Source organism: Chelonia mydas, chromosome 1, assembly GCF_015237465.2.
Source record: "Chelonia mydas isolate rCheMyd1 chromosome 1, rCheMyd1.pri.v2, whole genome shotgun sequence".
Lineage (NCBI taxonomy): Eukaryota > Metazoa > Chordata > Testudines > Cheloniidae > Chelonia > Chelonia mydas.
The window spans coordinates 123,116,487-123,188,575 of record NC_057849.1 but is presented as its reverse complement, the minus strand read 5'-3'; the positions used below and the strand labels follow the sequence as shown (position 1 = coordinate 123,188,575).

At 43.1% G+C, this 72,089-nt stretch overlaps 2 protein-coding genes and 1 long non-coding RNA gene across 3 annotated transcripts; 1 reads left to right on the top strand and 2 right to left on the bottom strand.

Annotated features, from left to right (window-relative positions):
* Positions 1-36,587: 36,587 nt before the first annotated feature.
* Positions 36,588-50,551, bottom strand: LOC102941873 (acetylserotonin O-methyltransferase-like). Its single transcript, XM_037888945.2, has 8 exons — positions 50,461-50,551; positions 50,190-50,364; positions 46,061-46,190; positions 44,393-44,461; positions 43,706-43,824; positions 40,078-40,218; positions 37,990-38,112; positions 36,588-37,240 (listed from the first exon to the last, which is right to left on the bottom strand). The coding sequence occupies exons 1-8, from the start codon at positions 50,530-50,532 to the stop codon at positions 37,029-37,031; spliced, it is 1,041 nt and encodes a 346-aa protein (XP_037744873.1). The 5' UTR covers positions 50,533-50,551; the 3' UTR covers positions 36,588-37,028.
* A 2,226-nt stretch (positions 50,552-52,777) lies between these two features.
* LOC122464006 lies at positions 52,778-68,151 on the top strand. The gene is made up of 3 exons (XR_006287831.1): positions 52,778-52,926; positions 63,035-63,044; positions 68,141-68,151. It is a non-coding gene; the product is annotated as an uncharacterized LOC122464006 (long non-coding RNA).
* On the bottom strand, positions 58,700-71,216 carry LOC102941645 (acetylserotonin O-methyltransferase). The gene is made up of 8 exons (XM_037889699.2): positions 70,666-71,216; positions 68,868-69,042; positions 66,540-66,669; positions 65,489-65,557; positions 64,813-64,931; positions 61,468-61,608; positions 60,118-60,240; positions 58,700-59,480 (listed from the first exon to the last, which is right to left on the bottom strand). The coding sequence occupies exons 1-8, from the start codon at positions 70,735-70,737 to the stop codon at positions 59,269-59,271; spliced, it is 1,041 nt and encodes a 346-aa protein (XP_037745627.1). The 5' UTR covers positions 70,738-71,216; the 3' UTR covers positions 58,700-59,268.
* Positions 71,217-72,089: the final 873 nt, after the last annotated feature.

Below are 72,089 nucleotides of genomic sequence, written 5' to 3'. Positions count from 1 at the left end.
TTCTAAATTTTTCTTGTCTCTGAGTGCTTGCAGGAGGTTGTGGGGGGTGTAGGAGGAGGGCACTCCTAACTCTGTGTGGGGAAAAAAATTATATATATATATATATATATATATATATATATATATATATATATATATATATATATGACTGTGACAAACATTTTGTTCATTCCCTTCCCCATCAATAAGACATACATTTGATTTTACATTCCCTACAAATAAAATTAATATATGTATTGTGTTCTGCCCTTTCTAGGTGTAATTTAATAAAAACAAGTACACAACACCCCAGTTCTTCTGTGTCCCTTTCTTTCCTCTGCTTCAAAGTGGTAAGCCATTTCCCGTTTGTGCATTTTGCCTTTTCTTGGTTGAAGTTAATGTACCTCATATTCTATTCTGCCTCTCCGTGACTCAAGTTATGAAACACTTTATTCCCATTTCTTTTAAAAACCCAACCAACCACACAAACTTCATTCTCCACAGTTTCCCTTCCTGGGATTCAAGATAATAAACTTGGGATCTCTTCTGCCTTTCCTGGACTTAACATAAGACTCAGATGACATCATATATTTTTTAAAAAAAATAATGGCACAGGAAAAAATTACATTCAACCTTGGTTTTTCCCCTCATAAGTCCACAGGCCTAAACAAATGTAGACTACAATCTTCAAAAAAAGTTTTTCTGGGTCTTAAGCCAAAGTTAGACTCAACAGGATCCTGGGTATTTAAGTAGCTAAATCTTTGTTTCCAAAGCCAGTTGATGGTTTTTTTTCAATTGTCATTTGAAAAACAAGGCTTTTCAAATAAGTCTTTTCCCAAAAGTTTTCAATTTTTTTCAATTATAAATAAATAAATGGTTTTCTGTCCCCCACCACCCTTTTTAGTGACAAAACAGAAAAAAGGGGAAAAAATGGGAAAGGGAATAAAGTTGGGGGAAAACTTCCCTACACCTTTTCACATGAAGATTTGAATTAATAAAAAATTATTTTCAAAATGGACTACATTTTTCAAATATTTCCCATTTTTGGCCTGCTCTAATAACTTCTATTTAAAGAGATGTGGTGAGTTACAAAGCATTAGTTAATTCTTGTGTGCCTAAAATTAGTTCACTAACTACATGCATGTCCTTGAGCTTTTCTAAGCTCGAAGATCTCAATCTTAATTTATATGCTCACTCAAAACTCTTATTGAAGTCAGAACCACCCTGGAGATAGGCCTGGTCTTACTAAAAAGTTGCTCCATTTTGACTGGAAAAGGAGTCCCGGTTAGGCTTGCAAAATAGACAGCAAAATTTCTCAAGAAAACTGGCCCATTTAAGTTTGCAACAACTTTTATTATTACTTTTTGGTGGGGGCAAGGGGTGAATAGTGTGCACACACCCCAACCCTAAACGTCATGCTCGGGGAAGAAAGCCCAGAAGAAAAAATATATCAATCTGAAAATGAAACAGTTGAAAGTCACTGAGTTCCACATCTAAGGATTGTGGCAAATTTGCCGGCACTACTTTGATGGGTCTCACGCTCTCTTTTCTTGGGGAGGGTTCAGGGCAGCATTTCTTGTCCCTGAACTGGAGTATTAACTGCCCCACTAGTGTCCTAGAGGAGGGGTGTGGAGAGGGAGGGACCTGGGCCCGCCCTCTACTCCAGATCCTTGCAACAAAGCCTGTTGCCAACTCTGTCCACATATCTATTCAGGGGACACCATCATAGGACCTAATCACATCAGCCACACTATCAGAGGCTCGTTCACCTGCACATCTACCAATGTGATATATGCCATCATGTGCCAGCAATGCCGCTCTGCCATGTACATTGGTCAAACCGGACAGTCTCTACGTAAAAGAATAAATGGACACAAATCAGACATCAAGAATTACAACATTCAAAAACCAGTCGGAGAACACTTCAATCTCCCTGGTCACTTGATTACAGACCTAAAAGTGGCAATACTACAAACAAAAAAACTTCAGAAACAGACTCCAAGGAGAGACTGCTGAATTGGAATTAATTTGCAAACTGGACACCATTAAATTAGGCTTGAATAAAGACTGGGAGTGGATGGGTCACTACACTAAGTAAAACTATTTCCCCATGCTTATTTTTCCCCCTGCTGTTACTCATACCTTCTTGTCTATTGTTAGAAATGGGCCATCCTGATTAACACTACAAAAGATCCCCCACCTCCTTTCTTTCTTCTTCCTCTCCTGCTAGTAATAGCTCACCTTAACTGATCACTCTCATTACAGTGGGTATGGAAACACCCATTTTTTCATGTTCTCTGTGTATGTGTGTGTGTGTATGTGTGTGTGTGTGTGTATGTATATATATAATCTTCCTTCTGTATTTTCCACTGCATGCATCCGATGAAGTGGGTTTTAGCCCACGAAAGCTTATGCTCAAATAAATTTGTTAGTCTGAAAGGTGCCACAAGGATTCCTCATTGTTTTTGAAATACCAATGTAATATATACGGTATACAGTTCTTCCACTTCAACTATAGTATTTTAGTGAAGTGCTACAGTACATCACTCACAGCATCCAGAAAAGCCTTTGAACAGGCAAAAATGGAGATGTAGACACTGAAGAGGTTTGTGTTTGTTTTTGCTAAAGATGAAGTAACTTAATAGGAAGTAAAAAGAAAAGGAGTACTTGTGGCACCTTAGAGACTAACAAATTTATTTGAGCATGAGCTTTCGTGAGCTACAGCTAAGGTGCCACAAGTACTCCTTTTCTTTTTGCGAATACAGACTAACATGGCTGCTACTCTGAAATCTGTCATTAATTGGAAGTGGAAGCAAGGACAGAAAAACTGCAGTCATGGTTAAACTATCTAAAAACCTTAGTTGATAGTCACCCATTTACTCGAGATTCCCTTAAATGTCTACTTTTATTTGGCCCCAGAGAAACTGTCAAAGATGAATTAGAGGCTCAAAAGATATTCCTGTTAATTAACTCTTCATCAACATACACAACACAGATATATCATGGAAGGAAATAACTTGTATGTTCCATTAGATGTTGAAATATTTCTATGGGAATTGGCAAGAAAACCCATGAGTAAATAAACTCAAACTGATGTAAACTGTGCCTCATTGTAAAAGTGATTTACTTGTGGTTTTTCTCTGCTGATTCCACCTGCCAAGAGCCAGTAGAAAACCTCAGATCTGTTCACACTGACATTGCTTCAAGTATAAACCGTGCTTATGGAACTCAGTGAGAATCCTGGAGGTTAAGAGAATTCAGTATGTGATCTTCCATACTAATTACCCTATAGCATTTTCTAACAACTGCAGAAATACCCATCAGGGATTAGTTTTCTTTAGCTGTATTTCCAGCCCTACTGCCACCAGCAGATTTCCAGTACAGCATGACAGAGCTTCTTCTGAGATTTTCAGATCAAAGAGGTTCAAGATAAATTTTACATAAGAACACAAAATTTGAGGCTAAGTGGCAATTATCCCTAAACTGAACTGAATCCAGGTGGAGAACATCTAAAGAAAGAATGGCTTCCATATTTTTATGAAGGCAATGGGACTTAAACTTGTGCTTAAGTGCTTTGCTGAATAGCAATGAATTTAAGCATGGACTGATCTGCTTTGCTGAATTTGGGACCATAGTGATTGGGGGAAGGGAGAACATAAGGCTCCATTCTATATAGTATTCATTCTTTCTAAATGCCAAGTATATAAAATGTTATATTTGTTCATTTCCTTAACGGGAAATTTTAAGGATGTATTTGTCAGTATTGGCCTATGTTATTTTTATACAAATAAGTCACAGAAAAACAGTACTCTTAGTGCCTGTGTATTTACTAATTCAAATAAATACCAACTGATTCAAATCCACATTGAAACAGTTTCAAATACATACACATCATAAAACCAACCCATCCAAGAATGCCATTAATGATGCCAATAATGGCACTGCTATCATGTGAGAAGGGAGGAAAGGAGAACTTTAAGAGCTGCCAAAGGCAGCTCAAGTTATTATATAAACAAGCGCCTGGATGGGGATCAAAATGGTGCAAAGGAAAAGAGACAATTGTGAGGAAAATTTCAGTAAAGATCATGAAAGGTTGCATGGAGACCAGAAAGTGGGTCCACTTCAAATCCTACAAATCAGAAACAACTTCAAATATTTTCAAAGTAATTTTCCCAATTTCTGATCAGCTCTAATATCGTATTCTGCACTTAGATGGAACAAGGTTGCTAACACTGTCTTTATGAAAACAAAGATTTCTGATTAACTTTGTGCCAAAGCAACATTTGCTTTGTAAGTGTTCATAAAACATTAGATAAAAGCAACCTGGGAGAGACAGCCTGCTTGAATTTCCAAACGGTTTTTGATGTGGTCCCACATAAGACTACTATAGGATATAACTAAGTGATAAAGGGTTAAAGTGCCAGTACGGATTAAAAATTGACTAAACAGAAGGCAAAAAGGTATAACGAGTATCTGTTCCTCAGAATGTAGTTGGAAGTACCCGGTGGTCCATTATTTGGACCAATGTTACTTAATATCTCTTTATTTTGAGGAGAAAGTGAACAGTAAACTGACGACGTTTGCTATTGACGACATTAATGGGGGCAATACAACTGATTTGTGAGAATCTCTAGATAGATTTACATACATTAGCAGTGTGCTGGGTCTCCTGCCCCACACTGGGATTTAAGGGGTTAATAGAGCCCTTGGGAGCCTGCGAGGAGGCAGCCAATCAGGGCCGGGCTGGCCCATATAAGAAGGGCTGCAGAACAGAGCAGCTTCAGTCACCCCCTGGAGCTTGAGAGGGAGGTGGACTGGCTGCCTTGCAAGCTGAAGGCAACAAGTACCCTGGACAGAACAATGCTGCTGGCAGAGACTTGGGGAGCTAAAGGCAGCTCCTGGTGGACTGTAAGGATCTACAGGCTGAGGCCCTGAAGCAAGGGCAAAGAGGTTGCTGGAGCCATGGGGAAGTGGCCCAGGGAAATCTACTGAGGAGTCAGAGGGGGTGCCAAAAGCAGCGGCCATCTCCAGGGTCCTTGGGCCAGGACCCAGAGTCGGGGGCGGCCCTGGGTCCCTACCCCCACTTGCCACTGAGGAAGTGACTGGACTAAGGGACTGCGATATTCCCCCAGAATGGGCGAGCACAAAGTGTGGCATAGCTGGTGGGCTGTGCCACTGAAGAGGATGCCGTGGTCCTGGGAGTGACGTGGGTTCCAGAGCAGAAGTGATGGCGACGAGGCACCACCAGAAGAGGGTGCACTGGCGAGAAGAGCTAATTTACATAACAGCTGGCAGGAGGCGCCAGAGTGGCGAGTTCCACCTTGTCACAAGCAGACTGGACATCATAACAGATGAAATTTAATTCTGATATATGCAGCATCAAAAGTGAACAAAACTCACATACATTGATGGGCTTTGAGCTTGAGGGACAGGCCAAGGAAAAGATCTGGAGCTTTATCCTGCTCAGAAATGGGAATTCTGCCACAGACTTCAATGGGAGCCAGAGCATTCTGACTCATCTCAGTGACACTCTGTCTGGCATACCCCTGTGAGTTTAAAGAAAAACCAAGAGAAGCTGCATACACAGAACAAGATGCTTGAATGAAATAAAGAACAGGCACATTTTATCACATCAGAGCCTGTTGGCATCAATCTCACAGATGTAGCTTGTTAGTTAGGAATGTATTACATAATATATTTGAAGCTAAGAGCACCTAAAACACTTTAAAAAAAAAAAGATACAAGGAATTTCATTACATGCATAGTTATACTAAGGGGTCTCAGCCACAGGAAGCCGACTATACACTCTACAAATACAGCTATTGGTATTGGATTACAGTAATTCTCAAAGGCAATAATTTTGCTCTGATGGCAAAAAATTCTGGACATTTTTCAGTGTCTTCAAATTTACATAATTATATAATTGTTACTTCTATGGTGAGTCAGCTATTTAAATCTTGGATGTTAATTTTTCTCCCTTATGGCTCAATCCTGCATTCAGTGAAATTTTTGCCTGAATAAGGACAGGGCATTTAATAGTCAGGATGCAGACTACAAACACTGGTTACAGAGCAGCAGATCTCACTCTGCTGCAAAACAGAGGCAAAGCCTGCAGTTCTATTTTATGTCTAGAAATGTAGTTGTAATATAAACAGAAGCTTACGAAGAGAAAGTAGCTAAAGATTTAAGCCATGGTGGCATAAAGCATGACATTGGTTAAGCTGGAGAAAAGTATTAGAATACAAAGGGGTGACAGGGAGAGGCCATCACTGACAACTTCTGAGATCACATTGTCTCGTTGGTCTTAATGGGAGACATCTGAATTTATTGTACCTTGCAAGTGCTTGCTTTTTCTTTATACTCTCTCCCCTTTCAAGTCCCTTAGATTATGGATTACATTGGGAAGAAATCCTCAGGATGATTTTATTTGTACTTTCTTCAGTTGCACAATTAGGGCAGAGACTGCACTTCGAGATCCCACTGCCCCAGTGATCTCTCAACCTGGGCCTAGCAGTATTTAATCTTTTCCTTCCTCTTTGTCTCATATTACCTCATGCTCCTGAGGCTACCTACATGATCTGGTTGCTTAGAAACCATTTTGTAGCGGATATCTAGGAATTAGGAAAACTTGTCTTCATAATGACCACATTTTTATTCTCTCACCCCTTTTCTCATATCATGCAACTGTTTTGTGAATGACAGGTCATTTATTTTCCTCTCCCTTAATTTTCTTTAACGTTGTATTTAATGCATTAGTTTTCCTCTAGTGTTAGATGCACTCTGTAGCTGTTTTTTCCTCTTCCAGCTCATAAGGTCAATGGATCTTTAATCATATCCTGTAATAGTGTTTCCAATGAGCTAGACTGCCTCACAGCTGTGGCTTTACAGCACCCAGTGTATGCACTACCCCAGCATGAAGCCACAAAGGCATCGTACATGACCCAGGCAAAATGCCTCTGGTAATGCTGGGCTAGAACCAAGCTGAATATATCCTTCTGAAGGCTTGTCTTCACTGCAGAGTTCACTTGGGCTCTTACTCTGATGTTTCTCCTAACTCAGCTCCTGTCCATACATCAAAACCTCTCATCAGAGTGTAGTGGTGCTTTACACCCAAGCTAGCTAGCCAGTTTGGAGCTATAGGGTAACACCCGAAAGAGTCTCAGAGGTCAGATTCAGTTTATTTAAGGCCTTGTCTACACTTGCAGGAGTGTGCAGGGTATGTGTAGCTCCATGCAGCAGTGAAAGATTCTGATATGGAGGAAGAGGAAGCAGCAGGGATGCACCACTACTAAAACTAGCAGTGCAGGGGGCAGGTAGAGAGCCATGCAGGGTATACACCCTAGGGTTCTGGAGTGTCTGTACTCTACTTAAAAAGAAAAGGAGTACTTGTGGCACCTTAGAGACTAACCAATTTATCTGAGCATAAGCTTTCGTGAGCTACAGCTCACTTCATCAGTATGCATCTGATGAAGTGAGCTGTAGCTCACGAAAGCTTATGCTCAGATAAATTGGTTAGTCTCTAAGGTGCCACAAGTCCTCCTTTTCTTTTTGCGAATACAGACTAACACGGCTGTTACTCTGAAACCTGTACTCTACTTGTGTAAGAAGTGTCTCATTATCTACACTGCTATTTATACCTGTACTAGTTGGGTGTGCAGCGTCTGTACCAGTGGGCTGCAGGTTGCCCACCACTGGTCTGTACTCTACATGCCGCCCTAAGCGTAGACTTACTCTAAGAATCCAAGTTTGGAAGCTGTTATTATAGCATCCAAAATTGTGCGTCTTGTTTCACAGTGCAACTAGAGAGAGACAGTCTCTTCCCTGAAGAGCTTATAGCCTAGAGTTTAGACAATGAACAATGAGCAAGAGTGATGAATGGTGGAAGTAAATTTTTTTTTTAAACATTTGTCCTCATCTGGTAATTTAGGTTTGTGTCTTGAAGGCCTTACTGCGTGGGCAAGAACACATGCACAAACATTTGCCAATTTTGACCATAAAAAGTGTGCAATCTTGGGTGTCTAAGTTAGGCTTTTAAATCTGTAAATTTAGGCACCTGAATAGAAATGGCCTGATTATCAAAGGTGCTGAATAGTTTCAACTGCCACTGACTTCATTTGGGAACTGGGATTGCCCCTTGAATCAGAAACATAGGGCTGATAGGGACCTTGAGAGGTCACCTAGTCCATCTCCCCACACTGAGGCAGGACCAAGTATACATAGACCCGGGGCACGGGAACTAAGCAGCAGCACTCCCCTAGCTTGAAGTAATAAAATTCATGGCTTCCCTCATATGCAGGATTTACAGTTTTGTTGAATTGTTCCAGATCCCCTACCTAGACCATCCCTGAGAGATATTTGTCTAACCTGTTCTTAAAAACCTCCAGTGATGGAGATTCTACAACCTCTCTTGGAAGCCTATTCTAGAGCTTAACTACCCTTTTAGGTAGTTAATTTTTCCTAATATCTAACCTACATCTCCCTTGCTGCAGATTAAGCCCATTACTACTTGTCCTACCTTCACTGGACATGGAGAACAATTGATCACTATCCTCTTTATCAGAGCCCTTCACATATTTGAAGACTCATCAGATCCACCATCCCTCAATCTTCTTTTCCTCAAGACTAAACACACATTTTCTTAACTTTCCCCATATGTCAGGTTTTCTAAACCACTTATTTTTGTTTCTCTTCACTGGATCTTCTCCACTTTGTCTACAGCTTTCTTAAGTGTGGCATCCAGAACTGGATACAGCACTCCTGCTGAGACATCACCAGTGAGGAGTAGAGTGGGACAATTTTCTTATATATGACATTCCTGTTAGTAAGTCCCAGATTGATATTAGCCTTTCTATTACATTACATTGACTCATATTTAGTTTGAGATCCATTGTAGCCTCAGATCCTTCTCAGCCATACTATTGCCGAGCTAGTTACGCCCCATTTTGTAGTTGTGTATCTGATTTTTCCCCCTTCCTATGCGTAGTGTTTTGCACTTTATTGAATTTCATCTTCATTTCAGACCAATTCTCCAATTTTTCAAGGTAATTTTGAATTCTAATCCTGTCCTCCAAAGTGTCTTCTCTTCATTCCATTTCTTTTTGTCTATCATGTTTAAAAAGCATCCTAAAGCTTAGGCTCTAGAGTGTCCCATCCATCTATTGATAGATATATCTCGTGTGAGATTCCTACCTCTCTGTATTCCTGTAATGGGGCACACTCACCTCTCGGGAATACCCCCTTGGCCAAGTGCGTGTGCCTGCACCCTCTCAGATTGTCCCTGCTCTGGGATAGGGCAGTGCCTCAGGGCTCCCTCCCTGGAGACAATATCTTCACCTTCTTGGGCTTCCTGGCTACAGCCCTCCAGCTGGGCCACTATAGTTCTGTTCCCCCTCTGGGGTGCCTCAATGTCTAGGACACTTTCCCCCACAGTGGCCAACAGGGGGTGGGAGAGACCTGGGCCCACCCACTACTCTGGGTCCCAGACCAGGGACCCTGTAGATAGCAGCCGTCCACTATGTCCCTTTAGCTATGTTGCACAGCTTTCCTAATTCCCTGGGCCACTTCCCCGTGACCCTGCACCATCTTCACCCTTACTTCAGGGCCTTGTCCTAATGGAGTCCCAGCAATCAGCTCAGGTCTCCTTCTTGCTCTCCCCAGCTTCTGGCAGTGCTGCCCTGTCCAGGGTTCTGTAGCTCCATTAGCCAGCCACACCTCATCCACACTCCTAAATCTCCAACAAGGAACTTGACTCCGTCTGGCCCTGCAGCTCTTCTTATACTAGGCTGCTGGTCCCTGATTAGACTGGCTGTGTGGGACACAGCCACTGTCTAGGCAGCTTGGAGGACCTTCTCCACTGCCCTTTTTTGGGGTGGGGTGTGGCAGGGCTACGAGGCCTCCAGCAGGGGGCCTCAGAGGGTCTGGTATACCCCAACACAATTTCCCATGTAAAGTTACTGATCATGAAGGAATGGAGGGGCAAATTTTGCTAGGCATGTACAGTACATATATGATCTGCATACTCTAGGTTTCATCAGACTTGAGTGTGGTATTTCCAGGTCTCCAGAATATTATTTCAAAACTAGGAAAAAAGGCATCATTCCTCACACATGCCAACTTACAAGTTTAAACATATATTTCAGTCTTTTTTAAAAATAACCCAGTGACAAAAAGCTTCTCTTTGAGCCGTATTAGCTGATAAACTAATATTTTTGCTAATTACAAATAGCACGATTTCTGGCATCCTGTGAAAATACTATGGAACTGCAAGTTGTTACTGAAAGAGTTTCCTCTGCATTGGCCTTAGTGCAAAAATAAACAGTTTCACAGCAGTTTTGTGATCAGCTCTAAAGAGAGCACCACAATAGCTACACCCAATGGCAACTAGATTAACTGCTCCTTTCCAAAAGAAAGCTGCCAATATTTTCTGAACCATACTAGAACAATCAAGGTCAAACGCAAGTGCTCAGTGACTGAAGAGGCATTTATTTTTAAAGATCCCATTGTGTGTTATCTTTCTTTTCCAACTCAACTTTTCATTGCAATTAATCTTTTAATACACAGGAATGTTATCCTTTTGACTGATTTATTACCCATTCCCAATGGTGGCATTGGACAGCACAAAGCATCCGGTCAAGCCAGAAGTTTTTCCTGGTGACTGCCATTTTGTGCTCTAGGCTTTTATTTAATTATAGTTGCATACAATTCCTTGTCTGAAGGTTACTTTTGCAACTAGATGTAGTGACACATACCTGCATCTGCAGAGACACTGAAACAGAAGCTCAGATAAAGATCCAAGCTGCTCCTGTTTGTATAAATGTAGCATTAACTCTGAAGACTATGGCCTGGTCTACACTACGAGTTTATGTCAGATTTAGCAGCGTTAAATCCGAATTAACCCTGCACCCATCCTCACAACTAAGTCATTTTTTCGACATAAAGGGCTCTTAAAACCAATTTCTGTACTCCTCCCCAATGAGGGGATTAGTGCTGAAATTGACATCGCCATTTCAAATTAGGGTTAGTGTGGACGCAATTCAAAGGTATTCCTCCTGGAGCTATCCCACAGTGCATCATTGTGACTGCTCTGGACAGCACTCTGAACTTGGATGCACTGGCCAGGTGTACAGGAAAAGCCCCGGGAACTTTTGAATCTCACTTCCTGTTTGGCCAGGCGAGCTCATCAGCACAGGTGACCATGCAGTCCCAGAATCGAAAAAGAGCCCCAGCATGGACCGAACGGGAGGTACTGGATCTGATCGCTGTATGGGGAGAGGAATCCGTGCTATCAGAGCTACGTTCCAAAAGACAAAATGCCAAAACATTTCAAAAAATCTCCGAACCATGAGGGACAGAGGCTACATCAGGGACGCAACACAGTGCCGCATGAAACTTAAGGAGCTCAGACAAGGGTACCACAAAACCAAAGAATCAAACGGACGCGCCGAGGCAGAACCCCAGACATGCTGCTTCAACGCTGAGCTACATGCAATTCTAGGGGGGGCCGCCACCACTACCCCACCCCTGTCCGTGGACTCTGATGATGGGGTACTCTCCGCCATGGCTGAGGATTTTGCAGATGGGAAAGATGAGGAGGAGGAGGACAAGCTTGCGGAGAGCACACAGCACACCCTTCTCCCCGACAGCCAGGATCTTTTTCTTACCCTGACTGAAATACCCTCCCAACCCAACAAAGCAGCAGAAGGGACCTCTGGTGAGTGTACCTTTTAAAATATAATACATGTTATAAAAGCAAGCATTTTTTAATGATTAAGTAGCCCTGAGGACTTGGGATGCATTTGTGGCCACTACTGCTACTGGAAAAGTCTGTTAATGTGTCTGGGGATGGAGCGGAAATCTTCCAGGGACATCTCCATGAAGCTCTCCTGGAGCTACTCTAAAAGCCTTTGCAGAAGGTTTCTGGGGAGAGCAGCCTTATTCCGTCCTCCATGATAGGACACTTTACCACGCCATGCTGAGATAGGGGTAGGTATTAATATCTGGTGGAATGGGTCCCTGGTAAGGGTCCTAAATGACAATTGCACCTTCTCCTTTTCTCTACTGTGGAATATCAGAGCTAGTTTTGATTCCATTAGGAGTCTAGTTACAGGTTGCTGAGCTGAATTCACTTTGGGCCAGTAGAACACCAGCACTGAGGCTTCCCTACTACAAGCTGAAATCACTAAAGAGCTACAATTACTAAAAGCTGACATCACTTTTCTTTTAGGGGACTAGATGACCTCCTGAGGTCCCTTCCAACCCTGATATTCTATGATTCTATGCTAGTAGCAAGTAGTCTGGAGAGTGATATCGTTCATGGTAACCTGGTTGAAATAGGGGAATTTAATTAAGGGGATGTTCAGAGGTGCCCGTTCCTACTGGGCTGTTTGCCTGTGGCTGAAAAGAAATCCTCCCTGCAGTTAGCCATGAGGGGTGGGGGGGGCATTGGTGCTGAGCTGTTCGCGTTTGGCTAGCAGGGATCTTCCCTGATACCAGCCACGAGGTGGGGTGAGGGGTAAAGCAATCATCCCAGAGAATTGGATGGGGGGAGGGGGTTAGTTTGGTTTCTGCTGCTGCACATTAACAGGAAAACTGCAGCACTAAATGGCCAACTCAACGGGCTTTGCTTGGTATGGAAAAGGAGGGGGCTGCTGTTATGAAGGTTGCAGAAGCCGAAAGACTATGGCTTACCATGGCTGCCTGCAAGCCGAATTCTGTTGCCCGGCCCTCCGTGTGTGATCTCTAACACCAAAGCCGCAGGCACTCAATATGAGATGCAAAATGCGACCATGTACCAAAATCACATGTGCTATGTAATGTGAATAGTGTTGTTCACCGTGAAAGAGTATAGCCATTGTTCTGTAAAATGTATCTTTTAAAATACTTCACTCCCTTTTTTTCCTCCAGCAGCTGCAAATGTTTCAAGTCTCCCTCCTCTGTTCCAAAGGCTATTTCAGATAAGGCGGCGAAAAAAACGCAAGCGCAATGACACGTTCTCTGAGCTCATGCAGTCGTCCAGCACTGACAGAGTTGTATGGGGGGACACAATAGCAGAGTACAGGACAGTGGCCAATGAACGTGTGGAGAGATGGCGGCAGGAAGATCAGAGGAGGCATGAGGCAACGCTGGGGCTACTGCAGGATCAAACGGACATGCTCCAGCGTCTGGTGGAGGTTCATGAACAGCAGCAGGATCACAGACTGCCGCTGCAGCTGCAGCCCCTGTTTAACCACCCTCCCTCCTCCCCAAGTTCCATAGCCTCCTCATCTAGACGCCCAAGAATGCGGGGGGGGGGGAGAAGAGAGGCTCCAGGCACCCAACCACTCCACCCCAGTGGACAGCCCAAGCAACAGAAGGCTGGCTTTCAACAGGTTTTAAAGTGGCCTTTTCCTTCCCTCCTACCCTCCTCCCACACCCCACCCGGGCTACCTTGTGAGTTATCTCCCTATTTTTATAATCAATTAATAAAGAATACATGTTTTTTAAATGATAGTGACTTTATTTCCTTTGCAAGCAAGCTGTGATCGAAGGGGGGAGGGTGGGTGGCATACAGGGAATTTAGAGGCAACCAAGGGGGCTGGTTTTCATCAAGGAGAAACAAACAGAAGTGTCACACAGTACCCTGGCCATTCATTAAACTGGTTTTCAAAGCTTCTCTTATGTGCAGCGCTTCCTGCTCTGCTCTTCTAACCGCGCTGGTGTCTGGCTGCGCGTATTCTGAGGCCATGCGATTTGCATAAACCTCCCACCCTGCCATAAACTTCTCCCCCTTACTCTCACAGAGATTGTGGAGCACACAGCAAGCAGCAATAACAATGGGAATATTGGTTTCGCTGAGGTCTGAGCAAGTCAGTAAACTGCATCAGCGACCCTTTAAACGTCCAAATGCACACTCTACCACCATTCTGCACTTGCTATAGGCATTTCAACATCACCAACAGTTATTTTCTGGTCTGGAAAGTAAATCCCTCCTGCAGCCGTTTAAACAGACCAGAGTTCCTGAAGATGCAAGCATCATGCACCTTTCCCGGCCGTCCCACATTGATGTTGGTGAAACGTCCCTTGTGATCCACCAGTGCTTGCAGCACCATTGAAAAGTACCCCTTGTGGTTTATGTACTGGCTGCCCTGGTGGTCCAGTCCCAAGATAGGGATATGCGTTAAACCTATAGCCCCACCACAGTTAGGGAATCCCATTGCAGCAAAGCCATCCACTATGACCTGTACATTTCCCAGAGTCACTACCTTTGATAGCAGCAGCTCAATGATTGCGTTGGCTACTTGCATCACAGCAACCCCCACGGTAGATTTGCCCACTCCAAATTGATTCCCGACTGACCGGTAGCTGTCTGGCGCTGCAAGCTTCCACAGGGCTATTGCCACTCGCTTGTGAACTGTGAGGGTTGCTCTCATCTTGGTATTCTTGCGCTTCAGGGCAGGGGAAAGCAAGTCACAAAGTTCCATGAAAGTGTCCTTACGCATGCGAAAATTTCACAGCCACTGGGAATCGTCCCAGACCTGCAACACTATGCAGTCCCATCACTCTGTGCTTGTTTTCCAGGCCCAGAATCGGCGTTCCACGGCATGAGCCTGCCCCATTAACACCATGATCTCCAAATTGCGGGGGAACGCGGTTTTAGAGAAAAGTGTGTTCATATCCTCATCACCGTGCTGCCGTTGCCTCCTCGCCTGGTTTTTCAGGTGCTGGTTCTGCATACACTGCATGATAATGCGCGAGGTGTTTACAATGGTCATAACTGCTGCGGTGAGCTAAACGGGCTCCGTGCTTGCTGTGCTATGGCGTCTGCTCCTGCTCGGGCAATCCAGGGAAAAGGGCGCAAAACAATTGTTTGCCATTGCTCTGACAGAGGGAGGGGCAACCAACAACATGGCTTACAGGGTTGGCTTACAGGGAATTAAAATCAACAAAGGGGGTGGCTTTGTGAGAAACAGAATGGCCCCCTCAAGGATAAAACTCAAAACTGGGTTTAGCAGGCCATTGATTTCACAGAGGGAGGGAGGAGAAAATGAATTCAAAACAAATCTGGTCTATTTCTTGTTTTGATCCACTTCATCTATCTTTATACATCTTGCTGGCAGCAGACTGTGCAGTACGACCGCTAGCCATCGTCATTTCCTGGGTGCTCGGCAGAAGATGATGCAGTATGACTGCTGGCCATTGTCTTCTCCTGGCTGCTGATTAAAAGACGGTGCACTAGGACTGTCGGTAGGACTGAATCACCATGAGACGAAACTTAAAAGGGAAATGACCTGGCTGAGTCGCTCCCATGTTTGTCCAGGCGCCCCTGACCTCATCGAGGTCGGTTAAAAGAGCACCCAGGACTATGTCGACGACGGCTACCAGTCATACTGCACTGTCTGCTGCCAAAAGGCAATAAGCTGCTGCTGTGTAGCAATGCAGTACCGCGTCTGCCAGCACCCGGTGACATACGGTGATGGTTAGCTGAGCGGGCTCCATGCTTGCCGTGGTATGGCGTCTGCATGGGTAACCCAGGAAAAAAGGTTCAAAACGATTGTCTGCAGTTGCTTTCATGGAGGGAGGGAGGGAAGGGGGGGCCTGACAATATGTACCCAGAACCACCCGCAACAATGTTTTAGCCCCATCAGGCATTGGGATTTCTACCCAGAATTCAAATGGGCGGCGGAGACTGTGGGAACTGTGGGATAGCTACCCACAGTGCAACGCCCCGGAAATCGATGGTTGTCTCGGTACTGTGGACACACTCCGCCGACTACATGCAGTTCGAGCATTTGTGTGGGGACACACACAATCGACTGTATAAAAACGCTTTCTACAAAATCGACTTCTATAAAGTCGACCTAATTTCGTAGTGTAGATATGGCCTTAATATAGAGAGCTCTGAACAATGGTCATTGTTTTTCCACAAGATAATTTAAAATATATATATATTTATCTGAAATTTTCCTCATTTGATTTTTTCGCAACAAAAATAGTCAGATTTCATTTGTTTCAAAAAAACAACCTGAATTACTCTTGATTAAAAAATATTAAGACCTAAAAAACCACACTGGTAAAAACTTTGAAGGAAACCTTTATTTGCAGAAAAATGTCATTTTGTTCAAAAAGCCATTTTTTCTCTGGAAAGAAGTTGTCATGAAAATATCTTCAGCCAGCTCCACCTATATGATTAGAATTTAAGTGTCAACGCTGATGAGTGTTTCATGATCAAACCAGGCCAGGAGGCAGGGAAGGACAATCATGTTATGAAGGTCTGCAGATTCAACTGATTTTGACATTACAAGTTGGTGGAGCTTGGGAGAACAATAATCTCTTACACAATGTTTTTCATCCATAGATCTCAAAGCATTTTACAAGAGAGATCAGTGCCATCTCCATTTTACAGCGGGGGAGTGACTTAGAATCATAGAATCATAGAATATCAGGGTTGGAAAGGACCTCAGGAGGTCATCTAGTCCAACCCCCTGCTCAAAGCAGGACCAATCCCCAATCAAATCATCCCAGCCAGGGCTTTGTCAAGCCTGACCTTAAAAACTTCCAAGGAAGGAGATTCTACCACCTCCCTAGGTAACGCATTCCAGTGTTTCACCACCCTCCTAGTGAAAAAGTTTTTCCTAATATCCAACCTAAACCTCCCCCACTGCAACTTGAGACCATTACTCCTTGTCCTGTCCTCTTCTACCACTGAGAATAGTCTAGAACCATCCTCTCTGGAACCACCTCTCAGGTAGTTGAAAGCAGCTATCAAATCCCCCCTCATTCTTTTCTTCCGCAGACTAAACAATCCCAGTTCCCTCAGCCTCTCCTCATAAGTCATGTGTTCCAGACCCCTAATCATTTTTGTTGCCCTTCGCTGGACTCTCTCCAATTTATTCACATCCTTCTTGTAGTGTGGGGCCCAAAACTGGACACAGTACTCCAGATGAGGCCTCACCAATGTCGAATAGAGGGGAACGATCATGTCCCTCGATCTGCTAGCTATGCTCCTACTTATACATCCCAAAATGCCATTGGCCTTCTTGGCAACAAGGGCACACTGCTGACTCATATCCAGCTTCTCGTCCACTGTAACCTCTAGGTCCTTTTCCGCAGAACTGCTGCCTAGCCATTCGGTCCCTAGTCTGTAGCTGTGCATTGGGTTCTTCAGTCCTAAGTGCAGGACCCTGCACTTATCCTTATTGAACCTCATCAGGTTTCTTTTGGCCCAATCCTCCAATTTGTCTAGGTCCCTCTGTATCCTATCCCTGCCCTCCAGCGTATCTACCACTTCTCCCAGTTTAGTATCATCCGCAAATTTGCTGAGAGTGCAATCCACACCATCCTCCAGATCATTTATGAAGATATTGAACAAAACCAGCCCCAGGACCGACCCCTGGGGCACTCCACTTGACACCGGCTGCCAACTAGACATGGAGCCATTGATCACTACCCGTTGAGCCCGACAATCTAGCCAACTTTCTACCCACCTTATAGTGCATCCATCCAGCCCATACTTCTTTAACTTGCTGACAAGAATACTGTGGGAGACCGTGTCAAAAGCTTTGCTAAAGTCAAGAAACAATACATCCACTGCTTGTCCAAGGTTACCTAACAAGCCAGCAGTAGCATCAAGAAATGAATCCTAGTCTCCCAAGTCCCAGTCCAATCCCCCATTCACTAGGTCACACTGGCTCCACTTACCACTGCCACTTATATTTCCATTCTTTCCTCTTTCCATTCTTAAAAAAAATAGTTCTTTCCAAGGGACTTGACAATATTTTGTCAGCCCTGGAAGTACTTCTATTTAAGGATCTGAACACATTACCCATAATAGGCCTGAAGTCTCATATCTTTATAAATGCTTACCCTAGAACAGTAGCTATTTTCCAAGATACACTAATGCATGCTGCACATCTGAGGGCAGAACGGGCCTTTTCCCACAGGGAACAGAGGTCTGGCTCTCAAAGCAAAGGTAGCAACGCAAAGAAAGACAGAACAAATAGACCTGCCACAGGTACACTGGGGGAAATTGAAGGTCTTTGCTACAGTTTTTGATGTCTGACATATCAGATGTAGGACTGGAGGATTCACCTCAGGTAATGTAGCAGAATTTCAATTCCCAGTTAATTATACTTATTGGGAAATTGGGATATATGCCTTAGACAAAAAAAAATTGAAAAAAAAGAATGTACAGCTCTTTCTATTCTTTCATGGTACCTCCAACTAGGATTTTGTTTTCTTGGTATGAATTGATGGTATAGCTTTTCAAACATCATATAGCTATGTTATGCAGTGTTGTTGTAGCCATGTCAGTCCCAGGATATTAGAGAGAAGGTGGGTGCAGCAGTACCTCTTATTGGACCAACTTCCGTTGGTGAGAGAAACAGGTTCTTGAAGAAGAGCTCTGTGTAGCTCAAAAGCTTGTCTCACTCACCAAAAGAATCATAGAATATCAGGGTTGGAAGGGACCTCAGGAGGTCATCTAGTCCAACCCCCTGCTCAAAGCAGGACCAATCCCCAACTAAATCATCCCAGCCAGGGCTTTGTCAAGCCTGACCTTAAAAACTTCTAAGGAAGGAGATTCCACCACCTCCCTAGGTATCGCATTCCAGTGCTCCACCACCCTCCTAGTGAAAAAGTTTTTCCTAATATCCAACCTAAACCTCCCCCACTGCAACTTGAGACCATTACTCCTTGTTCTGTTATCTGCTACCACTGAGAACAGTCTAGAGCCATCCTCTTTGGAACCACCTTTCAGGTAGTTGAAAGCAGCTATCAAATCCCCCCTCATTCTTCTCTTCCGTAGACTAAACAATTCCAGTTCCCTCAGCCTCTCCTCATAAGTCATGTGTTCCAGTCCCCTAATCATTTTTGTTGCCCTCTGCTGGACATTTTCCAATTTTTCCACATCTTTCTTGTAGTGTACATCCCAAAATGCCATTAGCCTTCTTGGCAACAAGGGCACACTGTTGACTCATATCCAGCTTCTCGTCCACTGTAACCCCTAGGTCCTTTTCTGCAGAACTGCTGCCTAGCCATTCAGTCCCTAGTCTGTAGCGGTGCATGGGATTCTTCCGTCCTAAGTGCAGGTCTCTGCACTTGTCCTTGTTGAACCTCATCAGATTTCTTTTGGCCCAATCCTCTAATTTGTCTAGGGCCCTCTGTATCCTATCCCTACCCTCCAGCATATCTACCTCTCCTCCCAGTTTCGTGTCATCTGCAAACTTGCTGAGGGTGCAATCCACGCCATCCTCCAGATATTAATGAAGATATTGAACACCGACCCTTGGGGCACTCCACTTGATACCAGCTGCCAACTAGACATGGAGCCATTGATCACATTGAAGTTGGTCCAATAGGAGGTATTACCTCATCCACCTTGTCTCTCAAATAGTTATATTTTTAGTAGTGGCATATAGTAATGATACAGTAGTTCTGCAGATTATTAATTACACCAGCAGAGTGCCAAAATAACTTGTGATATACTTGCTTGGTTTAAAAGGCAGAACTAACTATGTATTGGTGAACCTCAGAAGGACATCCTGAGGAAAACAACATTGAATTGAATAGAGATCTCCACTTCCTCTCCATGGGAACACCCATCAGACAGAGTGGGGAATGGCTGTAGAACATTAACAGTAGTAAAAGCACGAGACAGCAAAAGTCTTTTGAGACATGTGGAGAATAGCACAATGTGCGGGAGACAGTTTTACTGTTATTGCATCTGAGACGTTACAAAGACTGTTCCACAGCTAGTTCTTAAGATGACAGAAAAGAGCAAAGCTTCCAAAGGGAAATCCTTGGCATGCTAGTGCCCTACATGCCAAGTAGCATTGCTGCCTGCCTAGCTACTTCTTGGTGGGGACAGGAAATTAGAACGCACACAGGAAATAATATAATTCATTACATCTATGAGGAATTACAAAAAAATCACGTGTTGTTGAGATTCATAGTGAAGGGGATTAAAAACAAATGCTTAAAAGCATGTGAAGATAAGAGGGATTCCTCTTAGACTAGACTGGATACATCATGAATCCCTGCCCTAGGCAAGTGAGAACTTCTCTGGCATATGGGTCAGTTTAGGTCTAGGGAGCAAGGGAGATCCAGTGCTGGATTGCCCTGGGGTGAGGGGAGGAAACAAATCCTTAGTCTTAAAGCAGATCCTGAAAGAATGCACCCACAGACGAGATAGGGACACTAGCATAGATGCACTGTGTCATCATCACACCTGAACAAGACGTCTACACTGCAGCCTATATCAGCATACCTTGTTACTAGGGCGTCTGAATAAACTACCTTCCTGAGCGACATCAGTTACGCAGACATAAGTGCTCATGTGCCCAGCGCTATGTCGGCGGGAGAGTTTCACAGAGGTGGGTTTATTATGCTGACGGGAGAGCGCTCTCCCGTGGGCATAGAGCGTCTTCACCAGACACGCTGAATCAGTACAGCTGCAGCGCTGTGCGTGTAGACATGCCCTAAGGCTGTTGGAAACCTAACTTTGAAAGATACCAGCGGTTGTATTTTTATTTGTTTCATGGCATATGTTTAAATGCATGCCATGACCCAGTGAGAAAGCTGAAGATGAATATCACTAGCCTCTAGGTTTGATGTGGACAGGAAGATGAAACACCCATCTGCAGCTCCTCATCCCGCTGTGCGTTTTTTCCTCCACTCCCTAAACAAGCACACTTTCCTAGCCAACACTTGCCTTCCTGTTGCTGCCCTCCCCACCTGCACCGAACAATGGGACCCTCCTTTTTACACCACGTACTACCTAACCAGAGCTCAAGTCAGGAACCAGCACCAGAGAGCAGAGCTGCATGGGGACGAGCATATCTACTGGATCAGGAAGGGCTCCTGGTTGTGGGGGAATGATAGATTCCCTCCAGGAAAGAGTGATCTGCATCAGCCATAATTAAGGTCACTGCCACACTACAAAAAGGGTCAGGAAACAAGGGTCAGAGTTTGAGAATAGCTACATCAATAACTTGAAGGAAGAGGAAAGGAGTTAACTCAAATCCTGATCCTATGCCAGTCAGGTTTTACATAATGTTGTAAAACTTTTGTAAAAAGGGTGCTATTCCTTACCAGAATGAGGCATTCCCTGACAAAGCAAGCCTGTCTGCGCTAGCACTAGACTTGGGTGCCTTTGTGCATTGTACCTCTCATTCTTCTTGAATGCCTGTCACTGCTTTGTTGTTTTTCATAGCACTATGAGTAAAGACAGCTCAAAACCCACTAGGTGGAAAACAAAAATCCCCCTCCGATTGCCTGTTAGCAAAGATCCTCACTGTCTGGAGGCCCTGAATGTTGGATTACACATAGGTTATGCTTGTGACTCTTTTCCAAGTCAAGGTTTTGCTATAACTAGTCACACTGGTGGTAAGCTGCTTAAAGAAGATCATAGATGCCTTCCTCGATATTGCTGAATCAGATTTAAAGACCCATCATAAAATGGAATAAAGCACCTAGAAAGATCCCATCACACAAGGTATTCAAACCCAAACGCGCCAGGGGCTTTCCCTGAAAAAGCAGTGGACCAGAGTTGAGAACCACTGCCATAAACCATTCTACATTATTTCCTTTGTCATTTAGCTAAACTCCCAAAGCAGCATACAAAGTTTGTATAGAGCAGCGTTTACATCTCCATTCCCACATAGAAAGGCAGGCTGATCCCAGAAAACACAGATTTTCCATGAGAGCTCACAGATTTCTGTACCAGGACAAGTAGGAATCTTGGTGAGGGGGACTGCTCTTTACAAAGTGATAGTCCCACAAGCAGCAAAGGAAAGATCAGAAGCAGCTGCATTTGGCTGAAAGTTTATTCTTCCTCATCGGCAGAATAGATCTTTTTCATGGTGTTTGTAATTTAGTTATAAAAACCTATACCAACATAGTGGCCAAATACTGCTCTTTTACATCAGTGTAAATCCAAAGTAGCATAAAATTTCTCTGAATTCATGGCAGGGAAATGGAGAGCAGAATTTAGCCCAGTGATCTATTCTTTTTTATAGCCCTAGAACCAGGTTCATGGAAAGGACTAGAACTGTGGTTCTCAAACTAGGGCCGCCGCTCGTTCAGGGAAAGCCCCTGGAGGGGCCGGGCCGGTTTGTTTACCTACCGCATCCGCAAGTTCGGCTGATCGCGGCTCCCACTGGCTGCAGTTTGCCGCTCCAGGCCAATGGGAGCTGCAGGAAGGGTGGCCAGCACATCCCTTGGCCCGAGCCACTTCCCGTAGCCCTCATTGGCCTAGAGCAGCAAACTGCAGCCAGTGGGAGCCGCGATCGGCCGAACCTGAAGACGCGGCAGGTAAACAAACCAGCCCGGCGCGCCAGGGGCTTTCCCTGAACAAGCAGTGGACCAGAGTTGAGAACCACTGCCATAAACCATTCTACATTATTTCCTTTGTCATTTAGCTAAACAAAGTGTCAAGGAATATTTTGTTATACTCTGCAGTATGTAATGGTTGTCCAGACACAAGCCAAGTGCATAAGGAAAGACAGACTTCCAAGCAATAGTAGTATAGATAACTGGAGGCTCTTTTAATCTTCTAGAAATATATGTAGTATGACAGTGTTGTGCGTGACTATCCTGAAATCACCACCATTTAACTTAACAAATATAATTTCATCTTTAATATGCCAAAATATATGAATAGTTATTCTGCACTCATTTCATTTTAAAGGTGTATTCTGGTTAATGAGCGGTTGAGACATTTCTTTATACTCCCAGCATCTTGGAACCTTGTCATGTCAAATGGGCATGTCAACAAGTCAGTTGTATATCTTGCTTATCCAAATTATCCCTGAGCCACTAAGTGATGAATCTGACGGATACAGCAGGGCATTTTTGCAACTTCATGAATTAATTCACAGAATTAGGGAGTTATTTTATATACAACAAAAAGGTCCAATACTGGGCTCCTTGCAGTCAAGGTCAAAAACCACCATTGACATCAACACTGGTAGGATCTGCCCCTTAGAAACCATGTTCTCAACCAGAGGTATGTGTATCTCTGGGGGTACGCAGAGGTCTTCCAGGGGTACAAACAATTAATCTTTATTTGCCTAGTTTTACAACAGGCTACATAAAAAGCACTAGCAAAGTCATTACAAACTAAAATTTCATACAGACAATGACTTGCTTCTACAGCTCTATACACTATACACTGAAAAGTAAGTACAATATTTATATTCCAAATCAATTTATTTTGTAATGATATGGTAAACATGAGAAAGTTAGCAATTTTTCAGTAATAGCGTGCTGTGACACTTTTGTACATTTATGTGCTTTTGTAAGCAAGTAGTTTTTAAGTGGGGTATAACTTGGGGTATGCAAGACAAATTAGACTCCTGAAAAGGGGTACAGTAGTCTGGAAAGGTTGAGAGCCACTGTGTTAGGTCATACAAGGATTGTATGGCATATATTTCTTTAATATACCAGTATTTAAGTAATCCTATTATTATAGTATCTTTACTTTTTAAGTGCATGTATCCTATGATGTAAGGAAGTGCTATTTTACAGGCAGGGTTTTGAGGCACAGACATATTAAGATTTTCCAAAGGCATTTAGGCATCTCATGTCCATTGATTTCAGTATCAGAGCAGAAAACTGAAGCTGGGTCTTCTCAATGCCAGGCTAGCGCCCTAACCCCTTGGGCATCCTTACTTTTTAGGATGGAAGCACCACAACTAGCATACCTGATAGGGGTGCACTGCTTCCTGGCCTACGTGTGAATTGCATTTGGGAGCTAGTCCCCTGGGCATGGGATCTTTTGTTAGCTATTTAAGTACCTCCTAGTCGCTCATTTATATACACCAGACCATTTTGTTCATATGTTGCTTCAACTTTCCGCACTCTTTCTTTTAAGATTGGAAGATCTTCAGGACAGGGCTTGTGCCCTCTATGTCTGCATGCATTGGAAGCTATTTGATAATAGGTCGGCCTAGGCAAGCACATGATTTTCTAAACACTGTTCCAGGGGTGCTGGAACAATTTGTATAGTGGGGGTGCTGAGAGCCACTGAACCAAAGTATAAACCCCGTATGTAAGGGAAACCACTTCAATCCAGGGGGTGCTGCAGCACCCCCCGCAATCCTAATTCCAGCACCTATGCACTGTTATCAGATGGTCAGCCCATCAGCGCTAGCTAGTGAAACCATATAAGACTTCTTTGGTTATGAATGAGTGCTTTCTCTTTATTCGTTGAGCTCTGTGGGTACACAAGGTTCTTTACAAACACATCAAATGACAACTCCACACCCTGGAGGCCTGACAGTTAAGTTAGGCTTTATATAGCAAGAATGACAGACACTTGCAGGAGTAGGGAGAGCATGAGAGGACCAGGGTTACAACAGTGAAAGATTTCAGAGTAACAGCCGTGTTAGTCTGTATTCGCAAAAAGAAAAGGAGTACTGGTGGCACCTTAGAGACTAACCAATTTATTTGAGCATAAGCTTTCGTGAGCTACAGCTCACTTCATCGGATGCATACTGTGGAAAGTGTAGTGTGTACACATACTGTGTACACTTTCCACAGTATGCATCCGATGAAGTGAGCTGTAGCTCACGAAAGCTTATGCTCAAATAAATTGGTTCTACACTTTCCACAGTATGCATCCAATGAAGTGAGCTGTAGCTCACAAAAGCTTATGCTCAAATAAATTGGTTCTACACTTTCCACAGTATGCATCCGATGAAGTGAGCTGTAGCTCACGAAAGCTTATGCTCAAATAAATTGGTTAGTCTCTAAGATGCCACAAGTACTCCTTTTCTTTTAACAGTGAAAGATAACCAGATGGGCCTGGTGTTGTGTGCAACTTTAGTTCAGGGAGAGAACACACCGAAGCTCACATAGGTGGCATAGAGTAATTCTTTCAGACACGGACTACATTTGCACTGCTAATCCTTCAAGGGTACAGCTAACATTTCCTCAGTTAAAAATGCAAAGGATTAACATGATAGCCACTTAATTCAGTCACTGGAAAGGGTAATTAATTCACCATTTGCCCCAGGCTATTCTTTAGCATGCAAATAAGGTGTTTGGTGTAGTTGAATAAGCAAGATATTTTCTCTGAACTGTATTTAAAGAGAAAAAAAACCCTCTGAGTCAGCCACACATCTCACTGCCAGCTTCATTGGATTATTCTGTTTTTTGTGCATGTTTGCTGTGGGAAGTAACAACCTCCTTTGTTTAAAAAGCATTCAGAACAGATTACTCAAAAGCAGGAGCTCCTGGCAAAGTCACCTTCATGCCTTGTAACCCACACTGCACAATCACTGCAATTCAAGAGGGGGGGAAAATCTTCTAGACTGGAGTTTGATATTGCATCATAGCATAGGTTCATAGAGCCAGATCCTCAGCTGGTGTAAATCGGCCAGCTCATTGGGGAACTAGTGGATTGTGGTTCAGATTTTAAAGTCAAGAGAGACGACTATGACCATCGAATCTGACCTCATGCATACCACAGGTCGCAGAACTTTGACAACAATATCTATATCAAGCCCAATAAACTTGTGATTCAATGAAATCTCTTTTAGAAAGATGTCAAGTCTCGATTTGAAGACTCCACGTGATGGAAATGTATCACCACCCCAAAAACAACAGGAAGTTTGCTTTCAGTGCAGCATCAGTCCTGCCGTCAGTTTCTACCTGAAGGCTTCTGAACAAAACAGTTTAGACGAACTGCATTTTTGCTTACCTCACATTAGTTCCATATTTTTTGGCGAAGGCTGTGGAGTGGCTGAAGTCCAACCTGCCTGCATGTGAGCCGGCAGCACATCGCAGAACAAAATGAAAGCTGAGATTTTTCAGATCCCTATGATTCCCAGAACAAGGGATATCAGAAAGAAAAAAAATGTGGAAATGCTTGGCTACATGTTTGCACATGTCTGTTTTTTCTGGCCCCAGTTCTGGGAATCATATGAATTTGAAAGTCTCCGCTTTCATTTTAAAAAAGCTTTTATTCCTCCTGGTTGTGGAGAAAAGCTTGGAACCATGAACAGAGGAGCCACCCTGAAGCTTCAGAAACCTGAAAGAAAAGAAAATGAACTCCAAATTTAATATTTGTAAACAATCTCATGATTTTGGGGGGCCTAACTCATCTTTGAATACTTGGGGTCAACAATCATGAAAGTTGACATTTCTGAGCCAAAGTCGTGGGCATTTGTTGTTGCTGAAGTCCAAGAGATACAGCACATATCTAAGGAGGATTCTAGAACCCTTGTTAAGAAAGTTCAAAAAGAAAATGAGTCGTTTAAGAGAGATGTCAAATTTGAAATGTGTTGGTATGTCCTACTAAAACTTTGCATCTTTTATCCCAGGTCTGAAAGCATGTTACAGCGGCATTATCCATAGCAATTTTACAGCTGGGGAAATCAAGGAACACAGTAGTTAGTGTCAACATACTCAGAAGTGGCATTTAATATGGGGACCCTGTGGAAGAATGGACTGGAGCTCCCTCTCCTGGATGAGCTTGGCATAGCAGGCTCTCATCTCAAACCCCCTACTGATAGCAACTACAGTCCTGGAATGGGCCCCTCTTCTTCTGACTCAACCTTCTGGCCAGATCGCTTTAACATCTCTCCCCTGCCAAGTTAGCAGTATCCCAAACAGTGTCCCACCACTGGTCATCAATATCACATCCTCTGCCCCTTCAGACCTCCTCTTCCGTTCCTTTCTTCGCCAGAATAGTGGGCCCGCAGCCTTCCCTTGGTGTCTGAACCACATTGAAAAGTGACACACAAACCACAATGAAAGCAGTTTCTGGCCTCTCCCTCAGGCTTAAACTTGTAAACCATCCTGGATCTTTCCTGGATCTCCATTCTTCTGCAGGACACTGACTCTCAAGAGTTATCTCCCAGGAGACTTGCCTCTACTCTGGCTCCTCCACTTCCACTTGTAGTTGGCCTTCTTTCATGTCCATTCCCCAAGGTCTTCTCCTAGGCTGCCTTCTCCCATCAGGGCTGATCCCAGAGTGGGAATTTCCTCCTGGTGCTCCTCTTCAGCTGAATGCCTCCCTGGGCAGTCCAGGTCCTGCCCTTTGTCAGGTGGTTTCTCTATATATCTCTGGGATCCCCTCTCTACTGCACACACAGGTACTGCACTGTTTTTTCCCTCTTTCCTTGTAGCTCCCTTCCCCAGCTAGCACCTTTCCCATCTGGGCTTCATCTTTAATCAGGCCTGGCCCATGCTCCAGGTGGTTAGCTGGCCTTTCAGGACCAGTAATGAACCAGGACCACACCACAATTCCCCCTAAGACACTTTAGGTCTTTTTTGCTCCCAGTTATGCATGGAAGGCCTCCCTAAGCCTGTCCTCCTCTTCACTCACTTCTTCTCTGTCACCTATGAGAAGAGAGATGGTGTACAGCCTGCCCCTCTCTCCTCTTCCACACTCTTACTGGAAAAGGACCAGACTATGTACATGCCTGTGACCAATTACATATTCTTTCCCAGCTCTCCCGCTTCGCCACAAAAATCTGACGTTCATCTGTCATGTGCAAATTACACTGCATAGACACAGCCATGCACTGCCTCACTGAAGTCAGTGGCATTCCCTGTCGTCTCAGGGGTCTTCCTACATAGAGTAACCTGCAGGATGGAGGCATTCACGTGTAAGCTCTTTGGAGGAAAAGGACTTTGTTTCTAGGACGCACCTACCACAGTTTTGAGTGCTCAACTATTTATATCATCATAAAAGTCACTTATTCTGTAAAGAAAACTCGACCAAGCTTCAAAGTATATTGAAATATATCTCAGCTTGAAGTGTAAGGAGAGAAAGTACAGACAACCCCCAGCACTCAAACTATCACGAGTCAGCCCCCCACCCCCACATCCAAAAACAAGCCGTGAGGTTTACAAAGAAACAATAGTTGGGGCTGTTTGTATTTGGCACCTACTTTTTTAGCTTTGAGGTTGCACTTAGGTCACATTTCAAACTCTACTCCACAAACATGAGCACTAGAAACCCTTTTCTTTCAGTGAAAGCTGAGATTCTCGTGTAATCGTCTCCTTCCAGAAGCTGGGGCTTAAGACAGATACTGAAGACCATGAGCCTCACCAATACAATCATGGGAGCTGGCAAGGTTGAGTTCACCTATCCAATCATGGGCTTCAGCAGTAAGTCACGCTGAGAAGGTATTTCCAGTGTGAACACCCAATTTCAGTTCTTCCAAAAGTGTTCCTTTTGGCCTGGAACATCACATCCATGGCCTCAACCCAAATCTGAGTTAGATTCTACATGTGAGAATCTTTTTGAGTCAAGAAGTTATGAAAAAAATCCTGTAGTTCAAGAGTGACTTTTTTGCCCTCAAATAACACGTGACACACATTAAAGAGTTTTGTATTGTGCATATGCATAGTTCTCCTGAGTGAGGAGCACAATCACGACTCACTGGGAGGGTAGAGGAGGAGATCAGAAATCATAGATTTGTGCATGCACAGTATGTTGTTTACTCTCAACCCACTACAGTAGAACCCCAGAGTTACGAACACCAGAGTCATGAACTGACCCGTCCACCACACACCTCATTTGGAACCAGAAGTACACAATCAGGCAGCAGCAGAGGGGAAAAAAGCAAATACGGTACAGTACTGTGTTAAATATAAACTACTAAAAAAAATTATGGAAAAGCAGCATTTTTCTTCTGCATAGTTAAGTTTTATTAATTAAGCTGTATTAAGTCACTGCTCAGCTGTAAACTTTTGAAAGAACCATAATGTTTTATTCAGAGTCATGAACTTTCAGAGTTACGAACAATGTCCATTGCCACAGTGTTTGTAACTCTGAGGTTCTACTGTACCCTAAGTGGCATTGTAAGGTACCAACTGCACAAGTGCAAGTGCTGGCATAGAAAGTTGGAGGGATGCAGCATCAAGCTTCCAGTTATTGTGCAAGTGCCATTATCTACACTATAGACTAATACGGGCATACTATTGCTATAGTAAGTTACGAAGCAAAATCCTATCCTACTCCCACTTCAATTAACATGACCGTATGCTACCAGTGACACAGGGCTAGAAGTGAAGTGACTATTACAAATGCAAATATCCACTTATGAACTTTTTAAAAAGCTTTTTTAAATTAATCAAGATAAATGCGTAGTTATGACCATTATACGGTGGGCTCTAGTTGTAGTCAGAGCAGCAAATGAGTTCAATTTATAATATTCTGTAGCTTTAAGGCAGCATGGTGTAATAAATAAAGCACTGCATGGGAAGTCCAGATACTTGAGTTCTATTCCTGATTCTGCCCAGGCCGACTTGGTGACCTTAAGCAAGTCAGCATCACCGAGCTGTCTCAGTTTCCCCATCTGTAAACAGGGGATAATGATACTGATATCCCACTTTAATATCTATGGAAAAAGAGAGCAAGGATATAACTACAGAAAAGTATGTCAATCACTAAAGCAGTCACTTCTATAAGTATAAGCAAGTAACAGTTTTATCTGAGCTTCCAATACTTCCTTGCAAGACTTTGCATACCAATACCTATCTTGTAAAAACCAAAGGAGACTACTATCAAGAGCCACATATGATCAATTCCTAGATCAGGGATTGGCAATGTTTGGCACGCAGCCCACCAGGGTAAGCTCCCTGGTGGGCCGGGCTAGTTTGTTTACCTGTCACATCTGCAGGTTTGGCCGATCACAGCTCCCACTGGCCACAGTTTGCAGCTGCAGGCCAATGGGAGCTGTGTGAAGCCGCGGCCAGCACATCCCTCATCCCACACCACTTCCCGCAGCCCCCATTGGCCTGCAGCGGCAAACCGCAGCCAGTGGGAGCCGCGAACAGCCGAACCTGTGGACGCGGCAGGTAAACAAACCAGCCCGGCCCACCAGGGGGCTTATCCTGGCGGGTCGCGTGACAAACATTGCCGATCCCTGTCCTAGATAATCCCTTCTTTCGCACTACCAAAAATTTCCTACTAACCAAAGACATATCAAGGTCAAGGGCTGGATACTGGAATGTCAGTAGCAAGAGAATCATCACAAATCCAGTCAACTACAGCAAAAGGAAAAGCCCATCTGATCCCGTGAAGTAAAGAGTCTTCTTCTCCCCCACGTTCGGATCAGTCAAGTCCTGCGCAGTGGACGTGCCTTCTGTAGTGAGCAGCAGAAGACCTCCTGCAATGATCAACCCAGAAGACCTCCTACAATGATCCACATAACTGCCTGACAAAGAAGTTCTATTCTGCAAATATTATTGTATCTGCTGAAACGATGGGTTGGTGAGCTAGGTGGCGGGGGGCGGGGCTGAGGTGGGAATTTCATGCAGCAAATTAGTTAATATATTAGAATGCTTGTATTTATTATTATATTAAATTTTGTGAAGTGCCAAGAGACAGATTGCTGCTATAAAAATCCAAACAAATAAGTAATAGATCAAACCCGACAGTCACTTCAATGCTGACAAAGCAACATCCGACGGAAGAGAAACAGCCAGGCCGTCCTACTGAGGGAACATGACCCCAGCACACCAGGCACTTCTGCGGTAGCCGCTAGTGATTTGCTACAAACCGTTCACTCAGCTAGCCTATGCTAAGCGACGCTTGTACTTTAACTGCCCCATCCCTGCCCCCACTTGCGTCACCCATCTCTTAGGGCTTGTCTGTAGGTCTCAAACCTGCAAGCACTTAAGCAAGCGTTTAACTTTATGCACTGCAAACAGCCCTATGGAATGGCTTGTCGCCTGTAAAGTTAAACAGGGGCGTAAACCTGGCCAAGGTCAGGGTCTCTGATTGTAACAAGCTCTTTGGAGCAGAGATTCTTTGTTTGTACATCACCTAGCAAGATAGGGTCTAGGGTTGCCTACCCTCCAGGATTGTCCTGGAGTCTCCAGGAATTAAAAGATTGATCTTTAATTAAAGATCATGTCACGTGACGGAACCTCCAGGAACCTAAATTGGCAACCTGGCTGCTGCTAAATAATAATGAAAGCTCCAGAGATGGTGATTCTTACAAGGGGAGGCATGCACTCAAAACAAGAGGATTGTGGGATGTAAGTCTGCTACCTTCTATGCAAACATCCTGGCCAAAGTTTGCATAATACATGCACATTTACTCTTATAGTGGTTTTATCTTGATCCTCATTAATATTTGAAAGAATGCCGTATAACATTTTTAGCTGTCATGACAGGACATTATGTAGTTCTCACCAGCCTTTATATACATAAATAAAAGTGACCAGTTCAACTGTATAACAAGAATACAACAATAGTGACACCTATTGGCAAACGAGATAATTGCTCCTACCCACAGAAACAATTCATAGGTTTAATAGGTAAGTAAATCCAAACACATGCAAAAAAAAAAATGGAAAGGAACAGCAAAAATTGACTAAGATAAATTCATTATAAAAAGAGTCTCCTAATATTTTGCATATTTTGAAATATTAGCTGGTCTTTGCTTTTACGTGTTTTTTATTACAATTTTCCTGGGTGGCATGTGCACTCCCTGTTCAGGGTGTCTAGCCCTCAGCCCCACCCCTTCCACCAAAGGCCTCACCCTGCTCCTCCCCTTCTGACCCCCCCAAGCTCCAGCCTGCTCACCAGCGCCCAGAACAGCCCCAAGCCCCAGCTGAAGTACTGCAGCACCTGAAGTAGTGCAGAGGAGCCCCAAGCCCTGGCCCCACGCTACCCAGAGGAGCTCTGAGCCCTGCCACAGTCCAGCCCAGTCCCAGGGCTGTAGTGGGGAGCTTTAGGAGAGGTTTGGGGAGGCTGAGTCTCCACCAGCCTCCTTTACTCGCTGCCCAAGACACATTTTTCTTTTTGTTCACAGCACTTTGATTCTTTTTTACTGGTTCATCATTTTAATACTCGCTCATTCAATAGAGCTAGCTGGTGTTCCCCTGTGTTGTACCAGCCTCAGTAACACCTCTGTCCTTTAACACTTGCCTGCACGTTGAGTGATAATTCCCAATATGCAGGGTTGTAGATGTGCAAGAGAACTGTACATGGTTTTCCAAAATAAGTTGTGTACTTAACAAAAATATAACTAGGTGCCCAAGAGACAGATAGCATGATGCCCTCTAAATGAAAAAGAGAGAGCTATTAAATACATGCCGGGGCACTACATACCGAATGGTCATGGATCTTTATGCAGGGTGAGTCTGGCTGAGTAGTAAGGATAGTGTGAACTAAAAGGAGAATGGACTCGTCACAATTTTGTTTTTTTAATATCGCTGAACAGAGGATGATTATGAGCACCAAAGTGTGGCCCCAAATCAAACTTTCCAAAGGAAATTCAGTGCAGTCCATAGGTCTAAATAAACTGACCAGTATAAGTAACCACAGCTAGGAGGCCAGCTGAGAATACTGCTACTGTTTGGCTTATTCCACCTTTGAGTTGCACAACCAGCTAGTCTATGGCATAGCCAGGAACTGTGCCCCACTCTCCTGAGTCTCAGTACAATCCCTTAGCCATAGGAACTTCCTCTTCCTGCTTTATTTCTCTCTTTTCCACTTATCCTTCCCTCTTTGTTATTACAAAGAAAAGGAAGTATGAGAGGTAGAAGGGAAAAAACCAGGGGGTTGGAAGAGGCATGAAATACAAAAAGAAAAGGAGTACTTGTTTCACCGTAGAGACTAACCAATTTATTTGAGCATAAGCTTTCGTGAGCTACAGCTCACTTCATCGGATGCATACTGTGGAAAGTGTACAAGATCTTTTTATATACACACAAAGCATGAAAAAATATCTCCTCCCACCCCACTCTCCTGCTGTAACAATAATCACTTTAGATAAGCTATTACCAGCAGGAGAGTGGGGTGGGAGGAGGTATTTTTTCATGCTTTGTGTGTATGTAAAAAGATCTTGTACACTTTCCACAGTATGCATCCGATGAAGTGAGCTGTAGCTCACGAAAGCTTATGCTCAAATAAATGTGTTAGTCTCTAAGGTGCCACAAGTACTCCTTTTCTTTTTGCGAATACAGACTAACACGGCTGTTACTCTGAAGCATGAAATACACACTCCCAGGGAGTAGAAGAGAAAATGGATGGGTTGAGCTCAGTGCTTAATTTGTAATAAAAGAGGTCCCGGGGCTCAAGCAATTTTTCTACTTTCATAATTGACATAGCAAGCCCAGAAACGCCAGAGCTATGAACTGCCAAGCCTGGAGGTGCTGGAGTTCAGCCCTGGCAAGCCCTGGGACAAATTAAGCACTGGTTGAGCTACATATAGCAGCTGGACGCAGTGCAAAGAAAGCAGAGACGTATTTGTCTATGAAGGATGAAGACAGAGAGGAAAAACAAAAACTCGGAATCAGCTCATCATGTCACCTCTGCCAGTCTTCAACTTCCCTTTCTTCGCGTGGTTGTGTTCATGTTTACTGAAGAAGACAACATCTTTAGTTGTTTATGAAGACGCAAATGAGAGCAAAGCACATTACTCACAACACAACAGCAACTAGCAAGGCCATTGCCAAGCCTCATAACATAGTAGTGCAGAATGTTGCATCTCATGGGTAAGGAAGGGGGAGGAATCAATGCAAGTGGGAAATGGTCTTGCTTTGCCACCATTTAAAAGCACACTGCAAACGGAAGCACAAACCTACCATTACTTTAGTCTGCATGATCACTTCTGACTAAATATTTACTGTCACAAAACCAAAAGGACCGTCCCAGCTGGGGTGGAGCTTGTAATTCGTACACTGATAAGTTCAGAAAGCCATTGATTCACACGAGAAGTATTTCTAGCAAACCATGCAATTAATATGCAACACCATAATGTTTTACAATGTATTTTCCATTCTTATTCTTTTGTGTATGTAAGAGAGGGGACATAGTTACCTCTGTGTTTGTAAAGTGCCTAGCAGACAAAAAACTTGACTTGGGGCTCTGAGCACTATAAAATATCTAATTTTATTATTTAAAAGGTGTAATCAGGAAAGTCCATCGAACGTTTATGATTCAAACACACACAGCCCATAGTTGTATAGAGATAACTATACTGACGTTCTCTATCCCAGCATACAACATGCTGTCCTCACAGCAGCAGGTGGAATCTTCTGAGGACTCTTCCCAGCAACACCTAGATATCTTACTGAGGACCCTACTCTATTGCAAAGTCTCCCAAAGTATGGTCCATGGAAAGTTTGCTGGTAGAATAGTCAGTGCTATTTAACTTTATTTCCAGCTGCTTAATCACCTTAATACATTTCAGAATAAATTAAATGCTTTTCCATTGCAAGCAAAGTAGCCATAGGAGTGTTACATGATCACAAATGAGACAGAGAATGGGGCATGTGATTCTGAATGAGAGGGGGCCACAAAACAACCTGTGTGTTAAAAAAGTGGCCTACACTGTGAAAGAGTTTAGGAACGCCTGGTCTGTGCTTTTTGCAAATGTCATTGAAATGTGTTTTTATAGTGTTGTATGTCAGCTGCTTTTGTAGTATTTGTATTTCAATCTAATAGGGACCTGAGATAAGGTACTTAAATAAGCATAAGTCCTTCCAGGAGCTCTGTACAGGCATTGTCAGAGCTTTAATTATAATCCTGATGTAGTGATACGTAGTATAATACCCTGCTTTCAAGAAAACGCCACTTTATACTGAAATGACATACAAAAAACTACAATAAAAAAATGGCAGGATTGCAAATCAAATACTCAAAAAGCTAGGAAATGCCAGAATTAAGATTTTTTGTACTTCAGGGGAAGATCTAAGAAAACCTGCAGTAAGTGTATAGCAGAGACTTACCTAGGCTGGTACCACTCTACTGCCTCAGTTTCCTCTCTTTGCTATCATCTACAAGCTTGTAGGCTGATATGGGGTTCTTAGGCACAATCATCACTCGGTGACTTAGCCCTCCAGCTAAGACATAGAGCTTGCACCACTTCTGGAGTTAAATTAAATTCCAAAGAAAACAAAACCATTTTCCTATCACAGACTCATTCTGGACATAGCCCTTCTTCTCAGGACCTGGCATATTTGTCCTTCAGCCCTTTCATTAACTCAGCTTTCCCACTTGGGCTCTTAACAATCCCTTCTTCCTTTTATTAATAAGGAGGATTACACCATCTCAACAGGTAGCGAGAAGGGAGGGACAATTTGCACCCACCTTCTACTATCAGTCCAGCCAATGGACCCTACACAATTGGACTGATTGCCTCATAACCCAAACTACTCTGACTTTTCTTCTTGGGGCCCCTTTATGTGCAACCAACCTAGACTTTCTCCTTATTAGCCCTTTCCTGGCTCGGTCTTACTCTTTAATGAAGGACTTAGGCTTACAGCTACTTTGTCTGAAGTCCTTCTCTTGACAAAACCCAGGCTGCCCTTATATCTCCTAGCAGGTCTGGTTCTTAGTCACATGATCCCCAACGCATCACTTCTGTACTCATCCCCTTCATCTGGGGAGGCAGACTAAAGTGCCACAGATGAGGCTGAATCCCAACTCCACCCCACCCCAAAAGGCTCAGTTCAGCCCAGGACAAGGTGTGTAAGGGGTGACTTCCTTCCAGAAAAATTATCCTCCTAACTCCCAATACTCAGAGATCAGTTGATACTCAGCTGGAATAAGAGTTTGTATTCCTTCTAAAACTCCTTTTTTCCCCCTTGTTAATGCTTACTACAGCAACTTTGGATAGTGTAATCAGTGCTCACAGCACCTCCACCAACATGCAGTGCTGTATCTCTATCGTAGTGTGAAGCTGTTGTCTTATGTGTTGTTTCTGATCTGGGGGGTTTAACAGGCAGTCAAGTCCTGCCTGTGTGTGCTAGAGTTGTTACTTTCAGTGTTCCAGAAATTCCTTTCTTTATATAAGTGACTATTACAATACTCTTATCTATATAAAAGTTGACTCCTTTTCTGGATCCTGCTAAGCTCCTGGCCTCAGTGGTATCCTGTAGCAATGAGTCCCACAGGCACTGTGGGGAAAATTACCTCATGTGATTAGTTTTGAATTTGGTACCTTTCATTATACTGATTGTCTTCTTGTTGCTGTGGTTTGAGAGTGAATTAAGAAACATTTAATGCAACTGAAAGATGGCAAATCCTGACATGAGAGTTCACTTCCTTTGCACTGCAGAAACTTTCATAGAATCACAGTGCATCCAACAGTGATGTACAGTTTATATTTTCAGGAAGAAAGCTGAGTACAAACCAGGCCGGTCAGACATTATGTTAAACATGCAAAGAATGGAAAAGTACAAAGTCTGACAGCATAGAAACAATGTACAATGCAAGGAATATAAGATTTCCACAGTTGCTTTCACATGCTATTTCTTGTTAAACATGTGTTAATTACTTTAGTCCCCCATTTAGAGTCAAGAGCCAAACAAGAGTCGCATTCAGACTAGCAGACTGTCAATCCCTGTAGCAGTCGTGGCCAAATTTACTGACCCTGTGAGCCACATAACACTATCTTCAGAAGTTCGAGAGCCGGGGTTCACCAGCTGGGCCTTGGAGCTTCAGCCCTGTGGGATGCGAGGTCTCAGGGCTTCTGCCCCACTGGAGGCGTTTGCCAGAGGTCAGGGCTTCAGGTGCACTCCCGTTGAAGTGCTGAGCCCCAGCAAGCACACCCCCGAGGGGCTGCAGCCCCGAGACCTCCCTCCCTGCTGGGCAGAAGTCAGAGGCAATGCGTGGGAGGGACACCGTGGGGTCATGTGCTCACCCAGATTTTTGCCAGGGTTTGCTGGCCCCACTCAGTCACATGGTGTCGCCAGGGCTCCCCTCCGCATGACAGCTGCTGGAGCCAGCATGCTGGTAGCTGCAGCCATGGGAGAGGCAGCAGCGAACAGCTGGGAGCTGCAGGGAGAGCCACTGCTTTTGCTGCTGTCTCTCCCCACAGAGCTAAAGCAGGGCCCCTCCCTGCTAACACCTGGGAGTTGCAGGTGGGTCTGGTAGGTGGGGCGGGGGGGGGGGGCAGGGGTAACACGAGCTGCACTTTACTGTAAAAGAGCTGCATGTGGCCTGCATGTAGGCTCAACCTACATAAGGAGTTAAAGGTCTAACAGTGTATTGTTGTAAAAAAAGAAGTGACAAGGTTAACTATGAGCGGGGTCTAGTAAAAGCTGATCACCTCCCTGCATTCATACATCTAACAATAGACAAGAAAGAGGAGACAGAATTATTTTCTTCCTAAAATGGCATCATAAAGCTTTCCTGTTTTCTTGACTTGAATCTCTCTGAAACCAGCTGCAGTGAGGAGCTTGCTGTACTGGGCTGGCGTTCGTTCTTTTCCTTCAGTCTGAACCAACATCACCAGAGAGAAGAGCTGGGCTTCTAAAGGCCCAGTTTTGTCTTCATTCAGAAGTGTTTCAACCAGCAGCACTCCGCCCCCTGGTGGGATAAAAAGATTTAAAACATGTTGATTTGTCAGAGAGGGACACTAAAGCTTATTTTCCAACTGCATTTTTAGGTATTTCCGTAACCTTAGAGATCCCCTTTATATTAAAAGAAAAATCATGTTATATTGCTACAGTAGTTCATGAAATAGCTAGAGGGATTCTATGCACCAATTAGCTATTATTTCCTGCACTTCAAAGTAGAGAGTGAAGGGGAACCTATTAGCCGTGATTGAAACATTTATTGACTCCGGCAGAAATGAACCAGAGGTGTGGTTGCTCAGCATCTCTGAAAGTCAAGCCCCATGGGCCAGAGTTTTAAAATAAAATAATTTAGGCACCTAAAAATGCACATTGGCAATTTTCAAAATTTGAATAGATGACTATCAACATCATGAGGCACCTAAATAACTTTTAAAATTTGGCCTTGCTTGTCTAAAGTGTATGCCCAAACCTAGAGGCTAGGGTTGCCAATTTTGCATGGAAGTATTCATGGAGGTTTTGTCAGATGTCAGTCTTTAATTAAAGATTAATCTTTAATTCCTGGAGACTCCAGGACAATCCAGGAGACTTGGCAACATTACTAGAAGCAAATTTTCAAGTTGGCCATTCTTATTCATGTGTCCTGGATGCAAATCACTCATGTAAAAGGAGAAAGTCTTTCATTAAAATGGCCCTTTAAAAAAACCCTGTCCCAAACAAATGATGCATATAAGTCTCTATTTTGCAAAGAGGAAAACATACCAGGCTTGCAAGCCTTGTGGATTTTTGCTAGTAGCTGCATACACTTGTCTTCTGCCCAGTCATGCAGGGTCCTAGCCAAAATGTACAGGTCAGCTTCTGGAATTGGATCTTTAAAAAAATCTCCTGTAACAAAAAGAAAACAATGCAAAAAACAGGCCTGAATAAGCAAACATTTTTAATCTGGTGTTGCAAGAAGTATAAGCTTGCTCCAAAACTGTTCGTGAGACTTGCTGGGAAGCTACACTCTTCTGCCTTGTCATGCTGAGGATTCATAGCCCACTTAAGGGGCAAATCTCCCAGTATTGGATAATTGGTGATGTGCTCTTTATCCAGCCACTTGTATGCCAATTTCATTTCTCTCTCTCTCTTTCTCTCCCTCTTTCTCTCTGTTTCCTCTCTGCTTCATCCATATAAGCCATCTGTCACACTTCTCTGTCTTTGCTTTTAGGTCATCCCCTCTCCCCTCCACTTTTTCCCCTTCTTCACTGCTGGGTCCCCTTTCTCTTTCTCTCCCCTCCTCTCCTGACCTCCGCCCTCCAAAATTAACAATTTATTTCTATTTAAATAGTAAAACTAGACACATAAAACCAACATACCCCCACACTGGTGTGATGGATGATGCTACATAATTGAGGATAACTATATTTATTATAGCTGGTATCACTATTATGCAATTGCAACAAACTTTGTACAAAGTATGTCATGTAAGATAACAATGGAAAAGATACATGCTAACAAATCCTGTTTAAATCCATGTATCATCACTGTACGTGAAGTTATGATATTGGCTATGTATTTGTATCTCAAATGCATTTGTTCTTGGAGTGAAGCCCATAAAGTTGTTTACATCCAGTCTTGACAGCCCATTGTGGATGGACTATCCAAGTGTGGAAGGGCTATTGGAAAGAATCAGCTTTCCAGATAGCCTCTTCATGAGGATGACTCAGACAGCAAGTAGCCAATGGCGTCTACTGTGATTCAGCAAAACATGTCTGGCCATGTGATGGGGACATGTGACCTAAGAATCCATGTTGGCCAGTAACTCTCCATGTAGAGGTACAGCGGGCTTGGTTTGGTACAGTAAATTTCCAGGCACATGGCAGAAGGTATAAATTACAGCTGAGAGAACTCCATCTTGCTTTATTCCTGCTCCAAACTTCTCTGCACTGTGGATTTATAACAAAAGAAGTATTTTAAACTAGGGACTGAGGCCCTTCCAAGCTTTTGGAAGTTTGCCACAGAGACTTCTGCAAATCTATGGACTCTTACATCAAAGCTGCAGACCTGATCTCAGGAGTTAGCAACTGTTTGTAATGTGTACATCTTTTACCTATTTTAGAACTCTCTTCTGTATTTTTAATATATTCTTAGTTAGTGTGCTAAACATTGACTGGCAGCTTGATTTTGGTAAGATCTGAAATATTTAGTGACCTGGGATCTGTGGCTAATCCTTTGAGATTGAGGAACCTTAAAGTATGGGGAAGTGGGTCACACTCAGTAACCTCTTACTGTACAAGACCTATTTGTCTGGATTGGGAACTAGGGGCTGGAATGCTTATGGGGACTGCATGTTTCAGCTTCTTGTTAACCAGTGTGGTATGACAGGAGCTCTTTTGTTACTGGGTTGGTGAATCTAATTAAAGAGGAAACCACCCGGCAGTGGGTCACATGTATATTGTAACATGACCCAACAGCATTTATCCCTTCAAATGTTACATGGATGTCTTTATGGGCCTTTGTGCCCAGTCACATTGCACTAATCTACACAACCTACTATTTTCAACTATTTAGAATGCTTTGAACTGCCCACAATTATTCAGTGAAGCCACATCCCTCCTCCCCCCAGGGTGACACCAGGAAGGGCTAGGAAGGCCACTGCATGGAGTTTGTTTCTTTTCTTTTACATTGCTATTTAATAGGGATAATGTTCAAGGACTTGGAATATATTTGCATCCTTGGCAACTAATAGCTCAGCTTCTTCAAGTCCACAGGGTGTACGTTGCTCATTACACTCTGTTATCATCAAACATGGTCCCTTCAGCACATTTTTCTTTGCAGATGAGCACACACAAAATGAACCCAGTTTACCTTCATGGAAAGTGATCCGACGTTCTTCTGGGGGTACAAAATGCTCCTTTGCCACTTGCACTACTTTAGGTAGGTCATAAATTGTGACTGTAGAATTTGGGTACAAAGAAATACATTCCTGGGCCAAACCACCTGCACATCCTTATAGTGAAAGTGAAATACAGGGTAAATGCTCAAATATAACAATACTGGTCATTTTTATAATAGCTTCCATCTCAGAAACTTAGACTGCAATGAACTCAGACTCATGCTGCCTTGTGAGATAGGTTAACGTTAGTATCCATTTTTACAGAAGGAGACACTAAGTACAAAAAAGGTAAGTGATTTGTTCATGGTCTCCCAGCCTCTCTCTGGAATAAGACCCAATTCTTCTGCTTCCCATTCCTGTGATCTAACCACTGGACCATAAAGGGTATTGCTTTAAAACAACATAGTATGATGCAACTACAGCTGCCTGGAAATTTTCAAAGGAAGAGTGTTTTCTTTCAAAGAAATGGCCATTCTGAATATGAAATTTTTGTGCAATATTGACTTTTCCTAAGTTTTAGTTTTCATGAAATTTTTATGACTTTTTTAAATAAAAAAAATAACTAGAAGTATTTTTCACTGAAAACCTGTATTTTGATAAATAGGAAATGGAGATAACCATTTCAGTGTTTTCCATCAAACATGAGAATTTAAACAAATAAAATTGAGTCTGTTTTGAACACTGGAAAACATTTTTTAGTGAAAATATTCTGAAAAATTTTCCACCAGCATTAGATGAAACTAAAACAGATAGTCCATTCTTCTGTTTTAAAGTTCCCATCTTCAGTCATTAAGAAGTCATGTAGCATAATAATAATACTTAGCCTCTTATATAGTACTATTAAACTAGATGATGACGATGGTCCCCGCTGGCCTTAAAGTCTATGAGTCTACAGAGCTATTAATCTATAAATATCAAAGCACTTTACAAAGGAGGCACATATTGTTCTCTCCAGTGCACAGAGGCCCAGAGAGGGGAAATGACTTGCCTAAGGTCATCCAGCAGGCCAGGGGCAAAACTGGGATAGAACCCAAGTCTCCTGAGTCCCAACAAAGTCACAATCAGCAACGTCGCTGCTGCAATGCATTAGAACCCTTCCCTACAAGCTGGCTTTGAAAAGCCCTTGCCTCCTCTCATTAGGTTTACACCAAAGCCAGGTCTTGGTATATAGGAAATGCCTCACTAAGCCATGAGCAAAATAACTGAATTGTAAAAAATGGAAAAGATTCACATCTAGTATTCACTATTCAAAAAGTTACCATACCGACCTTGTTCAGGATTAGATTTTGTTTGAAACAAACCCAGAGGGGGAAAGAAACAGGTGAGGAGCTTAAGCTGAGTTAGTTTACATTAAAAGGACAGCATATGTCAAGGTTATTTTTCCCCCATGATATTTAAATTCATTTTTTCTCACTGTTTACAACAATGAACTGAAAACTGACCTGGTTTCTCTGCTTGTGCTGCTTTTGCTCCATCCCACAAGCACATGGGTTTGTTCCTGCAGAGCTAGTCATTTGCATAAGACTGCGGGCAGTGAGCATTCAACAACGGCCTGCTCCAAAGATCAGTGGAGTCAATGGGACAATTCCCATCAACTATTTTAGGGTTTGGATTCAGACCGAAAAAGGGCACAGAAAGATTTTCTGTATAAGGACTTTGCAAACAGAAAGAAGGGTGGGAGGGAACCAAGTGGTCCACATTTTGAGCCTACCAAATTGAATAGTGACTCTTCAATGTTAATTCTATACAAACAGCCACCAAGAACACTTTTAAATCCCTTGTAATAAAAACACTGATACCAGTCTAGGAAGCAGAGGACTGAAATCTCAAGGCAACCAGTACATTTGTCTTGGGGAGAAGGCAGGAGGGGGGAAAGGGACTTTAAGTTGAGTTCAAGTGATGGGTGGGGCGTGGGACAATTTGGAAAGATTCCATGGCTATGAATACGTTAAGCTTCAGGATAACTTACTTACTTTCAGCTTGCCTGCCCTACCTTGCCAGCAACCCATCTGGTGATCAGTTTTCTGGGTTCCTCCAGCTCCCTGGCTCCTCAGCAGCTCCTGTGGTGGGGTTGCCCCAGAGCAGAGCTCCCAAGAAGCATCTTTCGTTTGAGAAACTTTGAAATATTCCCCCTCCGGGAACATTTTGGTGTTTCCAAAATGAAGTATTGCAGAATTTCTCTTCTGCAAAAATGTTTGAGATTTTGGCTTTTCATCCCAATTTGGGATACAGTTTATTTCTAAAACCTTGAAACTTTTGCGGTGTGAGATTCATTTTCCCAGCCAGATCTACTTAAAATGAAATAGTCGGAGGGCAGAACAGATCATGCTTATGGACCTTGATTCACCCAGGTGCTTAAGCATAGGCCTATCCTTAAATACATGATAATTCCCATTGAGGCTGAATCAGAGCCATGGGCATGGAAAGAATCCAACAAATGTAGTCAAGAAAACTTTAAAATAATAATACATGATAGTGAAAACATCACCACCATCATCATCATGTAGCAGATTTTAATACATCACTTGGCTCACGAAAAACACAGAAGTGATTGTGGTGTGACTGCAGAATTTTGACATCCAAACTGTAAGGCTATCTTTGGTGGCATAAAGGAAATACATTGGCAGAGGCTGTTCTAATGCTATGAATGGCTCCAGCGGAAAATTGTCATATTAGTCAGAAAACCATAGGTAAGGCCATTGCAAGGAAAAATAATGCACAGTTGAGGCGAGCTCCAGCGTTTTTGCTACCCAAGCGGCGAAAAAAAACACTTGCCATTGAACGGGGAGGCGGAATCCTGCCCGCCAAACACGGAGGCGGAGTGATGGTGCGGCCGCCGAATTGCTGCCGCCGCCGAGGGTGGATTGACGCCCCAGAGCCCGACGTCCTGCCACCCCTTTACATTGGCTGCCCCAGGCACCTGCTTGGTTCGCTGGTGCCTGGAGCCGACCCTGGTTTAGGCTTTCTGAAAGGCTTTAGAGCAGTGGTTCTTAACCTGAGGTGCACACACCCCCTGGGGGTGCGAGATGCCCTTTCTGGGGGTGCGAGACATGCTTTAGCAGTTGAGAAGTGAAAGTGGTCAGAACAGATTAGCCAGACTTCATTTCTGCTTTCTGTGTTTTAGAAACTTGAGAGAGCAAAACAGCAGGGGAGAAGTAGAAATGGAGATTGCGTGGTGCTATAAATCCTGACAGGATTGAAATACAGAGACAACGTTAAAGCTGTTTGGGGTAAGACGTATGTAGGCGATTCATCAACCTGAAGTCACTGAATGAAGTGAAGAATAGCCTGGAAGCTGTTCTGGTAGAATTTCTTAAGCAATGGCAAAAGAAAAACCTACCAAACCAGTGAGAAGGAAAATAAGCTGCTGCTTAGATCTATGGGATTCTTTAGACTGAGGGAAACATTCCGCTTTCTAATGCTTTTATCATTTTCATATTTTTATAGGACTTTGGCTCAAAATGTAAAATGCTTCCCTTGTGATTGATCCTGGCCATGTAGTCTGTCCTGTTTTTCCTTTACTCACACAGGTCGAAGAACAAGTGCAATATGTATCCATAGCTTACCAAAGAAAACAGTTCAAGTTCTGATGACACTTACCTCCCAGATCATAAATGACCGTGAAAGCTGAAAGGTCAAATGCAGCAATCACATCTCTGCCACAAATACTCCAAATTGCATTTAAACCATACATGAATTTGATCATCTCTTCTTCTGATCTAATCATTTAAAAGAACATTATTTGTAGCACAAGTAAATTATGACACATTTATTGGTGGCTAGCATCATATAACTTGTGCTTTTAGCTGAAATACTGTATTAAACCCTGTTTCTCGGCCAGCTTGCACAATCGTCTATTTTGACCACTATTAAAATGAACTTACATTAACAGATATTCAAAATATTAAGAATAAATCCACCCTGTTTCATATTCCTACATTTTAATAAAACTTACTGAAAGTTACACTTATCTAGCAGTGTGTTATGATGCTAAGCCTAAGGGTCTCCAGCTGTTTTTCATTTAACAGAATTTTCCATTATACCAAACATTGTACATAGCACATTGTTCATGACAGGTTGCCAGTAAGAACGTGATGTTTAGATACCAAGGTGATGAGCACCTTAGACATACCAGAGAGTCTCAGCACTGGATACCAATGAAATGACGGGGTTTTCATGTGAATAGGACTAATCATCATATATCACAGTCAAAGTGGTAATACAAAATAGAAAAGTCATCCACATAAAAGAGAAGCATAAAACTCCCGACACTAAATTGATTATTACCTGTAGAGAGCCCCAAAGATGTCGTCTGATGAAATACCAAATGCTCGCTCATACTGGTTTTTTCCATCTCTTAAAGAAAAATAAATACGTGGTATTTGTATTTTAACACCTTACTGCATTGGTGACAATTTTGGCTTATTAAGGTACCTATTTTATTCAACTTATTAAGGTACAAGTGTTACCCTTTGTGTAATTGATTTGATCAGCGATTCTGAAATGCAGCCACCAACCACTTTTTGTGCAGCCATGGGGCTGCCAGCAGTGGGTACTTCGGCCCCAGGGTGGCAGGGCTTCAGGGGCCCCAGCACTTCAGGAGGCAGGGCACAGGGCCACCTGGGGCAGCCAAGCTCCCAACCCACATCCATGGGGAAGCAAGGCCCCCCAGGGCAGCAGCTGCAGCCAGACTCCCATCCCCCATCTGGGGGCAGTGGGGTCCCCTGGGCTCCAGGCCCCTGCCCCTCAGGCTATCTGACTTCAGCCCCCATTCCTGAGACAGCGGGGCTCTCAGGGCAATGGGGCTTTGGGGGTCCCAACGCTTCAGCAGGTGAGGCAGTAGGACCCCTTTGGGGCAGCCTAGGTCCTGGCCCCCATCCATGGGGGAAGTGGAGCCCGCAAGGGTAACGAGGGCAGCTGGGCTCCCCAGCCCCTGGTGGCTATGGAGCTCCTGGCCCACAGGGCAGCATGGCCACCATCATGAGTTGGCTGCATCCTGAGACCACCAAAAAAAAAAAATTGGGGCGGGGGAGGGAGAACCCCTGGCTTGATCATTCTGAAAGCGGTCTGTGCCACAACCAAAAGATTCAGAAAGGAAATCAAACCTGGATTTGTGCTGGAAATGGCCCTACTTGATGATCACTTTAGATAAGCTGTTACCAGCAGGAGAGTGGGGTGGGAGGAAGTTTTGTCTCATGGTCTCTGTGTGTATATAATGTCTTCTGCAGTTTCCACGATATGCTATGCATCCGATGAAGTGAGCTGTAGCTCACGAAAGCTCATGCTCAAATAAACTGGTAAGTCTCTAAGGTGCCACAAGTACTCCTTTTCTTTTTACGAATACAGACTAACACGGCTGTTACTCTGAAATCTCTACTTTGTTATTATTTTATGTTCATTATTGGACACCACTAAGAGGAAGGAAACACAACTGCTATTTGATGTACCAGAGACAGGGCTCAGATCCTCAGCTGGTGTAAATTGACATAGCTCCATAAAGAGCTGTGCTGACTTGTACCGGCTGAGATTCTGGCCCAATATACACTGACTTCCTTCCTCACTTTCTTCTGCCTTTGGCAACAAAACCAATTAGGATCCCTGCAAGCATCCCTCAGCAACTATTCATCATCATTTGCCTGGCCGAGGGCTTCCCTCCACAGAAACTGTTGCCATGAATAAATGTTCCCCTTGGGACACACCAAAGAAGCATAGTATAGAAGTGTGTTTCCTGAATCTACAGTGAATTCATCCACTGAAGCACTAGCAAACATAAGCTCATGTAGTAATAGTTCAACACGCTTCTCAAACAATTACCTGTCAATATCTTCATTTTTTCTTGTTTCCCTAGAGACAAGCCTCTTCCTGAGAAGGTTCACAAATGTAGCAAAATGCTTTATTGCAATGGGTTTTGGCACATGAATTTTGTACAAACGACAAAAGATTTCGTCTCCTTACCTCACAGCATCTGTCAGGTACTGCCAGCACAAATAGATGGTTTTGGAGTAGTACATCAAATTATGATACTGAGACTTAGGACTTGATTTTGTAAGATAGAGGTTGGAAAGCTCTGTGTTCCTGTAAAAGGCTAAAAGGAAAAAGAAGGTAAGTTAACATTTACAAACTTGTCATTGCACAATGCCTATTTTACAGCATAATCTTTATAACAAGAACAAGCTGTAGCAATGCAACCAAAGCAACAAAGAAACTAGATAGGCCAGAGATGGGGGAGGGCCTGGGTGCACACATGCATAGCATACCATATCTACCCATCAGATTCTGCAAGAACTGGAGTGAAGAACTGCAGGATGTAAAAGGCACACCCCATTACCACCACCATTTCTTTGTGAAAGTAGATAAATCATACGGCTGTGGTGGCGTCTCTTTCCACTATGCTTTTTAGTGTTTGTGCTCAAACACACTTTATTTAAACAGTAACTCCTAACATACTAGTCTTTTTTGGCCTGGTGAGGAAACCAACGGGAGAGTTAAGTCCCCAGGACATAATTCCACCCACTTCTGAGGCCATCTACCGCTACTGAATTTCAGTATTCTCATTGGCTGATTATGGGAGTCATCTCAAAGATGCAAAGTTTTGGGTTCTAACTATGCTTACTATATGTCTTTAATGGACAGACATATAGGCTGCTATATGTGTTCTCTCTTACAACAGAGGCAAACTCCCACTGAATTCAATGAGAGCCAGATTAGGCTTTAAATCTATTCCTCCACTGTGTGTGATGGCAAGACTGAGGGTCTGGGCAGCTCCAGGAGAGTCTCTGTGTGTGCTCTACACCCAGGCAGCTGCCACAAAGGAGAAAAGTTCCTCTGAAGCATCCAGCTGAACTTCTATTAGCAGGGTGGATGCTGCCTCATTTGTGTTCCTGCAGCTGGCCTGGTTGCCCTGGAAAGGGTGTAGGTGGCTTCAGAAGTGGCCACAGACTTCTAAGGGCTTGTCTACATGGTGAAATGGACTGGAATAGCTGTTTGGAAAAAGCTCCCCATGTTGACAGCTTAGTTTAATCCATTTTGGAAGTGGATCAAGCTAAATGGAACAAGCCAACTCTTATTCTACCGTGGAAAGGCTATAGCACTTTAAATTCCTCCATCCTTATTCCAAAATAACTTCCTCATATAGATGTTGCCTAAGAGAAGTGAAAGTATTTGTAAAAAGGCCACTCTTCATGGATGTGTGTCACAGCAGTCCCCCTGCTATGCAAACAAACACAGTAAGAATAAACTTTAGGACCCAGTATACCAATGGGTTTATATTAACCCTTAGAACTTGATTCCTTGATTCCCATGGAAGGACTGGAGAGAGGGTCTTGATAGCTGGGAGGGTGTGTGTATGTGTGTGATCTATGAGGAGCAATCTGAGAGGTTGCAAGTAAGTACAACAAACTTGAAGAGGTTTGTGTCACGGGGCCTGGCACGAACGCTGAATACATTTGTCATTCACTAATTTAAATTGATCATTTGGAACTGCAGATTTTTGGAATTATCCAAAGGCAATGTTACAAGTTAGTTATTGTTCGAAAAACCCGCTCATAACAACATTTGTATGCTTCCTGTGTTTAATACAAATAATTTTTTTTAAAATGTTCTTGTTTGTTTAAAGCGTGCTAGTGCTGCTTCTGTAGGTAGATAGATATTGTATCTAGTGTGAAAGTAGAATGAATTATATTGAAATTATAATTCATTAAAAAAATGCTACTTGAAGGGTTTGTTGAAATATAGTTGTCAGGAAGAGAAACATTAAGGAGTGTGAGAAAATGGGTCCTCAAACTAACTTAGAGCTCCTACTGAGCTAGGAGATTGGTAAACGTTAGTATGCAAGTAAGATATGTATGTATATTTGTCAGTTTCTGCTTTCTTTTGTCTCTTATGTTAAATTGGCTTTGGCTTAGCTGTATAAATAAGTTATCTTGAGCCCCAGAGAGGGGCTCACATCTGGGTGCATTAGCAAAGCGCTTTGCTAATAAACAGAGTGGTCTGACAAATTATGTGGTTGGACTAGATGTTATTATGTGACAGGTGGTTGGACTAGATGACCTCCTGAGGTCCCTTCCAACCCTGATATTCTATGTGAGTCCTGAATCTGACTTTGACACTAGGGTGACCAGATGTCCCGATTTTATAGGGACAGTCCCAATTTTTGGGTCTTTTTCTTATATAGGCTCCTATTACCTCCCACCCCCATCCCGATTTTTCACACTTGCTGTCTGGTCACCCTAATTGTACCTGGTACAGTCTTTTCCTGCTCTCTGTGGGCTTTTCTCCTCATTTCTCCCTACTAAATAGTGTACTGCGGGCACAATTCAGGCTGAAAGTGGAGAACACACAGCAAAGAAGTTTCTTTGTATACATAGGATTTTCATTCAGGGTTACTTTGTCTGAACACATCTCTTTCTAAGCTATCTGTAAATATTTCTAAAGTATACTTCACACTGCAGAATTCCAGACCTTCAGCCAGTGTAAACAGGCATAGCTCTGTCAAGTACAATGGAGTTCCACCAGTTTATACCAGCTGAGGATCTGACCTCTTGTCTTTAGCTCAGGAAGTCTGAAACTGCATTTTATGAAATAAAGATAATTAATATAAAGATATAAAGACAATTGGCCAAGTCAGCAGGAGAGCTTAAAGAAATCTAAATTAGTGCAACTAATACCTTCTTCTAGCCTTCACACTATAGATATATATTTACAGGTTTCAGAGTAACAGCCGTGTTAGTCTGTATTCGTAAAAAGAAAAGGAGTACTTGTGGCACCTTAGAGACTAACCAGTTTATTTGAGCATGAGCTTTCGTGAGCTACAGCTCACTTCATCGGATGCATAGCATATCGTGGAAACTGTAGAAGACATTATATACACACAGAGACCATGAAACAAAACTTCCTCCCACCCCACTCTCCTGCTGGTAACAGCTTATCTAAAGTGATCATCAAGTAGGGCCATTTCCAGCACAAATCCAGGTTTTCTCACCTTTCCCCCCCCCCCCCACACACACACATACAAACTCACTCTCCTGCTGGTAATAGCCCATCCCTCTTTGAAACCTCTCTTTATAATGCGCATGATAATCAAGGTGGGTCATTTCCAGCACTAATCCAGCTCACGAAAGCTCATGCTCAAATAAACTGGTTAGTCTCTAAGGTGCCACAAGACATATCTCAGACATAATACAGACATATCTCCCCTTGTTCTTTTCCTACAAACCCCCCCACAAGACGTTCTGGTTAAACTTGGATTTATGCTGGAAATGGCCCACCTTGATTGCTGTGCACATTGTAAGATGAGCTATTGCCAGCAGGAGAGTGAGTTTGTGTGTGTGGTTTTTGGAGGGGGGGGGGTGAGAAAACCTGGATTAGTGCTGGAAATGACCCACCTTGATTATCATGCGCATTATAAAGAGAGGTTTCAAAGAGGGATGGGCTATTACCAGCAGGAGAGTGAGTTTGTATGTGTGTGGGGGGGGGGGAGGGGGAAGGGTGAGAAAACCTGGATTTGTGCTGGAAATGGCCCTACTTGATGATCACTTTAGATAAGCTGTTACCAGCAGGAGAGTGGGGTGGGAGGAAGTTTTGTTTCATGGTCTCTGTGTGTATATAATGTCTTCTGCAGTTTCCACGATATGCTATGCATCCGATGAAGTGAGCTGTAGCTCACGAAAGCTCATGCTCAAATAAACTGGTTAGTCTCTAAGGTGCCACAAGTACTCCTTTTCTTTTTACGATATATATTTACACATCTTACAACATTCTCTTAGATTCCCTTACAGATGCTTAGTCTCAAATTCCCTTCCCTTATGGGTAATTACTATTGCTTGTGAATTTGGTCCAGTGAGTTAAAGAGGTTCTTAGGAGAGGTAGAAAAGTGACTATGCATCTGTTTTACTCTCTTACTCCTACCAAGTTCAGTTTTTGTAAATCTGCTGCATTGAGATTTTTCAGATCACACTGTACCTCTTCCCTCATTCTGGCATTTTGGCGTTTAATATTATAACTCAGTCTCGCACATGCTATTTAATGAGGCCTTAAAACCAACAGTGATTTAATTGTTAGCCTTCTCCCTTCCCGACAACATTACCTCCTTCACTTTTCATTTCGACTCCCAGGAGCTTTAATCCCACACAGGCATCAAGTAACCGTTCCATTCCACTGGCGCTGGTGCCCAAACGTTCAGCAATGGCATCTGAAGACAGGGGCCCTTCTGACTCCAGCAATAGATCAAACACTCCCAATTCACAGGCGGAAAACATAATCTGAAAGCAAATGGGGTGGGGCAGTGGAGTAAGAGAAAGTGCAGATACCCCCTGATGAGTTTTAATATAATTTCCAAGCATTATTTGTATTCTTACCTTTGAGACTAAAAACCCATTGTTGTATTGAAATAAGATCTGAAGATAGTCAAGGTCTTGTGTGGAGCTCATTTTCCTTCAGCACACTGTGAGAGATCCTCTTGCCTTTGTTGTTTAAATAAGCTAATTTTCCACTAGATACAGATCACACTGGATAGTTCACTTAATCTGACTGGTCAGGGGCTTCCCTAGCCTCTTCCCCAAGGGGGTTGGGGCTGAGGTGTGTTGTTCTGTCCCATCTAGTGGCACAGAGACCATGTAGAGAGAGAGATAAAATTAGTCTGCTTTACAGCCTTAGCTAACAGCCAGTTGGCTTTTAGCTCATGCAGTAGAGGCTCGTGCACTAAGCTCTAGAGGTCCCACTTTCAATCCCACCCCCCCAAGACTGGGTTCTGTTGGCATTATGTTGGGACAGTGCCAAATTATTATTATGAATTACTGTGATTGATATGAATGACTGTGGTGAGCATGAGTTTGGTATGGCTTGGTACGTCTGAATTTGCGAGAGGATTCTGGGAGCAGGGTTCTCTTGGCATCAGACAGTTGGTACTGAAATTTAGTGAGAGTGTTGAAATTGGTTAATCAGAGACTCTATCTGTGTGTGTGTGTTTCAACTTGAAACTTTGGTCATATCAGCTGTTGGGCAGCTTGCAAAACTAAAGACAACACAAAAGACATGATCAATGAGCTTGGTATATAATGAGCTGGATTAAAATGACCCTTTTGGATGGCACCACATTAAGAACTCAAATGAGTGATTGATGAGAGGGCAATCGTCAACTGATCTTTGGTCTTTATCTGTTTTGCAGTCCCTTCTAAAATATAATTCAAAATACCAGTAATGAAACACCCACAGGCATATTTCTGGGACATGTGACTCCTTTGAGAGCAAGGGGTATAAGTACTAAGAATATCATACATGCGGTGTTAGTTGGTTAGTTAGTTCCACAATTAACATCTGAAGAGGTCTGTGATGCTGTAAGAGAGAGAGCCTTGGGGTAGCCAAAACCCTGCTTCAGGGGACATTTGACAAGACCAAGTACTTGAGAAGGAAAGAGAAGAGAAGAAAAGAAATCTCCAGCTAGGACTTGTAGCTATACCTGCTTTGTTTGCCAATCAGGATACTGTGCAAGGGCAACATAGTTACTGAGGGTTTACGCTAGGGAAATTGAGGCTTATTAGGACGAGCTATTGTTAGGGCCCTACCAAATTCACGGCCACGAAAAATGTGTCACGGACCATGAAAACTGGTCTCCCTCCATTAAATCTGATCTTTTGTGTGCTTTTACCCTATGGGAGAGACCAGTGTTCCTCAAGTTGGGGGTCCTGACCCAAAAGGGAGTTGCAGGGGGGTCGCAAGGTTATTTTAGGTGCGAGTCACAGTACTGCCACCCTTACTTCTGTGCTGCCTTCAGAGCTGGGTGGCCAGAGAGCAGCAAATGTTGGCTGGGTGCCCAGCTCTGAAAGTTTGTGCCCTGCCAGCAGCAGCGCAGAAGTACGGGTGGCAATACCATAATATGCCATTCTTACTTCTGCGTTGCTGCCTTCAGAGCTGTGTGGCTGGAGAGTGGCAGCTGCTGACTGAGGGCCCAGCTCTGCAGGCAGCGACACAGAAGTAAGGGTGGCAATACCATATCATGCTGCAACACCCCCTACAATAACCTTGCGACCGCCCCCCCCCCCCCACGCACACACAAGCAGTGTTCCCTCTAATTTTTGACATCCACGTGCAGAATGAATTTTGTTATGTGCACCAATATGGAGGTGATGTGTGACACACCACTTTCATACTGGTGTACATAACAAAATTTATGTGGTGGGGGTGGGGCTGAGGCTTTCGGAGTGGGAGAGTGGGCTCAGAGCTGGGGCAGAGGGTTGGGGTATGTGCGAGGGGTGAGGTCTCTGGCTGGGGGTCAGAGCTTTGCGGTGGGGCTGGGGATGAGGGGTTAGGGTGTGGGAGGGGGCTCAAGGCTGGAGCAGAGGGTTAGGGTGCAGGGCAGGTGCAGGCTCTGGGTTGGGGCCTGGAATGAGGGGTTTGGGGTGCAGGCTGCCCTGGGGCTGCGGTGGGGAGAGAGGACTCCCCCAGCCCTCTCTCGCCACAGTAACTCAGAGCTGGGGGAGGGGTTCCTCTCCCCGACCACGGCAAGTCTGGGGCAGGTCTGTGTTGGGGGTAGGGGTGGGGCTCCTCTCACTACCGCAGCAGATCCGTGCTGGGGCTGGCAGGGAGAGGCATCTCTCCCCGCACCATCCTGAACCCCTGTGTGGGGCTTAATAGGCAGATATGTGGCCGCGCAGCTTAGAGGGAACTTAGCCCACAACTACTTTTTGGGTCAGGACCCCTACAATTAGAAATTTCTTGAAATTTCTGATTTAAATAGCTGAAATCATGAAATGTATGATTTTTAAAATCCTATGACTGTGAAATTGGCTAGACTGGACCATGAATTTGGGAGGGCCCTATGTATTGTATAACCTTTTACTGCTTGTGTGATTCTTTCTCAAATAAACTGCAGAGCATTGAGCAAATTGAATCCAAATTTTCACTGGTATTGGTTACAATCTGCCCAGCTGTGGGCCACTAAAGATCCATTTCAATAAGGTGGACCTTAGCCCCCCTCTCCATGAGACCCTGACCCTCTCTGTGGCACCACCACCGTCCCGTCCCCACCCACGCTGCCCGGACTTACCTCTGAGCTGCTGCTGGAGGTGGGCACCTGGACAGTAGCTGCCGCTTTGTCTGCTCTGCTTTCAGAGCCTGGTGGCCACAGAGCAGGAACTGCTATGTGGGGTAGGCTACAGGGGGGCCAAGGCAAATTTTAGAGTGGGTATAATCCCCTGCAAGCCCCCCCTTCCCTTATCACTACCCCTATTATTAGTTGTGAGAAAGCTATGTTATAAAAAACACACTAGAAAGGCAATGTAAGTGTATGTAACATGTTGGACATGAAGACACAGAAAATATTAATTTAATTAATAACAGTATTATGTACATTTATACATAGCCCAGAATCCTTGTAATAACTTAGGCCTAAACTTAGGTTGAGTGTCATGAGCAACAGTAGAAGTAAGCCAGGGCAGAAGGCAAAAGTGCCTGAGAGCAGCCTCTGGCCTGAGTGTCCACCCACCACGGCGCACCAGCCAGCGCAGATGGAGGGACCGGGGTGCGGCGCGGACTGACTGGTTGAAGAATTTAAATCAGCCAGTTACTTCTGTTAGGTTTCTTGCTGTTCTTTGGCTCTCTGTCTATGAAGTACAGACCGGAGAATCACTATGTATTTTATCAGCCAAAATAGCATTTTAAAAGCTAATGAGAAGTTACAGACAGCAACATAAAGATGTTTAGATGATAGCGTTTACAAAATGTCAAAAACCTGAACAGGGGAGGTTACAGTTTATCAAGACATAATAAATCAGTTACATTAATTCAGGGTCTAATCATAACCATGGTACAACGGCAAACTTCTGTCCTAGTTCTATGCTGTTCTGAGTGGGTGATTTTAGCACCAGTGTGGAACTATAGCTCATTAAATATAGATCCATATTTATCTCCAGTCAAGTTTATCTGCCCGTGGATTTATGGAATTGCTCATGTCAGTTCAACCACACAATTCCAAAGCAGAATTTAGAAATTCAGACAAATAATCCCAGATCAGTTCAAAATTACCTTTTCCAGGTATATATAGCCAAGCATTGCCACCTATACCAGCACAAAACTATCACTTGTTATACCCAAAATGTAATATGCAGGTATCATTTTGAAGCTATTTTAATTTTTCTGGAATTTCACCACTATTGTAAACTTTAAGCAGAGATTTAAATAAATGGGGAAATCTTTAGTTTATAAACCAGTTCACATCTGCTGCTTTTTTTTTTCTGTCTGTCTATGAAACTGTGGATTCTCTTGACCATAAAAAGCTTTATGTGATTTCTAAGCTGAACTCTTTGAAACACTCAGGGTTTCTCATAGTTCGTTTTTGTTGTAGGCAAGCACAGTTTCCTGTAACAAATAGCAGTAGTAGGCTTATTTAGTGTAATTAGTTTCTCCAGCCTCAGTACTCTCAACTACTTACAAATTTAACATAATTTCCAGACGAGGCTAAACTTGTAAGTGAAATACAGCTAACAAACCATCATGCGTTTTAGTCACTTGGGCCTTGTCTACACATTAACCAGCATAGCTATTGCAGAATAAGCTATTCCACAATAGTGCCTCATAAACACTCTGTTCCAGAATAAAAGTATACCCCAATTATCCAAAGGTTGCTGGAGACACACAGCCTAAATTTAGACCTAAATTATTACAAGGATTCTGGCCTATGTGTGGATGTGCAGAATGTTATTATTAAGTAAAGCCATATTTTCTCTGTCTTCACTGCATAGTGCAACTACACACAGGTTACATGCACATACAATTACCCTTCTATTGTATTCTCTGAGCATGTCTGTCTTTAGAAGCTTGTACCACCTCTTTGGCTGAAGTTTAAGGAGAGTAGATGAACCTCCTGAAGAGGTCAAAAGCAGAAGTCAGCAGGGGTTTTACATTGCACTGTCCTACTTTAAAAGAATGCTATGCTTGAACATTCAGAAGTCATGGCGTGACTATTGCGGATGAACTCACAACCTTAACTCTGCTCATTGTGTGTTTGCACAACACAAACTGTAATTGCATATTGAGCTGCTATTTCTCAAGTAGCACAGTATGTCATATAGTGTTTTCTACAGTGTTAGATACACATATCATCTTCTGCACAGCGTACCACTCTGTGTATACCAGAGTCCATTCGAGTTAGTTACGTCCAAGATACTGTAGAATCTTTCTCTCATCCATAAAAAGTTCCTTTCATTAGCTCAGCTTCCCCTGCTGGGATCTTATCAATCCCTTCTTCCTTTTATTAATAAGGGGGATTATACCACCTCACATGGTAGCAACATGGAAGGAAGGAGATAGAGGGACAACTTGCACCCACCTTCTACTATGGGTCCAGCTAGGGGATACGAAACAATAGGGCTGATTGCCCCATAACTCAAACTACCCTGAATTTTCTTCTTGGGGCCTCTTCATATGCAACCAACCTAGACCTCCTCCTTATTAGCCCTTTCCTGGCTGGGTGTTACTCTTTAATGAAGCAGTTGGACCCACATCTGCTTTCCCTGAAGTCTCTCTCTTGATTAATCCCAGGCTGCCCTTATATCTCCCAGAAGGCCTGGTTCTTAGTCACATGGTCTCCAACACATGACTTCTGTACTCATCCCCTTCATCTGGGGAGGCAAGCTAAAGTGTCACACATGAGGCTGAATCCCAGCCATTGTTCCCTCTAAGCTGTGGGCGTGTGCGTGGGCGCACACAGATCCTAAATCCCACACACACGGCGAAACACCGCACGCACAACAATTTGCACAGAAGAAATTTTTTGCTCACACGGCCTGTCAAAAATTAGAGGGAACATTGGTCCCAACCCCAATCCGCTTACCTCACCTCAAAAGGTGAATTCAGCCCAGATCAAGGTGTCTGAGGGGTGACTTGCTTCCAGAAAAATTATCCTCCTAACTCCCAATACTCAGTGATCAGTGTTAGTATATAGGTCTGTTTGTTAGCCTGGGATAGAATTTGGGGTTTGACTTTTTGATACCCTTATACTAATATGTGTAAACAAAGGACAAAGACACTGTGATGTTGCTTCTGCCTAGTCAGCTGGATTTGTTAGTACAATGGGAACAGATAAGAGCAGTTAAAGTGTTACTCAGAGCATACTTTAAGATTACCTCAACCCCTGTCTCAAGGCAAAATCAAGCAACCAGGTGGGAGGGGCAAAGGGGCTTGGGTGCGGGGGATATAAAACACTAAAAGCCCAAAGAACTGCCGACCCAAGCACAACCTCATTCCTTACCCCTCCCATGGTGTACAAAAGGTGTGGGATGAAGACCCCAGACTCAAAATGGAACATGACCAAAAATTGTAAGGGGTGGGTCTGTGGGCGTGCATTGCAGGTATATTTGGGCCTGCTAAGGAGGAGGAGATGGGAATGGGGACACAGGCAAGGGTCAGAGCTGGGAAGGGGGACGTGGGGTAAATGCTCTGCGGCGTCAGGGCTGGGAACAGAACACTGGGAAACAGACTCTGCCGGCGTGTAGAGCTATGGACATGCTTGCTTGGAACTAACCCCAATAAACATCACTTTGCCTACACTTCAGACTTGCTGTCTGCGCAACAAGAACCAGGGAAGTGGGAGGGTGAAGGGAAAGTCCTCTAACGATCAGTTGATACTCAGCTGGAATAAGAGTTTTTCTTCCTTCCAAAACTCCCGTTTTTTAAATTATGCTTACTACAGCAACTTTGGTTAGCGTAACGATCGGTGCAGACAGCACCTCCACCAACATACAGTGCTGCCTTTCTGTTTTAGTGTGAGGCTGTAGTCTTGTATATTGTTATGTGTTGTGTCTGATCTGGGGGGATTAGTAGGCAGTCAAGTCCTGCCTGTATGTGCTAGAGTCCAGTGGTGAGCTGGAGCCGGTTTGCACCGGTTCGCGCGAACTGGTTGTTAAATTTAGAAGCAGTTTTAGAACCGGTTGTTAGGGCTCCCTAAGCTCCCGGCCAGGGAAGCTCCCCCAGCCCGTCCCCTGCCTTCCCCCCACTTGCAGAGCCTCAGCATGCCGCGCCGCCAGCGCCAGCGCTCTGGACCGCTCTTCGGCAGCTCTGCAGCACCTGCCGCTTTGAGCAGCATGGTAAGGGGGTGGGGCTGCGAGCTCCAGCGGGCCACGCGGCATCCATACACGCTGCCCTGAGCAGCATGGTAAGGGGGCTGGGCCGGGCTGGGAGGAGGGGTTGGATAAGGGGCAGGGAGCGTTTGGAGGGGGCGGAGGTTCTGGGGGGGCGGTCAGGGGACGGGGAACGGGTTGGGCGGGCGTGGGAGTTCCGGGGGTTCTGTCAGGCAGGGCCGGTGCAACCACTAGGTGGACTAGGCGGCTGCCTAGGGCACCAAGTGGTTGGGGGGGCGCCAAAAAGCGGTGCCCGCCCCCATATTTTTAAAACAGTGGAGCACAAGGCTGCCATTGCTCCCCGGCTCCAGAGGGGATGCCTGCGGCGTGGCCAGTCCCTCCCCCCGGGGGAGCAGCTGGCGGTGGAGCAGGGAAGGGGAGGGTCTAGCAGTAGCAGCTGTGCCTTCTTCCCCACGCCATGGGCCGAGCCAAGCTCCCCGCCGCCCCTGGGAATCTCGGTGGTGGCCCGCCGCCGAGAGCCCCAGGGGTGGCAGGGAGCCTGGCTTGGGCGCAGGGGGGCTGTCTGCCTGCACCGCCGCTGAGAGCCCCGGGGGCAGCGGGGAGCCCGGCTTGGCCCGCGGCGCAAGGAAGAAGGCGCAGCTGCGCTCTGCTCTTTGGGCAGAGAAGCTGGGTGTCTACTCTGCCTGCAAGGTACCTAGCCAGGCTGTGGGGAGCCGCACGGATCCGCTGAGCACTGGGGGGTGGGCAGGTCCAGTCCCTGGCCTGGGGAATGGTGTATGTGGGAGCAACCCGGGCACCCCTCCCCCAGCCAGTGCCACCCCCTCCAACACCCACCAACCAGCTCTTTCTCTCCTGTGCACCCCCTGCCCCAACAACCCACCCTGCCCTGCCACTTTTGCCTCTGGGCAGCCTCCACCCAGCACCCCCCCCCCCCGCAGCCAGCCACGGTCACCTTCACCCCTGCATCAACCTTGGGACCCCCCGGCCCACCGCCTGCCATTTCCCTCCTGCCCACTCCTCCCTTGTGCAAACCCCTCCCTGCCACCTTCACCCCCCTGCAACAACCCCGGGCACATACACACCCCTGCCTGCCAGCCCCTTGCAACAACCCCCCGCTGACCACTTCTCCCTTGTGCCACTCCCTCCCTGCCACTGCATCCCCTGCAACAAGCCCCTTTTGCCTCTTTGCAATCTCTTCCCTGCCACTACACCTCCGCTCCTTCCACCTCTTGACACATCACTTAAATCAGAACTTTTTATAGGGAACCGGTTGTTAAGATTTTGGCAGCTCATCACTGTGCTAGAGTAGTTACTTTAAGTGTTCTAGAAATGCCTTTGCTTTGTATAAATGAGTATTACAATACTCTTATCTATATAAAAGTTTACTCCTTTTCTGGATCCAGCTAAGCTCCTGGACTCAGTGGTATCCTGTAGCATGAGTGCCACAGACAGCGTGGGGGAAAACACTTCATTTGATTAGTTTTGAATGTGATACTTTTCATTATACTGACGGTCCTCTTGTTATTGTGATGTGAGACTGAATTAAACATCTGAAGAAACTGAAAAATGGCAAATCCTGACAAGAAAGAGTTCACTCCCTTTACACTGTATACATTTTCATAGAATCTCAGTGCATCCAACAGTATTCAGTACAGTGATGTACAGTTTATATTTGCAGAAAGAAAGCTGAGTACAAACCCAGATGGGTCAGACATTATGTTAAATATGCAAAAAGTGGGGAAAGTACAGAGTCTGACAGAATTGAAAAAATGTATAATGCAAGTAGTATAAGCTTTCCATATTGTTGCTTCCATATTGTTGCTTTCACATGCTATTTCTTGTTAAACGTGTGTTAATTACTTTATTCCCACAGTTAGAGTCCAGAGCCAAACAGGAGTCACATTCAAGCTGGCAGACCGTCAATCCCTGTAGGCTCAACATACATAATGAATGAAAGTTCTAACAGTGTATTGTTGTACAGAGAAAGTGACAAGGTTAACTATGAGCTGGGTTCATTGCTACAGTCTAGTAAAAGCTGATCACTCCACTGCATTCATACATCTAACAATAGACAAGAAAGAAGAGACAGAATTATTTTCTTCCTAAAATGGCATCATAGAGCTTTCCTGTTTTCTTGACTTGAATCTCTCTGAAACCAGCTGCAGTGAGGAGCTTGCTGTACTCGGTTGGCGTTCGTTCTTTTCCTTCGGCCTGAACCAACATGTTCATAGAGTAAAGCTGGGTTTCTATAGGCCCAGTTTTGTCTTCATTCAAAAGTGTTTCAATCAGCAGCACTCCGCCCCCTGGTGGGATGAAGAGATTTAAAAACAAACACATTGATTTGTCAGAGGAGGATACTAAAGCTTATTTTCCAACTGCATTTTTAGGTATTTCCATAACCTTAGTAATCCCCCTTATACAAAAAGAAAAATCACGTTATATTGCTACAGTATTTAATGAAAGAAGGATGCAAGAGGGATTCTATGCATTAATTAACTTATTTCCTGTACTTCAAAGTAGAGAATGAAGGGGAACCTCTTAGTTGGGATTGAAACGTTTATTTACTCTGGCAGAAATGAACCCCAGAGGTGTGGTTGCCAAGCCTCTCTGAAAATCAAGCCCTATGGCACCTAAAAATGCAGATTGGAAATTTTCAAAAATTGAAGAGGTGCTTGTCAACATCATTAGGCACCTAAATAACTTTAAATATCTGGCCTTCCATGTCTAAAGTGAAGTGCCCAAACCTAGAAACCAATTGTGAAAATGTTCACATTGGCCATTATTACTCACATGGCTTGGATACAAATCTCTGATTTAAAATGAGAAAAGCTTTCAATGTATGTTTCTTTACTTAGTCTTTCATTTAAATGGCCCTTTAAAAAAAAAAGTCTAAAACAAATGATGCATATAAATCTCTATTTTGCAAAGAGGAGAACATACCAGGCTTGCAAGCCTTGTGAATTTTTGCTAGTAGCTGCATACACTTGTCATCTGCCCAGTCATGCAGGATTCTAGCCAAAATGTACAGGTCAGCTTCTGGAATTGGATCTTTAAAAAAATCTCCTGAAAAAAAAGAAAAACAATGCAAAAAAACAGGCCTGAATAAGCAAACATTTTAAATTTGGTATTGCAAAAAGTACAAGCTAGCTCCAAAACTACTCAAAAGACTTGCTAGGAAATTACATTCTTCTGGCTTGTCATGATCACGGCCAATGCTAAGCAGTGACTAACAGTGTAGGGCAAAAATTCTCAATGCTGTGTGGCAGTGTGAAGGGGGTTTGTTTGTGTTAAGTGTGGAAGAAGCCTGAAAAATGTAAGCAACCAAACATTTAAGAGACATATCTGATTCTTTGGAAACATTTTAGTGCTTCACAATTTCTCCGAAGAGATGGAAATGAACGTACATACAATGCAATAAAAAGAAAGTATGGTGAGAGTTCCCTAAACAAACCAGAAAAAGTTAATTTTCACCTCCTTCTACATCAATTTAATTTAAAAAACCTCCTCCAATCTAGGTGGTACCACAGTACAAATGAAGATTCACAGCCCACTTAGTGGGCAAATCTCCCAGTATTGGATAATTGCTGATGTGCTCTTTATCCATCCACTTGAATACCAATTTAATTTCTCTCTCTCTCTCTCTCTCTTTCCTGTCTGCTTCACCCATATAAACCGTCTGTCACACTTCTCTGTCTTTGCTTTTAGGTCATTTCTCCCCCACCCCCTCCACTTTTTCCCCTTCTTCACTGCCAGGTCCCCTTTCTCTATCTCTCCCCTCCTCCTCCAATCCCCATCCCCCCAAAACTGACCATTTATTTTGATTTAAATAGTAAAAATAGACATCTAAAAGCAAGATGCCTCAACACTCAATTTATATCGCAACAGGACCCCAACAGCATTTATCCCTTCAAATGTAACATGGACGTCCTTATGGGCCTTTGTGGCCAATCACATTGCACTAATCTAAACGACCTACTGTTTTCAACAATTTTGCATGCTTTGGACCTGCCCACAATTGTTCAGTGAAGCCGCATCCCCACTGCATGACACTGAAGGGCTAGGATGGACACAGCATGGAGTTTGGTTTTTAATTTTTATTTTGCTGTTTAATAGGGATGATGTTCAAGGCCTTGGTATAGACTTGCATCCTTGGCAACTAATAGCTTCTCCCAGGTGAGTAACCCAATCCACAGGGTGTACGTTGCTCAGTACACTCTGTTATCATCAAACATGGTCCCTTCAACACATTTTTCTTTGCAGATGAGCACACACAAAATGAACCCAGTTTACCTTCATGGAAAGTGATCCGACGTTCTTCTGGGGGTACAAAACGCTCCTTTGCCACTTGCACTACTTTAGGTAGGTCATAAATTGTGACTGTAGAATTTGGGTACAAAGAAATACATTCCTGGGCCAAACCACCTGCACATCCTTATAGTGAAAGTGAAATACAGGGTAAATGCTCAAATATAACAATACTGGTCATTTTTATAATAGCTTCCATCTCAGAAACTTAGACTGCAATGAACTCAGACTCATGCTGCCTTGTGAGATAGGTTAACGTTAGTATCCATTTTTACAGAAGGAGACACTAAGTACAGAAAAGGTAAGTGATTTGTTCATGGTCTCCCAGCCTCTCTTTGTCTTCTCTGAAATAGGACCCAATTTTCCCTGCTCCCAGCCCTGTGATCTAACCACCAGCCTGTAAAGGGTATTGTTTTAATGGTGTGATGAAGTTATAGCTGGCTGGAAACTTTCAAAGGAAGAGTTTTTTCTTTCAAAAAATGACCATTTTGAATATGAAAATGTTCTGAAATATTGACTTTTTCTAAGTTTTAGTTGTCATGGAATTTTTTAGGACTTTTTTTTTTTAAATGAATGCAATTACTGGGCGTTTATTTCACTGAAAACCTACATTTTGTTAAACAGGAAATGGAGATAACCATTTCAGTGTTTTCCATCAAACATGAGAAGTTAAACACATGAAATTGGGTCTGTTTTGAATACTACAAAACAGAAACCTCATTTTTTAATGTAAATATTCTGAAAAAATTTCAACCAGCATTACATGAAACTAAAAGCTAAAATACCAGTGACCTACCACAATAGATATTCCCCTTGTCTAAAATCAACGAACCATGCTTCTGTTTTAAAGCTTCCATCTTCAATCATTAGGACGGCATATAGCAAATAATAAAGTCTATGAGTCTATAGTGCTATTAACCTATGACTATCAAAGCACTTCACAAAGGAGGCACAATCTCCATTGTACAGGCTGGAAAAATAAAGGCCCAGAGATGGGAAATGACTTGCTTCAGGTCATCCAGCCAACCACGGGCAGAGCTGGGATAGAACCCAGGTCTCCTAAGTCCCAGGATGGTCACAATCAGCACAGTCACTGCAGGAATGCATGAAAAACTCTAGGCACACTTCGCTACAAGCTGGATTTCAAAAGCCCTTACCTCCTCCCATTAGGTTTACACCAAAAGCCAGGTCTTGGTATATAGAAAATGCCACAATGAGAAAAATAACTGAATTGTTAAAAATGGGAAAGATTCATATCCAGTATTCACCATTCAAAACATTACCATACAGTTAAAGTTCAGGATGGGTTTTGCCTGTATTGTAAAACAAACCCCAGAGGGGAAAGAAACAGGTGAGGAGCATGAGTTGAGTTAGTTTACCTTAAAAGGACAGCATACGTCAAGGTTATTTCCCCCATGATATTTAAATTCATGTTTTTCTCACTGTTTACAACAATGAACTGAAAACTGACCTGGTTTCTCTGCTTCCGCTGCTTTTGCTCCATCCCACAAGCACATGGGTTTGTTCCTGCAGAGCTAGTCATTTGCATAAGACTGTGGGCAGTGAGCATTCAACAACGGCCTGCTCCAAAGATCAGTGGAGTCAATGGGACAATTCCCATCAACGATTTTAGGGTTTGGATTCAGATCGAAAAAGGGCATAGAAAGATTTACTGTATAAGGACTTTGCAAACAGAAAGAAGGGTGGGAGGGAAGCAAGTGGTCCACATTTTGAGCCTACCAAATTGAATAGTGACTCTTCAATGTTAATTCTATACAAACAGCCACCATGAACACTTTTAAATCCCTTGTAATAAAAACACTGATTCCAGTCTGAGAAGCACAGAAGAAATCTCAAGACAACCAGTACATTGTCTTGGGGAGAAGGCAGAAGTGGGGAAAGGGACTTTAAGTTGAGTTCAAGTGATGGGTGGGGCATGGACAATTTGGAAAGATTCCATGGCTATGAATACGTTAAGCTTCAGGATAACTAACTTACTTCCAGCTTGCCTGCCCTACCTTGCCAGCAACCCATCTGGTGAACAGTTTTCCAGGATCCCCCAGCTCCCTGGCTCTTCAACAGCTCCTGTGGTCAGGTTGCCCCAGAGCAGAGCTCCCAAGAAGCATCTTTCATTTGAGAAACTTTGAAATATTCCCCCTCCAGGAACACTTTGGTGTTTCCAAAATGAAGTATTGCAGAATTTCTCTTCTGCAAAAATGTTTGAGATTTTGGCTTTTCATCCCAATTTGGGATACAGTTTATTTCTAAAACCTTGAAACTTTTGCAGTGTGAGATTCATTTTCCCAGCCAGATCTACTTAAAATGAAATAGTCAGAGGGCAGAATAGATCATGCTTATGGACCTTGATTCACCCAGGTGCTTAAGCACAGGCCTATCCTTAAATAAAAATGATAATTCCCATTGAGGCTGAATCAGGGCGATGGGCATGGAAGTAACCCAACAAATGTAGTCAAGAAAACTTTGAAATAATAATACATAACTCTGAAAACATCATCATCATCATCATAATCTGCAGCAGACCTTAATACATCAGTCGCATCATGAAAAGCACAGAAGTGATTGCGGTGTAACTGAAAATATCTGCAGAATTTTTACAGCCAAATTACAGGGCTATATTTGCTGCCATAAGGGAACTACATTGGCAGAGGCTGTTCTAATGGTATGCACAGCTCCAGGAGAAAATTGCCATCAATATTAGTCGGAAAATCATAGGTAAGGCCATTGCAAGGAAGAATAAGACACAGCTGAGGCATACTGAATGGCTTTAGAGGTTGAGAAGTGAAAATGGCCAGAACAGATTAGCCAGACTTCATTTCTGCTTTCTGTGTTTTAGAAACTTGAGAGAGCAAAACAGCAGGGGAGAAGTAGAAATGGAGATTGCGTGGTGCTGTAAATCCTGACAGGACTGAAACACAGAGACAACTGTAAAGCTTTTTGTGGTAAGATGTATGTAGGCAATTCATCAACCTAAAGTCACTGAGTGAAGTGAAGAATAGCCTGGAAGTTGTTCTGGCAGAATTTCTTACGCAATTGCAAAAGAAAAACCTACCAATCATTGAGAAGGAAAATAAGCTGCTACTTAGATCTATGGGGTTCTTTAGACTGAGGAAAACATTCCGCTTTCTAATGCTTTTATCATTTTCATATTTTTATAGGACTTTGGCTCAAAATGTAAAATGCTTCCCTTGTGATTGATCCTGGCCATGAAGTCTGTCCTGTTTTTCCTTTACTCACACAGGTCGAAGAACAAGTGCAATATGTATCCATAGCTTACCAAAGAAAACAGTTCAAAGTTCTTATGACACTTACCTCCCAGATCATAAATGACCGTGAAAGCTGAAAGGTCAAATGCAGCAATCACATCTCTGCCACAAATACTCCAAATTGCATTTAAACCATACATGAATTTGATCATCTCTTCTTCTGATCTAGTCATTTAAAAGAACATTATTTGTAGCACAAGTAAATTATGACACATTTATTGGTGCCTAGCATATTACTCTTTCACGAACTATTATCTCAAATACTATATTAAACCCTGCTTCTAAGCCAGCATGCACAATAGACTACTGTGTCCACTATTAAAGAACTTACACTACTAGCTATTCAAAACATTAAAAATAAATCCACCCTATTTCATATTCCTACATATTAATGAAACTTACCAGAAGAAAAACATGTTACACTTATCATCTAGCAATGTGTTATGATGCTAAGCCTCAGGGTCCCCAGATGTTTTTCATTTAACGGAATTTTTCAGTATACCAGCTATGGTACATAACAAACTTTTAATGATAAGTTGCAAGTAAGAATTTTTTGCTTTGATACCAAAGTGACAAGCATATTAGAAAAAACAGATATTCTCAACACTGGATACCACTGAAATGATGGGTTTTTCATGTGAATAGGACTGATCACCATATTTCACCATCAAAATGGTAATACAAAATAGAAAAAGGCATCCCAACACTAAATTGATTATTACCTGTAGAGAGCCCCAAAGAGGTCTTTTGATGAAATGCCAAATGCTCGCTCATACTGGTTTTTCCCATCTCTTAAAAAAAAATTAGAAAATTGTGAGCATATTTTTGGTTTAACACCTTGCTGCATTGGTGGCAATTTTGGCTTATAAAGGTACTATTTTATTAAACTTATTAAGGAAAAAGGGAATCACCTGTGTGATTACAAGTGATTACAACATTACAAGCGTTACCCTTTGTTTGATTTCTTGAATCATTCTGAAATCCACAACCAAAAGATTCAGAAAGGAAATCAACCTCTACTTTGTTATTATTTTATGTTCATTATTGGACACCACTAGGAGGAAGGAAACACAACTGCTATTTGATGTACCAGAGACAGGGCTCAGATCCTCAGCTGGTGTAAATTGACATAGCTCCATAAAGAGCTGTGCTGACTTGTACCGGCTGAGATTCTGGCCCAATATACACTGACTTCCTTCCTCACTTTCTTCTGCCTTTGGCAACAAAACCAATTAGGATCCCTGCAAGCATCCCTCAGCAACTATTCATCATCATTTGCCTGGCCGAGGGCTTCCCTCCACAGAAACTGTTGTCATGAATAAATGTTCCCCTTGGGACACACCAAAGAAGCATAGTATAGAAGTGTGTTTCCTGAATCTACAGTGAATTCATCCACTGAAGCACTAGCAAACATGTAATAATAGCGATACTTAGCACTTCAACATGCTTCTGAAACAATTACCAGTCAATGAGTATCATCAGCAGGCAGGACTGAACCTGGGACCTCTGGAGCTAAATGCAGGCCCCTCAAGCCACATAGCTGTTAGCTAACACTGTAGCAGATTCATTAATCTCCAAGTGATCTCAGTGCCACTACGTGGGACAGAGCACTACACCCAGGACGTGTGTGGGTTACATATGTCTTCATTTTCTACTGTTTCCCCAGAGACAAGCCTCTTCCTGAGCAGGTTCACAAATGTAGCAAAGTGCTTTACTGCAATGGGTGTTGGCACATGAATTTTGTGCAAACGACAAAAGATTTCATCTCCTTACCTCACAGCATCTGTCAGGTAGTGCCAGCACAAATAGATGGTTTTGGAGTAGTACATCAAATTATGATACTGAGACTTGGGACTTGATTTTGTAAGATAGAGGTTGGAAAGCTCTGTGTTCCTGTAAAAGGCTAAAAGGAAAAAGAAGGTAAGTTAACATTTACAAACTTGTCATTGTGCAACGCCTGTTTTACAGCATAATCTTTATAACAAGAACAAGCTGTAGGAATGCAACCAAAGCAACAAAGAAAGTAGATAGGCCAGAGATGGGGGAGGGCCCGCGGGCACGCATGCATAGCATACCATGTCTACCCGTCAGATTCTGCAAGAACTGGAGTGAAGGATTCCAGAATGTTATAAGCACATCCCATCACTACCAGCACGTCTTTTGTGAAAGAGCAAGAGGAAAATGTATAAGCCACACGGCTGTGGTGACATCTCTTTCCACTATGCTTTTTAGTGTGTATACTCAAAAGCATCTTATTTCAGCAATAACACCTAACATACCAGTCTTTTTTCACCTGGTGAGGAAACCAATGGGGAGAGTTAAGTCCCCAGGACATAATACCACCCATTATCCCTAACTTGAATAGCTCAGACACTTCTGAGGACATCTACTGCTACTGAATTTCAGTATTCTCGCTGGCTGATTATGGGAGTCATCTCACAGATGCAAAGCTTTGGACTCGTACTATGCTCACTATATGTCTTTAATGGACAGACATATGGGCTGCTATAGAATGTGTTCTCTCTCTTACAACAGAGGCAAACTCCCACTGAATTCAATGAGAGCCAGATTAGGCTTTAAATCTTTTCCTCAGCTGTCTGTGATGGGAAGACTGAGGTATGGGCAGCTCCAGGAAAGTCTGTGTGTGTGCTCTCCACCGGGGTGGCTGCCACGGAGGAGAAAAGTTCCTTTGAAGCATCCAGCTGAACTTCCATTAGCAGGGTGGATGCTGCCTCATTTAGGCTTCTGCAGCTGGGCTGTTTTCCATGGAAAGGGTGTAGGTGGCTTCTGAACTGGCCACAGATTTCTAAGGGCTTGTCCATATGTTGAAATGGACTGGAAAAGCTGTTTATTAGAGCTCCCTGTGCTGACACTATTATTGTAGAATATCAGTATACTTTTCCAATTTAGATTAGTCCATTTTGGAAATGAATCAAGCTAAACTGGAACAAGCCAAGCTAAATTGAAACAAACTAACTCTTATTCCAGAATAAGAGCATCCACCAGGGGAGCTACTGTGGAATGGCTATAGCACTTCAAGTTCCCCCTTCCTTACTCCAAAATAACTTCCCCATGTAGACATGGCTTAAGAGCAGAGAAGGTACTTGTAAAAAGGCCATTCTTCTTTTATGTTTATTTAGCAGTCCCTCTGCTATGCAAACACAGTAAGAATACTCTTTCTGACCCAGTGTACCAATGGGTTTATATTAATCCTGAGAGCACTGCTTGATTCCCATGGGGAGGACACCTAGCTGTGATGGAAGGACTGGGGAGAGGGTCTTCATAGAGCTTGACAGCTGGGAGAGACAGAGAGAGAGAGAGAGATTAATGCAGCCGACTCTGAAAGGTTGCAAGTGAGTACAGCAATTGTGAAGAGGTTTGTATGCATGGGGCCTGGCGCAAATGCTGAATACATTTGTCATTCACTAATTTAAATTGATCATTTGGAGCTGCAGATTTCTTACATTATCCAAAGACTATGTTATGAATTATTTATTGTTTGAAACACCTCTCAGAAACAGACCTTCAGGTGGTGTAAACAGGCTTAGCTCCACCAATTTCAGTGGCGCTCCACCAATTTATACCAGCTGAGGATCTGGCCTAATATCTTTAGATCAGGAAATCTGAGACTGTACTTTATGAAATAAAGATAATTAATATGAAGATATAAAGACAATTGGCCAAGTCAGCGGGAGAGTTTAAAGAAGTCTAAGTGTAACTAATACCTTCTTCTGACCTCCACACTATATATACATTTACACATCTTACAACACTCTCTTAGATTCCCTTACAGCTGCTTAGACTCAAATTCCCTTCCCTTATGGGTAATTACTATTGCTTGTGAATTTGGTCCAATGCGTTAAAGAGGTTCTTAGGAGAGGTAGAAAAGTGACTATGCATCTGTTTTACTCTCTTACTCCTACCAAGTTCAGTTTTTGTAAATCTGCTGCATTGAGATTTTTCAGATCACACTGTACCTCTTCCCTCATTCTGGCATTTTGGCGTTTAATATTATAACTCAGTCTCGCACATGCTATTTAATGAGGCCTTAAAACCAACAGTGATTTAATTGTTAGCCTTCTCCCTTCCCAACAACATTACCTCCTTCACTTTTCATTTCGACTCCCAGGAGCTTTAATCCCACACAGGCATCAAGTAACCGTTCCATTCCGCTGGCGCTGGTGCCCAAACGTTCAGCAATGGCATCTGAAGACAGGGGCCCTTCTGACTCCAGCAATAGATCAAACACTCCCAATTCACAGGCGGTAAACATAATCTGAAAGCAAATGGGGGTGGGGCAGTGGAGTAAGAGAAAGTGCAGATCCCCCCGTTAAGCAGCTCCTTAAGTGAGAAAATTTTACAAGAATTGTAAAAACCACCACTAAAGTGTTTTTCAGCCATCAAAATGCTGTGATTAAACTGCAGTTGCTTTTAGCACTGAGACCATTACTTAAATTGCGCTGCTTCTTTCATTTCTGTTCCATGCTGATCTACCCATTAAATAATCACATATTCAGGCCAGGTATTGTGTATGCATTTTTTTTTTTGCCTTTATAGGTTTAGAACAGACCCTTACAATACCACATTTTAAAGGCATTGTGCTATGATTAATAGACTGATGTGACGTATTGTTAAAAAAACCTATGAAAGTCTCATGCAGCAAAACCAGAAACAATCCTAAAAGCTTTGGAGCCCTTAGATAGATCGAATAGCCTATCCCCAAATTGTAACAAATGTCTTTTTATTTATGTCTTTCTATCTAGCATGGAACGCATAATGCTAGATTGCATATTTTATGGTCATAGAAAACGTTCACAAAAATGCCAGAGCGTGCCAGTTCTAATCTCCTGCTTGCCATGATCCTTTGTAAACCTCCACAGAGTTCCCCCTCTCCCTCTAAGAGATAACATAACGCTATCCAGCGGAATCAAAATTACCTTCCGATTATCTTTCAAAAATATATTTTAAGAGTGTGAATTTGAAAAATATTGGCCATTCACTGCCTCTCTGGGTGCTTAGAAAACTGTTATTTTTGAACTAGCCTATATTCTCTCCACAGTGGAAAGGAGACTCATTGGGCATTTAATTCCCCACCACACACACACACACACACACACCCTATGAATGGTATTTCTTGTTTTGCTGTGTTGGCTTTTGACAGAGCTGGAAATATTAAATACTAATTGAAACACATGGTTTGTAAAAATATCTTCAAAGAGGGAAATGAAATCTCTGGGTTTCCACCTCTGCCTTACTACCATTCTGTTTCTTGAAAGACAGTCATTAAACTAGATCCGTTTTGCCCCCAAGGGATATAATCTGCCAGAATATAAATAAGCCACTGTGTTCTCTTTTGCAGCGCAAGGTAAATACAGATATGCAAAATTCACTGTAGGTGAGTATATTTTTGCAAAACTGTGTTATCTGGAGTTAGATTTTGCAAAATCAAAACCAAGGGTCATTTGGATCTGTGGTCTGTTTATCCGAAAACCCAAAATTTAGAGGTATGTGGAGATATTCTCTTAGCAAAACAGACTGGCATGATTTTGGGTGATTTTAATTTAGCAAAACATCATTTGGAAGACTATAATAATACAACTTGGTGCAGATCTGGGTTCCCTTTACCCAAAACCCCAAAATTTAAGGAGTTGGATAAATTATCTCAGAGTTGGCCCATCCTTGAAGGTGACATTTCTTACAGGTTTTTTTCTGCAAACTTTCATCATGACTATTTCAAGATAAAATCTGACAAACTCCTAAGAGATTGAGGTTAAAATTGGGACCCCTTGTATTGAGTCTCTTCCTTTCTTGAGATTTAAAATAACCATCTAAATTGAGTTTGGAAATTTCTACCTACCTAGTTTTAATATAATTTCTAAGCATTATTTGTAATTCTTACCTTTGAGACTAAAAACCCATTGTTGTATTGAAATAAGATCTGAGGATAGTCAAGGTCTTGTGTGGAGCTCATTTTCCTTCAGCACTCTGTGAGAGATCTTCTTGCCTTCGTCATTTAAATAAGCCTCTTTTTCACTAGGTACAGATCACACTGGGGAGTTCACTTAACCTTATTAGTTGTGAGAAAGATGTTATTAAAACACACACATATTGGTTGAAGAATTTGAATCAACCAGTTACTTCTATTAGGTTTCTTGCTGTTCTTTGGCTCTCTGTCCATAAAGTACAGGCTGGAGAATTACTATGAATTTATGTATTTTATCAGCCAAAATAGCATTTAAAAAGCTAATGAGAAGTTAAAGAAAGCAAAATAAAGATGGTTAGATTATAGTGTTTACAATGTCGAAAACCTGAACAGGGGAGGTTACAGTTTATCAAGACATAATAAATCAGTTACATTAATTCAGGGTCTAATCACAACCATGGTACAACGGCAAACTTTTATCCTAGTTCTATGCTGTTCTGAGTGGGTGATTTTGGCACCAGTGTGGAACTATGGGATCCTTAAATATAGATCCTTCTTTATCTCAAATCAAGTTTATCAGCCAGTGAAATTATGGAATTGCTCATGTCAGTTCAACCACACAATTTTAAAGTAGAATTTTAAAATTTGGGCAAATGAATTATCAAACAATCCCCAAACAGCTCAAAATTACCTTTTCCAGGTATATATAGCCAAGCTTTGCCACTTATACCAGCACAAGACTATCTCCCATTATACGCAAAATATAATATGCAGGTATCATTTTGAAATTATTTTAATTTTTCTGGAATTTCACCAGTATTGTAAGCTCTTATTTTAAGACAAGTTTCAAATGATGAGAAAATCTTTAGTTTACAAGCCAGTTCAAAGCTTCTTCCTTTTTGCTCTTTCTCTAAGAACTGTCAATTGTCTTGACCATGAAAAAGATATGTGATTTCTAAGCTAAACTCTTTGTTACACTCAAGGGTTTTTCATAGTTCACTTTTGCTGTAGATAAGCACAGTTTCCTGTAACAAATATTAGTAGTAGGCTTAGTTAATGTAATTAGTTTCTCCAGACTCAGTACTCTCAACTACTTACCGATTTAACATAATTCCTGGACAAGACTAAACTTGTAAGTGAAATACATCTAACAAAACATCATACATTTTAGTCACTTGGGCCTTGTCTACATAGGGAAATTGATCAGCATAGCTATTGCAGAATAAGCTTTCCTCAATAGTGCCTCATGTAGACACTCTGTTCCAGAATAAAAGTATCCAAAGGTTGCTGGAGACACTCAGCCTAAATTATTACAAGGATTCTGGCTGATGTGTGGATGTGCAGCATGTTATTATTTAAAATGCATATTTTCTCTGTCTTCACTACATAGTGCCACGACA

Coding starts and splice junctions, on each gene's coding strand:
- LOC102941873 (XM_037888945.2), bottom strand. CDS start 50,532: ATGAGCTCCACACAAGACCTTGACTATCTTCAGATCTTATTTCAATAC. Junction 50,365..50,460: donor ATGGGTTTTTAGTCTCAAAG/GTAAGAATACAA, acceptor ATTTGCTTTCAG/ATTATGTTTTCCGCCTGTGA. Junction 38,113..40,077: donor TCGGATCACTTTCCATGAAG/GTAAACTGGGTT, acceptor TTTTTGTTACAG/GAGATTTTTTTAAAGATCCA.
- LOC102941645 (XM_037889699.2), bottom strand. CDS start 70,737: ATGAGCTCCACACAAGACCTTGACTATCCTCAGATCTTATTTCAATAC. Junction 66,670..68,867: donor CGAAATGAAAAGTGAAGGAG/GTAATGTTGTTG, acceptor TTTTCCTTTTAG/CCTTTTACAGGAACACAGAG. Junction 64,932..65,488: donor CTCTTTGGGGCTCTCTACAG/GTAATAATCAAT, acceptor TTAAATGACTAG/ATCAGAAGAAGAGATGATCA.